Here is a 60,948-nt window from a genome sequence, read left to right as displayed (position 1 = left end):
GCCAAGGTAACTCTCTGCTTCGCCCTAGTGGTAAAAGTGTTTCGCAGTGTGGGCGTCGCCCAGTAATGACTCGATAAAATAAAAAATGACGTCCATTTCCGTTTTATTTAGTTAAACACAAAATATCTTTCCAGATTAGTTCACAAACGTGGTAGCTTACGACTTCACCGCTAAATAAATTTGCATGTGTGGCAAGTCAAGTGGTACCAAAATGCTAAAGTGAATCACATGCTACGAGTGTACAGTACGCCTATTGTACACCCAAGATGGCGGAGTAGTTGGGCCACGTATTTTCGATGACGTCACACATTGCGTCAGCCCTACGTCAAGTTGTGTTGACAGCGGCGACCGCATTTGTCGCCCAAGAGCCGCAGTCGGACTCGGTACTAGCAGTGCCAAATGGAGTAGCCTCAAGGGATCACTTCAGTCAACGCATTTCAGACAAATCGGACGCACGACTTATAAACGTCCTCACAACGACACTATGGCAGACGACCAGTCAACACAATCCTGGTCAATCGACAAGGATGACTACGTTCTCAACGAAGTGATAGGTGGGTAGCCTCGCTTGCTAATGTTTGCCTGCTCGTCTTCGCTGTTTAATTAGGGCGATGCTAACTGCGACTAGCCAAGTAGTGTTGCGTGGAACCCAAGGCCAAGTTCGCCATGCTGTTTAATCACACCAATGTTATGAAACAGGTAGAGCTTGCTTGCGATTTGTCCGGGAGGAGTTTGACTAGATGGTTTAAGACTCTTGCAGAAATCCACCATGAGGCTAAAGGGCTTGTTCACATAGTGTGGTCTCGTCAGACGCGAGAGGAGTGACTGGGTGGGTGGTGCTCTTTAGCGCACGCTACATTCTACCTACATTTTACACCGGTCTTTGTAACTTTGGCGTTCATAACGTTATACAGATAGTGTTAAAGTGACGCACCATCAAACTGAGAGAGAGCCGCGGCGAATCGAATTTAAAATCTGAGTATGATGCATTCAGCCATACACCACACCAATTTAAACCAGTCCTTTACATTTTTTATAAAAGCGCATTTTCTGATCCCTTTCTTCTTTTTATGTATTTGAATTGACCTACGCAGTTGATGTGACTTGTAAAAGCTTAAAACAAGTTCTTGCATGGATTTGCTTCAAACCTTTTTTTGTGTGTTCCCAGGCAGTGGAGCCACTGCAGTGGTCCAAGCAGCCACCTGCAAGCCCAGAAAGGAAAAGGTGGCCATAAAACGCATCAACCTTGAAAAGTGTCAAACAAGTATGGATGAGCTCCTGGTAAGAAATGCTCGTGAAATGTGAGATATTTCACATCTGCAGGACAGTGTGGATACTGTATTCTGCATGGTGGGAGTGTGGTGTGAAATAGCTTGTGTCCGATCTCACCGAGAAGGCTTAAAACCTTGACACCAAGAGTACATAAAACTGAGTGGGTATTATTAAAAACAACTTTCAAACTTGCTTTTACTTTATTAATTCCCAACACATATTTCACAGTTTTGTGGCATTAATTTGTCACAATGGAGTCACACACTTCACCTTCTCATGGAATTCACGTTATTTATATAGTATCGAAAAAATCCCCATGTAAACTATAAACAAGGCAACCTGTAACATGTTTGAGTATTCAGTGTTAACTGTTTGTGTACAGGATGCTAAATTTCTGAAACAAATTATTAAATGATCTATCTGATCTTTAATATGTAGTTTTCTATCCTGAATAAATTGTGTAATTGTCAAACCACAAGTATGATCACTGCACAACATCACATTTAACTTCAAAGAGTAATAAACATCCAATTAGTACTTCTCTGACTCACAATAGTACTGTTATACGATTATACAGGTACAGAGACATCAAAACAAAGCGAATTTGTTTGTATAGTGCATTTTATACACAAGGTAACTCAACGTGTTACATGATTAAAAGCATTCACAAACAAATAAAAACATTTTGAAAAAGTACAATTAAAACAGCTTTTAGTGCAAGAAATATTGAAAAGTGAATGTACTCTAAAACATGAGAAAAAAGGAAGTTTTCAATCTGGATTTGAAAACATTCACATTTGGGTCTTACCTCACCTCTGTTGGCAACTTATTCCATTTTTTTGCAGCATAATAGTTAAATGCTGCTTCACCATGTTTGCTTTTGATTCTGCACTCAATTATTAGACCCGAGTCATTCGATCGATGGGTTGGTATTCCATTATTGTTTTTCATGTATTCATTACCCAAACCATTTAGTGATTTAAAGACTAGTATCAGAACTTTAAAATCTATTCAAAACCTGACTGGAAGCCAGTGTAAAAACTTTGGATTTTGAGTTATATGCTCTTTGTTCTGGTCAAAACCCGAGCTGCAGTTGTTTAATGCTATTTTTGGGGATCCCAGTTAGAAGACCAGTGCAATAGTCAAGCCTATTTGAGTTAAAAGCATGGATGAGGTTCTCCTGGTCTGCTTGACACATGCAAGCCTTCACTCTAAATATGTTCTTCAGATTATAAAAGGCAATTTTTGTAATTGATTTATGACATGACTGTTGTAAGTCAGGTCAGAATCTATCAGAACATCAAGGTTTTTGACTTGGTCTTTGCTTTTTTTAAAGATAGTGATTCCGGGTATCTACAAACTGCAATCCTTCTTCCTTTATTGTCAAAAACAATAGTCTCTGTTTTGATGTGGTTTAGTTGAAGGAAATCTTGGCTCATCCAGTTCTTTATCTGCTTTTAGACAATGGCACAACACCTCAATTGAATTATAGTAATCTGGAGACACTGCTACATGTAATTGTGTGTCATCTGCATAGCTATGATTCTAAGAACTTAAGTTCTGGAAAATTTGACACAAGGGTAGCATAAACAGACTGAACAGGATGGGTCTAATAACTGATCCTTGAGAGACCCAATATGTCATTGCCATTTGTTGATATTGAGCACTTCCAATGGTTACAAAGTAGTTCTTTTCCTCCAGGTAGGACCTGAACCATACACTATAAGTCTGTAAGAGACTGCTAAGCTTAGCCAGCTCTTCAATCTCCTATTTTTGATTTCACTCCTGCTACCCATGATTACAATTGTTACAAGTTTGATCTGATTCACATGGCATATCTTGGTTTGCTTTCGTTGGGGAAATATGCTTTGGCTTTGTGGCTCACTTATGAGTGACACTTGAGTTGGTCAAAATAGAATGGATTTATCTGGATGAAGGGGATCAAATCTAATTTAAAGTGCAATATAGAGCTTTAGATTTTCAGTGTTGTTATTTTGTCACTTTGCAGAAGGAGATCCAAGCAATGAGCCAGTGCCACCATCCCAACATTGTCTCGTACTATACCTCCTTTGTGGTGAAGGATGAACTCTGGCTGGTCATGAAGCTGCTCAGTGGTGGTGAGTACTGAACAAACTGCAGCTCATCTTAATGCCATGTGCCTAGAACACAAACTTTTAACCACTGGTGTGTACTCTTTGAATTTCTAGGTCTCTAGTCAGTAATACGCAGTAAAATACAGTATGTCTGCTGAATATCCAAGTGTAAGATTCAGCAGAAACAGTGGTGTCATTCTCTCCATTTGGCTGATGAAAATTGTGATCTGGTACTTTTCATATTTTGTCTTTTTGACTGTTGAAACCGGACGGATACAGTTCTGCTCCAGTAGCATTGAGCACATTTACATGGTGTAGCTGGCTTTAGCTTTCATTCGACATGTCACACTCTTGACATTGCCACATTTCAAGTTTTTCTAACTCCAAAGTAGGAACACCACTATCTAATTACTACAAGAAAACGTTATCATTGAAGCCTCCAGGTCTCTTTTCACATACAGCTGTCAAAACCATCTAAACTCTGTCACAGCATTTTCTCGAGGCTTTCTGGCTTTTTTGGCTGAAGTATTTGACACTTAATCCTGCCTGTAACTCATGCAGGCACAGAACTGTAACGCATTGTAGTAACAGAGTAGTGCTGTGTAAAAGCTCTTGGCTGTCTTGATCTTCTCTGTTAATCCACCTTTGCTGCAGAAGACAAGCAGGATCACAAAACACACTGAACAAAAATATAAATGCAACACTTTTTTTTCCTTCCATTTTTTGTGAACTGGCTTCGAAGATCTAAAAGTTTATCTACACAAAAGGCCATTTCTCTCAAATATTTTTCCCATATGACTAAATCTGTTAGTGAGCATTTCCCCTTTGTCACAAGATGCTGATTAGACAGCATGATTATTGCACAGGTCTGCCATAGGCTGTCCACAATAAAAGGCCACTCTAATATGTGCAGTTGTGCTTTATTGTGGGGGTCTGGGTGGGAGGGGGCAGAAAACCAGTCACTAAATGGTGTGTCCACCACGCAGTCGAACACATCTCCTTTGCATAGAACTGATCAGGTTGTTGATTGTGGCCTGTGCAATGTTGGTCCACACCTCTTCAATGGCTGTGCGAAGTTTCTGGATGCTGGGAGTCACTGGAACACGCTGTCATATATGCCAATCCAGAGTATCCCTAACATGCTCAATGAGTCTGGGGAGTGTGCTGGGCATGCAAGAACTACCATGTTTTCAGGTACCAGAAATTGTGTACAGATCCAAGCAACATGGGGCTGTGCGTTCTCATGCTGCAACATGAGGTTATGGTCCCGAATAAATGGCACAACAGTCGGCCTCGGGATATCATCACGGTATCTTTGTGCATTCAAAATGCCATTAACAAAATGCACCTGTGTTCGTTGCTCATAACAAATGCCTGCCTGTACCATAACCCCACCGCCACCATGGGCCACTCGATCCACAACGTTGACATCAGCAAACAGCTTACCCACACGACTGCACACACGCTGGTCTGCCATCTGCCGTGAATAGTGAAAACCAGGATTCATCTTTGAAGAGAACCTTTCTCCAACATGCTAGACGGCATCAAATGTGAGGATGATGAGCATGCAGATGAGCTTCCCCGAGATGGTTTCTAAGAGTTTGTGCACCAGTTCTTTTGTTATGCAAAACAATTGTTGCAGCAGCTGTTTGGGTGTCTGGTCTCAGACCATCTTGGAGGTGAACATGCTGGATGTGAAAGTCCTGGGTTGTTGCTGTTACATGTGGTCTGTGGGGGTGAGGCTGGTTGGATGTACTGCTCAATTGTCTGAAATGCCTTTACAGACGGATTATGGTATACAAATGAGCATTCAATTCACAGGCAACATTCCTGCAGTCAACATGCCAATTGCAGGCTCCATCAGAACATCCAACATTTGTGGCATTGTGATGTGTCGGTTTCAGATTGTCCTTTAATGTGGTCAGCCTTTGGTACACCTGTAAAATAATAATGCTGTCCAATCAGTATCTTGATGTGACACACTGCCTGTGGAAGAAAAGCCAACAATTTTAAAGCTGAGAGAGGACGGAAAATCGATCAGCGCTATTCCAGAAATATTGAGCAGAGACAATTCAACAATTTGGAATGTCCTGGAAAAGAGGAACTATTGGTGGACTGAGGAAAAGGCACAGAGCAGGTTGGCTAAGCGTGTCAGCTCCGTTTGATGACAGAAACATTACGAGATTTGTGAAGGAACACCTAAAGACAACAGTCAATGACATCATCAATGTAATCTGCACAGGCCAGAAGTGGAACTATTGAGAGAACATGCAAAATCCACACAGGCCAGTCCTCAGCACTGTGAGGCAGACGCTGTAATCACTCGTGCACCGTGCCTAGATGTTATCCACTTTAAGTTAATTTAATGTCTCTTCTAATACTTTTGCTCACTTGAGAAGTGGATGTACCCTGCTTCCTGCCCAAAGACACCTTGGATAGGCTCTAGTACCTCCGAGGCCTTCGTGAGGATAAGCGCCTCAGAAAATGGATGGATGGATGGATGGATAATTGAATGCTTCATATATTTATTTAATCTTTGCACGCTTGCAGACTGTCATGTAAATTTGTATGATGTTAATCATTATTAATTGCAACATAGGTCACTTGGTGCTGGGTTGTGGCGAATAAGTTCCGGGTTTAGCACAGTACTTTCCCAGGTTGTAACCAGTGAATTTTCTTTTGGAGTGTTACCATGACGCTCGGTATTGTCTTTTTAAAGTAAGAAAAATCAGCTCAACTTTTCCCACAAGACATTTAAGCTGGTTCTTTTTTGCCACCCAGTCACACAGATTGTCACTATAAAGCCATTGTAACATTATCACAACAACATGTATGAACTGCTTTGTGTCCTTCCAGGTGATGTGCATATTTTGTGACAACCACCATGTCTGTCTCTCTCTCCCTACCTGTACCTTTTCCTCAGGGTCAGTCTTGGACATCATCAAACACATCATCTCACGTGGCGAGCACAAGTCTGGAGTTTTAGATGAGGCCTGCATCGCCACCATCTTGAAAGAAGTATTAGAAGGGCTCGAGTATCTTCACAAAAACGGACAAATTCATCGGTGAGACGTCAGACTAGTGTGGCTTGACTGGTCTTGTGCATTTCACCCAAAAATACATACAGCATGTCTTACCGATGTGGTTGAACAGGTTGAACTTCACTACAGTTTATAAATGATCTAAATAATAAAAAATGAACAAGAAGGCTTGTTTCACATGAATGTGCTGCCTTACGTTTAGCCTGTCATGCATAGCATGTTGCTGCCAGTTGAAAGGTTTTCAAATTTACACACTACCATTCAATACTTTTGCTGACATAATTATTAAACAACTTTTTAAACAATGTTTCTCTTCATTTGTAGTGATTTAAAGGCTGGAAATATTCTTCTAGGAGATGATGGCTCAGTTCAAATTGCTGGTACAGTGCCTTCCCATTTCTCCTTGTCAAGAAAGAAGTCATAATTTTGTATACAGTGCTCCCCCACTATATTGCAGTTCACCTACTGTGGCTGACTTCAGTCTTTTATTGAATGCCCAGAAAATTTCCTTCAGATGGGTGCTGTCCAAACAGATACTACATACAATACTTATACTGTCAACTCTACATTTTGTAATATGTTTTTAGAAAGTGTGTTTTAATCAAATTATGATAAATTTGTTAGCGTACATGGAGAGGGTCAGCGTAATGCTATGTAATAATTTAGCTAACGAAACAATGGCACCTTAAACCAAAAAATTATGGACAAGATTTGAACATGTCTTTTGTCATCCTTGCCTCTTTCAATCTTGAATATCCATGCAGATTTTGGTGTGAGTGCCTTTCTAGCAGCAGGCGGGGATATGACCAGAAACAAAGTTCGGAAGACATTTGTGGGCACGCCTTGCTGGATGGCCCCCGAGGTCATGGAGCAGGTGGGAGTCTCATTTTAAAGACGGCATCTTTTTAAACTTGTTTTGTTATTGGTCTCTGCTTACTCTGCTTCTAACTACAGGTCCGTGGCTATGACTTTAAAGCTGACATCTGGAGTTTTGGGATCACTGCCATCGAGTTAGCCACGGGAGCAGCACCATATCACAAATATCCACCAATGAAGGTAACTTTCTTCTGTTGCATGTTTATTTCAAATCAGACGACGGTGAAATGGTCAAGCTGGAAAACGCTATTATGAAATGCTGGTCAACCAGTCATTCCTTTTATAATTTTAGCCCCCACCCTTGCTCAGTACAGCACACAAATAGGTGGAGGCCAAGTGAATTAGGTCCAACTTGTAAGGATTAAAATCACTCAGATTGAGATTTTAATGTTGAGCAAACTCGTAAGATGCCAAACAAGAACGCTTTGTCCAGTCTGCAGGGCAAATTGTGCGTGCCTGCAGTCGCTGTTGGCCACGCACACAAGTGGGATGGTAGGAGGGAGCAGCACTGCGCTGTTTATTTATTTATTTATTTTTCCCCTTTCTCTCTCTCTCTCTCTCTCTCTCTCTCTCTCTCTCCCCCTCTCTTGTCCCCCCTTCACATGCCCTCTCTTCCTCCATACTTGTCTGTTGAGTCTCCACTAATTAGTCAATTATATTGTGCACCTGTAAAGAAAATACTTAATGATGTATCAAGAAATGCCCTAATTATTATTTATAAGGATGTGTATATAGACACATTTAAGTGTGTAAGTTGTTTTCAAATCAGAGTTGAAGCGCATCAAAAAGTTTCTATCACACAGCATTCCAGTCTCTCTGCTGCTCTCAATGTAATTTTCATCTCCAGTTACTGCTGAAGTTGTGCTTTTCTCCCCATGTAGCCGTCCAGCCTTTTAATCCATTGATGATAGTAGATTCTTTCACGCTGCTCCACGTGTTTAAAATCCACTGGGAGACCTTCGCATGCACCCAATTTTTGTGAAAGATTTTAAATGAATTAAATTAAAAATATATATTTTGCGTTTGTGCGTGTCATACTGCGTCTAGCTTTGAGGCCGGCAAAAACTAGCCTCGCCGTCTTCTACACACTCTATAGGTTACCTTGTCTTCTATGCGCAATTGAGGTAGATTCTTCTTCTATGCACAATTGAGATAGGTTATTCTTCATGCACTTAAAGTAAATTCCTCTACACGTTGGAGGCAGCGGCGCATGGCTAAACACGAGTGCGTAACCATTTTATTCAAACAAGTTTTTGATGTACTTTTTAGAAAAAATATATATTTTTTTACATTTTAGCTGCATCGTTAAATATGGAGAACACAGCGCCTGAAAAAAGTAACTGCTTGTCGTCTGAAAAATATGGTAGTCAGCCAAAGTTCTCCCACTTAAAAAGATGATAGAGGCCTGTAATATTCATCATAGGTATACCTCAACTGTGTGAGGAAAAAATGAGTATTTAGTCAATAACAAACGTTTATCATTCCCTTTGTTGGTAATGACAGAGGTCAAAAGTTTTCTTTAAGTCTTCACAAGGTTTTTGTTGTCTCCCCCCCCCCCCCCCCCCACACACACACACAATGTTGCTGGTGTTTTGGCTCATGTCTCCTTTCCGATTTCTTGAGCAGTGATGTTATGTGGCTGTTGCTGGGCAACACAGACTTTCAACTCCAAAGGGTTTTTTTTTTTTTTTATAGGGTTGAGATCCGTAGACTTGTTGGGCCACTCTACAACCTTGAAATGCTTTTTACGAAGCCACTCCTTTGTTGCCCATGCTGAAAGACTCAGCCAATTTTCATTATCAATGCCTTCGCTGATGGAAGGTTTTCCCTTAAAATCTCACATCGCCCCATTCATTTTTTTTTCCTTTACACAGATCATCCCCAAGGCATGATGTTTCCACCCCCATGGTATGGAGTTCTTTGACTGCAACTCACCATTCTTTCGCCTCCAAATATGACAAGTTGAATTTTTACCCAAAAGTTCTGTTTTGGTTTCATCTGCCCATACGACATTCTCCGAGTAGTCTTCTGGACCATCCAAATGCTCTCTAGCAAACTTCAGACAGGCCTGGACATATTCTGGCTTAACCAGGGGGACACGTCTGGCACAGCAGGATTTGACTCCCTGTTGAGGTAGTGCGCTACTGATGGTAGCCTTTGTTACTTTGTTCCCAGCTCTCTGCAGGTCAATCACGAAGTCCCCCCGTGTGGTTTTGGGATTTTTGCTCACTGTTCCTATGATCCCACTTGACCCCACTTGATGAGATCTTTGTCGGCCCCCAAATCGAGGAAGATCATCAATGGTCTTTGTCTTTCATTTTCTAATAATTACTCTCAGTTGACTTTGTCACACCAAGACTTATTTCAAGTTCAGTCTCTCCAGCTTGATGCAGGTCGACAATTTTGTTTTTGATTCCCTTTGACAGCTGTTTGGTCTTGGCTTTGATGGAGTTTGGAATGGGACACTTTGACACTGTGGATTGGTGTCTTTTGTATTGATAAGAAGTTCGAACAATTTCCATGAATACAGGTAACGAGTGGAGGACAGAGGAACCTCTTAAATTGGCAGTTACAAGTCAATGAGAGCCAGACATCTTGCGTGTTTATAGGTGATGTAATGTTGTTTCTTATAGGTGAAGTATACCTATGAGGAAATGTACAGGCCTCTCACATGTTTTTAAATGGTAGAAGTTTCGCAATTGGTGGCTGACTAAATGCAGCACTCATGAATCCAGCTGCCTCATAAGGTTCATGGCCTCTTACATTATTGTGCAACATAGACCATACACTGCTCATTGTTTATTTGCATCCAGCCGGTCTGCGTTGTTTGAATGTAGCTGATAGTTGCGTGTGTATGTTTAGGTGCTGATGCTGACTCTGCAGAACGACCCACCCTGTCTGGAGACGGGCATCACTGACAAGGAGATGGTGAAGAAATATGGGAAATCATTTAGGAAGATGATCACACTGTGTTTACAGAAGGACCCAGAAAAAAGGTCTGTTTGTGAATCACATTTTTATAGTGGCCTTTTCTTTTTGGCGTCACCTTTCCTTTTTAATTCCCTTTTCTGTATGTTTGTGGTCCCGTTAAGGCCAACTGCAGCTGAGTTGCTTAAGCACAAATTCTTCACAAAAGCTAAGGCAAGCCTCGACTGTTTTAGAAATGCAGTGTATTTTTACATACAGCATATCTATGTATGTGTTACATTTGTTACTTCTCTATAGAATAATGACTACCTACAGGAGAAACTGCTACACAAAGGTCCATCAATAACAGATCGGTCAAAAAAGGTATGCTGACTTTGTTTGAATTTACACCTCATGTTTTCCAGTGGCTTTCAAATGATTAACCAGAAGTTTTTTTTTTTTTTTTTTACATTAAAATAATGTATATATATCTTAATTGTCCTTTTAAAGGTGAGGCGTGTTCCAGGATCCAGTGGACGTCTCCACAAGACAGAGGATGGTGGTTGGGAGTGGAGTGATGATGAGCTAGACGAGGAGAGTGAGGAAGGGAAGGCTGCTGTGGCAGCTCTGCGGGTGAGACGTGTTTGATGGTTTCTGACAAGCACTGATCATAATTATGACATGTAGCCACAATCATTTAATATGTTCCACTGTGATACATTTAATTTTTAGTCCTTAGACACTTGATATATCGGCCAAATGCTCTACAGTTTAGAGTTTTTTTTTTTTTTAGGGGGTGCATTGGACAGGCACAGTTTAATTTCGACCCAATTTAAATGTTGTATATTACTAACTAGGCTTAACACAATTAGGCTTTTTGATGCCGATCACCGAGATTAAAATAAACGATCACCGATACGATCAGAAGATGGAGCACTATTTAAATGACCTGTTCATTTACTGGAGCTACATCTATACTTAATTGCTCAAAACATATAGATTTACAATAAATAATGTATCTTTGTTCATCTATTTATGTCAGTGAGCCATAGTGACAGACAGAACAAAGTAATGGTCTTCTATTAGATGGCAGTAAGTACATATAGCAATTAATTTATCTACTTTTTGTGATTATTTTTGTTGGTTGGTTTGCCGTGAGATTTTTCAACTGTTAAGTATGTGGCTTGGCTCCAAAAATCTTGGAATTCGCTGCTCTGGTCAATATCGTGTTCAAGAAAACAGCACCATGTTTACAAACAACCACTAGCTTGCTAGGTTACGTACCGTTTTGACGGCTTGTGATCCGTATTGCAGTAAAAGTATGTGAACATATATCAAGCAAGCCTTACATGAAGTTCTCTTTAGTCCTAGGCACCCTTGACCACCAATACCCCCCCCTTTCTTCTTACGATACAGTCAGCACGATCTGCTTGTGTTCTTGTCGCCATGGTAATGAGTTACATTTGAGTTGACAAGATAAAGCCCAATTGATCGTAAAAAATAATTGCTGCAGTCGCGTCCACCTGAGGGAAGAAGCTTTCAGAGCTGGTGAGCAGGATGTGTAGGGTCCAAGAGTATCCTGCCTGCTCTCATTCTAGTTTGGATGGTGTGTAAGTCCTCATAGGTCAGTAGGGTGGTGCAACTAAAATAGACACACCTCACCTGTGAAAACCCTAATGCCCTGATAAATAACTTTGTGGGCCCCGCCATGGTCCCATTTGGGTCACATCATGTTAATGTTCCATCAGTAACTGCTTTCAAAATGTTCATCCTACGACAACTTGCCCTTGTTTTGGTTCTGCATGTGTAGATGTGATTCTTCTGCTGCCGCTTAGTCCTGTGCCGGCCCAATTCTAGTCATTAGAATATAGTCAATACCAGGCATGCCCCGAAATCTGACAAAAAAAAAGCTAAACTAATATATTTGTCTGTCATCGCTAGCAGACTGCTGTAATGTGTTTTTTTCTTATTTTTTTTCAAAAATGTATATTACTGTGCTGTATAATTGCATGATGGACTGTTCTTTACCGTGTTTAATATATTAAAATGGAAGAATATTAAATTGTCCCTTGGACATAGATTTTTCTATATATGGCTCTTGGACCAAAAAAAGTTTAATTTAACACGTACTGGTTCTTTTTCTTCTAATTTAATTATGAATTCATGTCATGGTGTGGTATTATACATACTCTCATGTCTACTTGGCTGTGATGTCATGAAGCCCTGTTTTGAGCATGGGATCCTTTTAAATTCTATCGAAGCATATAAAGATTGGGTTGATGAAGAGAATTGCATGTTTTCCATCCTGACAATCTGTCTTGTCCTTTCTGCAGTCGCCCAGAGTGAGGGACGGGTCTCAGACTACAGAGGTGAGTATGTTTATGGCGGGCATGACCAGATTTTATTTTTTTTTTGTATGAGTGTCTCACTTTTGTCATTTTCCTTTATCTTTATGATCATGTTACACTCTTGATCTCAATTTACTTGCGCTCATTCCTTTTAGATTTTCCCACCACCAGATGGCTCCAGTGCTCACCTGAAGCCGCCTCCTACAGTTAATGCGAATGTTACTCCTGTGGGTCAAAATAGCGAAGACATTCTGCTACAGGCTCCCGCTCCAGCTCAAACAGCGAGCCCCTCACATGGAACCTCCACTCAGGTAGTAGCTCTGTAGATGATAATAACACATGAGCAGTTGAAGGTGCCACTACAAAGCCTCAGTTCACATGGCCCTTATGTACTTTCCCTGCTTCAGGATCCCATTGTATCTGATGCCAGCATTCCCATCAGCCTCGTCCTGAGGCTAAGGAATCCAAAGAAGGAACTCAATGACATCAGATTTGAGTTTATGTCTGGCAGAGGTATGATGCATCATCTAACCTTGTGTGCTAAAACATTTGTTTTGCATTCTGCTCATGCTTCTTCACGCATCAGACTCTGCTGATGGAGTGTCGCAGGAGTTGGTTTCAGCTGGTCTGGTTGATGGGAGAGACTTGGTCATTGGTGAGTAATCCAGTCTCTGCTTTACCTATAGTAGATTTGACCAACGCCTTTGTTGCATTTCAAGATCAAAACACTGTCCGTTCTATTTCACACTCCTCCATGCGGATTTCTTTATAATAGATAATAATTCACCATCAGACCATTTGAACATGTTAAGCAGAGAGCAACCACAAATAAATTAAACCTTACCCAACCAAAAGTCCATGCTTTGACTGAGGCGTTGCACGTAATATGCACTTGTCTTTTTTCCCTCTGCGGTGCAGTGATAGAGGAATGGTCTAAAACTTAATTGTAAAAAAAGCCAAACGTGGTTCAATGTCTGAAAACTGTCATCGATAGTAACCAGAATTTGCTTTCATCTCAACTCATGCTGACTTCAACCTCTGAAAATATAATGATTGTCCCAATATGACCGATTTTATGGATGAGTGTTTTTCTCTCCCTATAGGCGCTTGTGATGAGCAAAACTCTTCATTCAATACCTAAAAATCCAAAATATTTGGTTGATAGTTTTAGTGTTTTCAGTAGGTTGTACATGATCAGGATTTTTGGGGCCGATCAGTGAGTTTAAATAAACCATAACCAATCTGTTCACAAGATGATGTAATGTATGCATTTAAATGACACACAAGGCCCTTGGGGTGGATGAGATTCACCTGGAGTCTATACAGGCTCTGGATGTGGTTGACACGCCTGCACATCATCGTGTGCACAGACCTTGCCGTCGCAGTACTTTTGGAGCGAGATTATACGTCACACGGTCATACAAACGCAAAGATGAAAGGTGTACTTGTGCGACCGAAGATAAGCTGTGATATGTATCAAGCTGTATCACACTAGAGTAAACATATAACAAAAATCTCAATTTCTCTCCACCTTACTTCGGCCACAATTGCAACAGGGAACCAATCAGTGACCATGAAATGATGCTAACGTCCCCACAGCTGTTGTATTTAATCCTTTGGAGGTATTATAATAATTTTAGATAAATTTATTTGCAATAAAATATCATGCGGTCATATTGACTAGCTAAGATGCAAACATGCAAACGAGAGTTACTAACATTACACACGGGTTCCTCATCTCCTTTTTCTTTTTGATGAAAACAGATGGATGTGCACTGACTGTGTAGAATTTTGTATTTAATATTTATTGCATTTGAGCCAAAATTCAATGCAAGCATCATCACTATGTGAACATGCAGTAAATTGATGATGCACCATTTCACATTGTGCATTGTGGCTTCATTTTCCCTTTATGAGACTGTAAAGATATGCATTCTGTAGCACAGGTTTAAGGAAGGGGTTCTTTATTAAAAGTTAAGGAAAATTTCCTCAAACATAACACAGTGTGTAACCTTCATAATTATTCAATCCCAAATATTTTGTTATCCCAGTTGTTAAAAAAAAAAAAAAAAAAAAAAAAAAAAAAAAAGAAAAAACATCTATAAACTGCCTTATGCAGTTTCATACTAACTCAGTGGGACTGGTAAAATGTGCCGTATTTTCATGGATATAAGACGCATTGTATTAAAAGGCGCATCCTCAGATATGGGTACAATTCCAGAATATAACACACATACAAGGCACACCATATTATTGGGTGCAAGAAGGGTGGTGCTCATGAGACAATGAGGCCCAATTGCACCTTTATTTTTGTAAGCAGAAGAACAAGCCTACACTCCCCCCACTACGAGCGGTGGAAGCGAGTCATGAGTCAACAAACCATCTTCACCCGCAGTTTCACACCGAACCAAAATCTTGACACCAAAGCAAATAGAACAGCGCAACCAGCAGACAACAAAATGATGAGCGAAGAAATAATTGACACAAAACATGCACTTCAAACGTTATTTACATACACGTTTAGCACCGCAAAGGATATAGCTATATAGCAACATTAGCTTACAGCATTAGGGACCATCCTTGCACGCGATTTAAAAAGGTACTGGATTGGAAACAGAGTTCAGTGGTACGTCCTTTACTGACATATTTAAGTGTAAATCGTGAGTTCAGTTGTACTTTAAGTATTAACTATGTAGCTATACGGTATAGCTATATAGAGATACTAGCCGAAACCATACAGTAGCGTGTTTGCACGCCTTTTAAATGCTTCAATAAAGTAAAACCAAGTTCACTGTTTACAATGTTAAATACTTCATTAAAGTGCAGCCAAACTCAAGTTTTCCTCTGGGTGCCTTTTTAAATTGCGTGTGTGCATGCTACCATACGCTTTAAGCTATTATCACTATATAGTATAGCTACATTATTTTAATACGTTAATAAAGTTAACCAAACTCACTGCTTATATGGTATATCCCACCCCGCTCGCAACTTCACTTTGCTTACCCTGTTCACGTCTATGTCCAGCAAATGAAGTTGCTTTGTTGTTTTTATTTCATGCCGATTGTTTATTCATTGTTAATTTATCCATTGCTCATCGCCAAACTGAAGCCCCCCTTAAGTTGGGCTGCTTACATCACATGAGAGGTTGAGGCCTCACTTTGGCTTATCTGGAAGTACTGGGAGCAAGTGCCGATTATTACAAGACAAAAGGACCATTGCATTTAAAACAGAAAGCTCTTCTTAAAGAATTAAAATGAAGAGCCAAAGACTCATCGTAATATAGTATAACTCCTTGTTTCTTTTTCATCTTCACTGTAGTTGCTGCCAATCTGCAAAAGATTGTGGATGATCCTCATAGTCACAAAAATGTCACCTTTAAGCTGGTAAGTACAGTCAACAAGAGCTGGGCGACAGGGCTGTAGCTGTCAGGGAGACGATAGAAAAATGTGTTATTGTGCCATTTGTCTACTGCTGTTTTTATTTCAAGTAAATATTTCCAAAATATATGCTGAAGTCTTGAATTAGTCCTTAATTCGCGCACCTTGATTTGAGAGAAAAAATGGCGAGGATATTTTGCAAAACACTTTTTTTTTTTTTTTTTTTTCTCTTAAGGTTGGGGGGGTTTCAAAGGGGTCATACACAGGTTACCTTGAATGTGTTTACGTCACCTCAGCAAAGGGAAAAAGGACACTGGTGCATGATGTATATCTGAAATTTTCTGTAAAAAAATAAACGTTTTCTGAGCAGTCAGCAGTTTGAAAAACACAGACTGAACTACGGGTATTTCTCGTAAGTCAACAAAACGTGTGGTTTTAAAACAAATGAAAGCTACGGGGACGCATAGAAAAACAAAGCCAATCGCTGATTAGTCAAAAGTCAGTCAGCGGTCCTGGCTGGCAACAAGCGGACGGCAAAATGCGACAACCTCTGACTGCAAAAAGCCATATGTAGCTTCGTTTTGCAGTCAGAGATTGCTTGCATTGTTGCCAGAATTCATTGCCAAGGTCCTATTGTTGAATTTATTAAAAAACATTTCAATTTATTTAGAATCTGATTTCAGCTAGCAGTGTTTCTGGCTGATGTTGATATGGGATTCACTTTGCATGATTTTTTTTTAACCTGAATTTGGAAATGCAAAGTGTGTGAACTAAGAATTATTTTCTGAAGTGTGCCTGAGCTATTATAGGAACATCCTTAATGAGCCGCATTGATATGTCTGTTTTTAATGCAGTGCCGCCTGAGGGATCAAAGGCCATGGCCATTCAATGTTATTGCTTATGTGTAAAGATTTCTCCAGTCACTGAGTCTTTTGAAGGTGTTAGATGATGAAAGCCGTCAAATTTATTGCAAATGTGCATTAAGAAATGTAGTTCTTTCACTGTTGGATTAAGATAAAGGATTGTAACACATTTCCTACCTTCTATTGATGTCTCTCATACTTTGGTTCCCCAGGCATCTGGTGTAGAAGAGTCTGAAATTCCCGATGACATTAAACTCGTCGGCTTCGCGCAGCTGAGCATTAGCTAAGTCACAGAGTTTGCAGCAAAAGACAGCACCTACTGGTAATGCACTGCTGCATGCTAGTAAATTCTATGACGCCACTGCTGCCAAAGAGAGGACTACGACGAGACGTGAAGCAGGCTAAAAAGTGTGACACTGTGGCAAGATGCTGAAGGACCACATGGAGAGGAGGTTCAGTTCATCACAGAAACACACTTGAAACGTTTACAGTGCGCTTGTTCATGGGAGAGAACATGCAATCAATTATTACCCCCCCCCCCCCCATTCATAAACACAACCAAAACCTTCTCCTGTCAGTACTGGAAATGATGCCTTTCTCCTCTTTTTATCTAACTTTTTTTTTTCTTTTTAGATTAAATAAATTGTGCCACATAACGCACACAAGTGTCGTGCCACCTTAAAATGTAACCTCATGCTACACTGAATAATTTGACCGGTGAAAATTAAGCCTTAGTTAGTCAACAACACATTTGACCAGTATGATTGAACTATTGCTGATTATCGGCTGAATAGTTCTATGCATTTCTAAAATCTCCATGAAAATCCTTCTGATGTGGAAATGACACAATTTCAACATTTCTTTATAAGGCAAACCTCGAACAAAAAACATCTCCCCTTACAGTTTAAACAACCAAAGAAATCAATCAGGCTTTGACTGCACCAATAAACTCAATTCAAATGCACATAACTCATCCCTTTAGCTGCTTTGGGCCACAATTTCAGTTACGTTACTCAAGTTTGAGTTTTCCTGAAGTTTTCAAAAATAACTGTAGTAAGGCCTGACATTTTTCTCCTATGCAATATTTGCTCTCACAGGGTGTGACTGGCTGTTTGCTACTAGCAATTCTCTTTGGCTGAATTTCTTTCTGTACCTCAATATTTCAAGTGTCAAGTAGCAAGGTAGCTCCTCAAATGATTGATTTCCAAAAGCATCCTAGCAAAGTGAATTCTTGACACATCTACGGGTCATGTTTGCTTTATTACGTTTGATATTTGTAACGTTAAAGTGGTAATACTGGGTTTTCATTTCATTGCTCAGCAGCTTTAGGGAGCGTCTAAAGAGTGTTGAGCTCACGCTGGTTTGCCTTGCAAAGTGCTGCCAGGTTTTCAATGTCACTAGAGGTGTGTGTCATCTGAATTATTGAAATATTATCACCAAAGTTAAGGAGCACTTCACCTAAATAGCATTCATCACTCTTGGTCTACGGCCATGCTAATTAATGGATCGAAGTTGTCATTGTATTGCCATTGTAGATTATTAAATTATACAACATATGGCCTTCCATTATTTTATCCATGGCAGACCTGCTCAATGTAGAACCGATTGTTTTGGAATTTAATTCTTTTTCAAGTTGTTTAAAACTGTTGTTAAGTTGCAACAAGTGGAGGTTGTTACCAATCTGTCAATCAAAGTCACCTTGGAAATGGCTCCAGCTCACCTGTGACTCAAAACACAAACCAGATTAATTGGACATTCTTTTCAGGATATATTATAATTACCTACCCTGTGCCAACATCCTAATTTTGTTTCATTGTTGAAAAATGTTTTGACCAAGAGTTTTCTTTTTCAACCTGCTAGCATACCTTCACTTATGCCAGCATGTCAGCTGAATACTTATTGAATGTTTTATTGCAGATAGCCCTATAAAGCTACAATTTGATTATAGAATTATGAAGTGTGTTTGAAATGCCAGCGAGAAATATGTATTTAGGTGACCCTTTCTGGCAAGTTTAGTGTGTTTGGCCATATTTTAGCATATTTGCTGTCCAAACACTCCTCCTTTGGCCACTCGTCACTCCGTGTCTGCTTCAATTGTACCACGCAAAAGGGCTGCATTAAAGCTGCTTTTTCAGGTACCGAAGTAAACGCAGTGTAAAGAATGATTTACATGTACGTATGTTTCAACTCCAAGCTCTGTCAGTTTTTTTTTTTTTTAAATGCATTTGACTGTTAAATGTGTACATGCCGCATAAAACGACTTGTAAATGTTGTTTCTGGAAAACCGATGGTGAGCCTGATTTTAGATTTATCTTGAGCCGAAAGAATTTTTTTTTCGTTTTCTGCATTTGCCTTTCTCATTTGTGTCACTAAACATGCACAAATTGGTTTAATTATTAACGTGTATCTGTTCTGATAAGCTGAATTTTTTTTTTCCCATGTAAACCTGTGAAAACCCATTTGAATTTGTCATATAACAATACGTGTGTGTGTGTGTGTGTGTGTGTGGTGTGTGTGTGTGTGTGTGTATTCCTGGTGTTAGCTAAATACCCTGAATTGATTGTTTTTTTTTTTAAACCTAAAACAGCTTTTTTTTTGGCTCATCACAGTTACGAAGCATCAGCATTATTTGAATCAAATGATGGCAACTGACATGACATATTGAAAAATATGTTTCTTCAATTGTATACATGTATACATCGTCAAATGCTAAATTCAACTGGAACGTGTGATTTCAAGACGGATTACGCATATCGTTTGATCTAAAATATCACGTGCAGAATGATTTTTGGTTGATGAATAAAGCCACAGTGGAGTTAAAAAATAAACTGTTGTACTTGAAAAAAAAAAAGGGAAGAATTAAATTCAAGATCAACAGGCAGATTGGTGCAGCAGCTTCAGTGGTGCAGATTTTATATCGGTCCATTGTGGTGATGAAGGAGCAAAGGCGAACCTCTCGATTTACGGGTCAGTCTATGCTCCGACACTCCCTCACCTATGGTCACGAGCTGTGGGTCATGACCGAAAGAACGAGATCCTGGATACAAGCGGCTGAAATTAGTTTCCTCCGCAGTGTCTCAGGGCTCTCTCTTAGAGATGGTGTGCAAAGATTGGTCATCCAGGAGGGGCTCAGAGTAGGGCTGCTGTTCCTCTGCATTGAGAAGAGTCAGATGAGGTGGCTCGGGCATCTGTTTGCCTCTTGAGGGGTTGTGGGCACGTCCTACTGGGAGAAAAACCGGCGATGACCGAAGAGACTGGAGACTGTCTCTTGGGATGGATCCCCTTGGAAGAACTGGAGGGAGTAGCTGGGGTTAGGTTAGGGGTCTGGTTTCCCTGCTGAGACTGTTTCACTCGTGACCCAATCTTTGGAAACACGTGAACAACAGATATACTTGTGGGTTTGAAAAAAAATGCAGATACTGTATATGTGTGTAAATAATTTTTAATCTAATCTCTACTCATAGACCTTAACATCACGAGAAAAATATCTTTGAACAGAGATTGTGAGGCAGGCCTTCCTTAAATCCAAATAATCTCTAAACTCAAAAATGGTCATCTGAATGAAGGGACAAAAAAAAAACAATTCTCACAGATTCTGACATATGGGAATCTCTAAATGACTAACTTCTTTTCCTTTTGGCTTGTCCCGTTAGCGGTTGCCACAGCATGTCATCTTTTTCCATATAAACTTATCTCCTGCATCTTCCTCTCTAACACCAACTGCCCTCATGTCTTTCCTCACAACATCCATCAAACCTTTTCTTTGGTCTTCCTTTTCTCCTTGCCTGTCAGCTCCATCTTCATCATCTTTCTACCAATATACTCACTCTCTCTTCTCTGGAAAACTATTGAAACTTCTTCAAACTATTGAAGTCTACTTTGTCTAACCTTGTCTGTCCCTCTAAAGATCTTACCTGTAATCGTATCCAGCCTGCTCACTCTTAAGAGATGGCCTCACAACTGTCTTATACACTTGGACCTTTATCCTTGGAGAGACGGTTCTGTTACATAATCGACCTGGCACCTTCCACTAGCTGTTCCAACGTACTTGGACCCGTTTCTTTACATCCTTTCTGCACTCACCATTGCTCTGGACTGTTGTCCCCAAGAACGTGTTTGAAGTCCTCAACCCTTGCTATCTCTTTTCCCTGTCGCCTCAATCTCTACCCTTCATTTCTCTCATTCATGCACAAATATTCTGTCTTACTTTGGCTAATCTTCATTCCTCTCCTTTCTGGTGCATGCCTCCAACTTTCTAACTATTCCTCCACCTGCTGCCTGGTTTCATGGGGACCACAATGTCATCTGCGAACATCATGGTCCAAGGGGATTCCTGTCTAACCTCTTCTGTCAGCCTATCCATTACCCCAGCAAACAGGAAGGGGCTCAGAACTGATCCCTGATGTGCAATCCCACCTACACCTCAAATTCTTACGTTATTCCTACGCCACACCTCATCACTGTTCTGCTGCCCTCATACATGTCCTGTACTATTCTACCATATTTCTCCGCCACACCAGACTTATGCATGCAGTACCACAGTTCCTCTCTTGGTACTCTGTCATAGGCTTTCTCTAGATTCACAAAGACACAATGTAGCTCCTTCTGACCTTTTATGTACTTTTCCACGAGCATCCTTAAGGCAAATAATGCATCTGTGGTACTCTTTCTAAGCATGAAACTATACCGTTGCTCACAGATACTTCTGTCCTGAGTCTAGCTTTCACTACTCTTTGCCATATCGTCATTGTGTGGCTCATCTTTATTCCTCTATAGTTCCCACAGCTCTGAACATCGTCTTTGTTCTTAAAAATGGCGATGAGCACACTTTTCCTCCATTCTTCTGGCATCTTCTCTCCCGCTAGTATTCTATTGAATCAGGTGGTCAAAAACTCCACAGCCACCTCTCCAAATTTCTTCCATACCTCCACAAGTAGGTCATCAAGACCAACAGCCTTTCCATTTTTCATTCTGTTCAGTGCCTTTCTAACTTCCCCCTTACTAATCATTGCCACTTCCTGGTCATTCACGCTTGCCTCTTCTACTCTACCTTCTCTCTCATTTTCTTTATTCATCAACTTCTCAAAATATTCTTTCCATCTATTTGGCACACTACTGGCATCAGTCAACACATTTCCATCTCCATCCTTAATCACCCTTTTCTGCTGCACATCCTTCGCATCGCTATCCCTCTGTCTGGCCAACCTGTAGAGATCCTTTTTCTCCTACATGTTTTCATATGCCTCTTGTTTAGCCTTGGCCACCTCTACCTTTGAAGGCTCTGACGTTTGCGTGCATTCCATGAACACACTGGTGTTTCCCTTGTAGCTTCACATTCAGCTCGTTCATGTGTTTCAGTATGTCCACAGCAAAAGCTGAATCACAAAGCCAATCTGTGTCATTCAGCTCAGGAAAATTGTCAGTATTTTCAAGTAGCTCCAAAAATGAAATAATATCCTGTTTGAGCTCCCACACACGTTGACATACCTTTCCCAAACTTAACCAGCAGACATTAGAATGGTAAAATAAGTCCGTGTGATCAGCATCAGTTTCTTCAAGAAAATGAATAGACTGACGATGGTGAAGTCCCCTTGGTTGAATAAAGTTAACAAATTTCACAACCAGCTTCACTACGTGGTCAAGCTGCAACACGGATTTACACAGTGCTTCTTGGTGAATTATGCAGTGGAGGAAAATTACCTCCTGCTCAGGGTTGTCCTCTTTCATCCTGTCCTGAATTCTCTTGAGCATCCCAACATTTTTTCCTGTCAGATTTGGTGATCCGTCTGTGGTAACGTTGGCGAGCGTACTCCACGGTAACTTGTGCTTCTGTATGACCACTGACACGCTGTTAAATAAATCCTCTCCACGTGTTTTTCCTTTCAGGGATTCCATATCCAGAAACTACTCCGTTATCTCAAAATTCTCATTAATCCTTCTGATAAAAATTAAAAGCTGAGCGCTCTCCTTTAAATCATGGCTTTTGTCCAGTGCCGAAGAATATAATGTAAATGACTCCGCTTTTTTGTTTGGCTTGCTAGTTAAGTGTTCGTCAATTACTTCAATACGGCGAGTCACTGACCTACGTGATAAGCTAATTTTTTCTAATTTGTTCTTGCTCTCAGGACATAGAATACTTGCTGTCTCTACCATGCACTCTTTAAGAAACGCCCCTTCGGAGAAAGGCTTGCTGGCTTTTGTTAGTTTGAATGCCAGTAAATAACTTGTGTTCGTGCTTGCTTCTTGGATGGAAGTTGCTCGAATAAAGGTGTTTTGCTGAGCCTGCAAGCTAGCGACAAACCTGTCAGCGGTAGCCGTACGTTCTCGTGTTGAAAGGTTGCTGGCGTAATTAGCATGCTGGGTGGTAAAGTGACGACTGATTTTGTACTCTTTTAAAACTGCAACGGTTTCTTGGCAAATAAGACATACAGCCTTGGACCGGACTTCAGTGAAAAAGTACTTGGGCATCCATTCTTTGTTAAACACCCGGCCCTAACTGTCGACTTTTCTTTTTTTGACATTGCTGTAGATAGATTCTGATCTGACCAGTAGAAGAAGAGCGATAACAGGAAATGGCTCGGGCTCCGTAAAATCAAGACATTGCGCCTACTGCGCCACCTGGTGTTGAAATGCCCGTCATTACAAGTGAAATGAAATAAATACAATCATTCAGATCAAACCTTCATTCTGTACAAATCTTTAGCGGGCCGGATTAAAAAGACCAACAGGCCGGATGTGGCCCGCGGGCCGTAGTTTGCCCACCACTGATCTAGAGTGTCTCACCTCTTTCCGAAAAGGCCATACAACATTGTTTCTTTCTCAACTTCCACAACCTGATTCTCTGTTCTACCTTTGTCTTCTTAATCTTCCTACCCGCTACCAGAGTCATCCTGCACATCACCTATACTCTCCCCCACCACTACTTTACACTCATGAACCTCCTTCAAATTACATCGTCTGGACAAAATATAATCCACCTGTGTGCTTCTACCTCCGCTCTTATAGGTCATTCTATGTTCCTACCTCTTATGGAAAAATTGTTTACTACTGCCATTTTCATCCTTTTTGCAAAGTCCACCGCCATGTGTCCTCAAAGTTCCTTTCCTAGATGCCGTACTTACCCATCACTTCTTCATCGCCCCTGTTTCCTTCACCAACATGTCCATTGGAATCTTCACCAATTCCAACTCTCTCTGTTTCTGCGATCCTCAGAACAACTTCATGTACTTCCTTCCAGAATTTCTCTTTCAACTCTACCTGTGGGGTATAGTCGCTAATCACAGTATACACAACACCCTCAATTTCAATTTTCAACCTCATCACTCGATCTGATGCTCTTTTCACCTCCAAGAGATTGTTGGCTAAATCTTCCTTAAAATAACCCCTACTCCAATGCTCATCCCTCATGGCAAAACAATTTAAACCCAACCCCTAAACTTCTCGCCTCACTGCCTTTCCACCTGGTTTCCTGGTCAGTGAGGAAAAGAAGTATTGTATTTGTACACCTAAGGGCAATTTAGAGTCTCCAATGAACGCATGTTTTTGGGATGTGGGAGGAAACTGGAGTTTCCGGAGAAAAGCAATGCAGGCACGGGGAGAGCATGCAAACTCCACACAGGGGCCAGGATTCGAACCCCGGTCCTTAGAAATGTGAGGCCAACGCTCTAACCAGTTGCTACACTGTTCCGCCAAACATTAACTCTTTCACTGTTAAATATTCATTTGCCTGAGGACAACAATTCCACTTTGTCTCACACATTTGAAAAATGGCTTTTGGGGAGATTTTAAGGATCATTGGAGAATTTGGAATTTTCCAGAAGCTTCTTCTTTTTGCACTACCCTTTCCAAATTTTTTCCTGCCTTTGTGTTTTTCTAGTTTTCTTTTCATCCAGTCAGATCCAGATCGACATTGTAACACGGACTGGATTCTCAAGGCTGCTCCCAACTTGACGTTGGATGACCAGCTGAACTTGACCATTCCTCTGGAACAAAATGGTTCTTTCAGCAGGTGTGACATGTTTGTTCCAGTGGACTGGGACATTGAAACCATCAGGGAGCGTGGACTCAATAAGACCACAGTGTGTCAGAATGGTTGGGTGTACTACGACACAACGTATGAAGCCACGATAGTCACTGATGTAAGTGTCTGGATGCGGCTGTTTGTTGGTATCACGTTAAAAGTCATGCTAATTCAAATTTTTGCTTTGCAGTTTGATCTCGTCTGTGATGAGTCCAACATGCCTGCTGTTGTGCAGACAATTTTCATGGCTGGTATACTCTTTGGTTCTATTATCTTTGGGCCAATTCTTGAACCGTAAGTTACTTGGAGATACCTCATATCCTTTACAAATTCGGATCAACGTCTTACTTCTTCCTGAATCACTCAACACACATTTCTGTTTTTCCAACATTGTGGCATTGGGACTGAATTTCAACTGAGGTCCAGATATACTGTATGAGTGCATTTATTTGTCATGTCTTTGTTCCTGACTTTTTCAGATGTGGAATGCTGTCCAACATTTGACAATATCTCTAAATGTTAGAAGGCTGTAGCAAACGTTTATTTGATTTCACTTTTAGACTTGGTCGTCTGAGAACCACACAGTTACCAATGGTGGTCCTGTTAATATGCAATCTTGTTACTGGTGCTTCTCCAAATTTCTACATCTACATCGTGACACAGTTCCTGGTTGGAGTTGGGCTTGCAGGATATAGAATTAACTCTTCTGTATTAGGTATGGCTAGTGAAACAGGTGTGGGCTTTCTTTTTACACTTCTAACATCAAGTATGTGCTCTAAATAAAGAAGATGCTGATGCAGAGGATCTTTCTCATCTGATCTGTGTGTTAAATTGTATTTTTAGCCACAGAGTGGTTAGGAACCACCAAAAGATCCTACGCCTCCTGTTTGAGCCAAATGTGTGCCGCTCTGGGACAATGTTTCCTGGCCGGACTGGTCTATGAAATTCGTAACTGGAGAATAATCCATTATGGGTTGGCAGCAGTCTTTTCCCTTGTTGTCAGCTATATTTGGTATAAACTCAAATAAAAAAAAAGAAAAAAACTGTAATTTCCATTTTTGGCAGCTAATTTACGTCAATATTAATAAAGGTGGATTCCAGAATCTGGGAGGTGGTTGTTGAGTCAAGGAAGAATCGAAGAAGCAAAGTGGTTGATCCGGAAAGTTGCAGCAATAAATAAACGGGAAATCCCTGACAATATGCTGGACTGCGTGGTAAGTTATGATTACAAACCATTTCAGCAAAGTTATGGCTTTTACCCGAGACTGATTTGTCCCTCTCCTCCGTTTCACGATTACAGGGGCACGAGAAAAGCGAAACCCAAACTAGAGCAATCAATACAATTTTTACCACACCAATCTTACTGAAATATTTGTTCATTGTGTCTTTTATATGGTAGGTAAAGCACAAGTTCTTTTTTGTCCTTTGTCGACATGTATAATGTAGATATGGTTCTTTCCATGAATGTGCATGCCATTTGATCTTTGTAACAGGTAAGTGTCCTTTCTACTATGTGGCCTACAGCTGCACCCTTGTCATTTTGTCAGTGGGATGACATCATCCTTCAATTAGGAACGACCAAACAACACACCCAACAGTGCGGCTAGACCAGAAGACATACCTTAATTTCTCGAGTATAATGCGTCCTGAAGTATAATGCGCATCCCCAAAGTTGACCTTAAAAAAAATCAGGAAAACCCTTATACCAATGTACAATTCGCACCACTAATTTGCTGCTACCCATATGCTCAAAATATTAGGAATTATCTGTATTTATATTTTGTTAGGTTTTGTACTTGTATTGTTTTTTAAAAAAACTGTTTGTACAACAATCATTAATAATAAACATTGTGCATGTGCTGATCTAGCCGTAATATAATCTCGGGACAGGCCACAGGACACGCTTGTCCTGGTCCGTGTAATTGTAAGAACAGAATCCCTCAACAAACTAAAATAAATGCTCAATGATGGCACAACATTTTATTAATACTGTTGCGAACACATATTACAGTCTTAAAAATAATAACTATTAACACTGTTTAACTTCAATATTTCTTTGCATTAAATATTCGTGCGTAAAACATTTGTGGATAGTGCAGTTCGTCCTCTACATTATACATCCTTGGCCAAGTCTCCAAAAAAAGCATCTGACTCATCTCCAATCTGAAAAATATCCATCGTAGCTACCTTTGGTGCATCACTGTCGAACTCATTGATGACTTGATACAGTTCCGGTCCTTCCTCCATTGAATTATGAACGGTGATCCTATTTTGCTCCCACCGCATGTCAACCTATGTGCCATCCATGGTGTTTGTGAGGAAACATTTTTTTGATTCCCAAGAGTTTTGGTCCAGCAGCACACCCTCTCGCCCTCTATTCGGCTCTAATCTGTTGTAGCTTTCCTATGGTGTCAGGTGGCTATCAAGACAACATGAGCTCAAACTTCGTAGAAACGAGCGTAATGGGCACAATTTTAAAAAAGCGACCATTTCAATTATGTGCACTCTCTCTTTTTTTTTTTTTATTAAATAAATGCTATTCTGTTTTCAAAATGTACACAGTATGATCGTCCATTATTTAGGTGTAAACCGTGACCCCAAAAAATAAAAATTCAACTAAGTACTAGAAGTGAAACCAAATTGAATTCAGATTTGCGTCATGGCATGCAAGTGTGCCTTCATAGCCTGTATATTGTATCCATTAAAATACGTTTTAATTTCTTGATTTAGTAAATGATTGACACGCATGAATTTAACAACAATTATTAATGTTGTGTTGTTATCAGTAAATAATACAGACATTTTTACAAGTAATTGCTTCTGAACTCTGAGCTCGTTTTTGTGGTGGTCAATCGATTTTACAAATGAAGTCGTTTAACAGAGTGTTAACTTCCTTCTTTCCAACTGTATCAAGGATTTCTCGTTCCATCCAATCCCATCGGAACTTATTTTTGACGTCAATTTCTTTCACTCGAGAGGCATCTTTCCTCTTGAGCACCCCCATCATGTTCACTTGAAAATGGCCCTATGATCTGCCTCGTATACAACAAGTGTTTTCATTGGTCAGGAGGAACACATGCGACCAATCAACAGACGTGTATCTAATCTTCCACCTCGCTTGCAAAAGTTGGACCGGAAAATGAACGAGTGTGGACTCTGGCACGGATTACGGTCAGAATATTGCAGAAAAACAGAGAATATATATATATATATATATATATAAATATATATATATATATATATTTTTTTTTTTTATTTTTTTTTTTTTTTATCAATGCAATTTAAAAAGACGGAATTCTGCCTGTAAACGGGAAAATCACGTCTGTATATATATATATAAATGTGTTACATAAGACATTGAATATTTTATATTGTTATATTATATTTTTATCCATACCTAAATATACACTTTATCAACTTTTTGAAAATATTTTTGGAAAAATTTGAGCATTATTTTCGGGAAATTACGGTACCTTGGATTATAAGAACGGCACCAAAGTTCCATCCAGCCACTCAATAGAGTTGAAAAAGAAGAGTCACAGGAGTGAAGAACAAGTCACAAAGTGACTCAGTGCTCAGCCAGCTTATGCAAGGTCACTTCATAAATCTTGAGGCACTTTGGCTTCCCTCGAAACCCTATAATAATACACAAACGCATGTAGTACAACGAATTCCTTTCCCCTGAATTAATTTTTAAGTGGATACATATACCATCAGTGACTCTGTGGTTGTGTTACGTGAAATGGTGTTATTTTTATCATTTCAGACTGTCGGTGAGCTAATGAAGGCACCTAAATGTAAATGGTTGCGTGACTGCAAGTGTCTGTGTGATTGGATAAAAGAGTAGTGGGTGGGGCCTGTGTAATTGAGGACAGAAGAGTGAGTGAGCGAGCAAGTCTTTCGTTTATCATTTGACCGTGTGAAAAAATACGTCATTTTAACTACAACTACGAAAGAAATCGTTTAACCCCTAACTGACAGCGATATGCAGTATAGAATGAAGGATTATAATGTGGCAAGCACAAACACCCCCCCCCCCGCCTTCTGACCTGCACCGTCTAAAAAATGAGACTGTTACCAAGTTGAGGAACACTGTTGACATGTGGCTAGTCTATTTCTTAAAAAGTCACTATAAATAGCAAAACTCTCGCTAAATTGGAGTTGCAGACCAATTGTAGGTCATTTTTATCATCCAGACTTGTGCATAACCGAAATTAAGAGCACTGGTTTCAAATTAAAAGCACTGCATATTTTACATTTGATTTTAACTCCATGATACTGCGAGACTGTCGGATGGGCCAGATGTGGGCCCTCACGCTGGACTATACTTTGATCTTGTGTGACCTAAAACTTATTTCCCCTGCGATAAACCGGAGTTTGCTCACTGTTATGTTCTTTTTTCAAATTGCACCAGTGAGAAGTCTGAAAATAGGTTGTGGTTTTAACATGTAATTTGTTTTAAATCTCTTTTCCTGGTATTTTTCCCTTTTAGGTTTTCAGTAAATCTGGGCTACTTCTGTCTTATTCTCAATGTGGGTAAGTTTGGATTGGACATCTTTCTGGTTCAGTTCATCTTCGGCATCTCGGAAGTACCCGTGCACCTCCTCTGCATTTGGCTTCTGGAATTGTTGGGCAGAAAAATATCCCTCATTTTAACACTTGTGACTGCCAGTTTATTTTGCTTCCTGACGCTGGCTTTCTCACAAGGTGACTTCCTAACCTGTCGACGAACAATCTTTGGCAGCTTTGGTGCTGTTTTTACACACAGATGTTGAAATTCAACGGTACGTCCGTGAACTCTCACTCCAGACGATGCTGTGGTTATTACAGCTCTTCTAACTACAGGGAAGTTCTTTTTGAATGGGGCCACATCGGTATGTATGGTATACTCTCAAGAGCTGTTTCCCACTTCAGTCAGGTAAGCAAAGGTACCCTGTGGTGTATCGGGTCGTAGGGATGAGGGTCAGTGTACACTTTTGGACAAATAATAACAAGCTGTGAATACACAGAATTGCATAGTCAAAGTATGTATACCATAAATGCTGGGTCTTGTTGGTTTTCTGAGAATCTACTGGTAACTTGTTTGACATGTAGCAATAAAAAAACTACTGAAAACGTGGATTCATCTGGTTAGTCACGTTGGACTGTTGTTATTTTGAACACTACTGTATATCCCAACTTTAATGTTCCAGTACAGTGTGTGGCTTGGATTCTGTCGATATCAAGAATGTGCCGAATGACTTTCTGAACACGCCGTTGTCTCGCTGGAAAAGTCAGCCAGAGACGCGCTTTCTTGTTACAATGAATTGTTTGAATAGGCAAACAACAAAAACCCAAGTTTGTAAATAACGGGTCTCCATACATTTTCATTCTCTTCAGGCAAACAGCGGTTAGCTTTGGTGCCATAGCAATGAGAGGAGCCGGGCTGCTGGCTCCACTGGTCAACATGTTGGCCGTCTACCACGTTTCCACCCCCGTGGTGATTTTCAGCAGCCTCACTGTGCTCACTGCAGGTCTCGGTTGCCTCCTCCCTGAAACCAAAAAAAAAGAACTGCCCGATTCTGCCAGTGAAGTCCAGGATGATGGGTAAAGAGATGTTTTGTAGATCATTGTTAGTCCGTGAGTGTGTTTGCGTTTGGTTAAACTGTAGTTGGTATGGAGATAAATGTACCAGTCTGAGCCAACCCCTTGTAAATCAATTACTATATTTTTATGAATTTTAAGTTTAAGAGTGAAATAAACGACTCGCAAAGGATATTGAAGCAAAATTACAATGTTGTGTAGCTAATTCATATAATGCTGCAATATCCTCGATGGTACAATAACTTAACACAACAGATGAGGTGAGGTTCAGGATGACTTTTATTCATGGTATAAAAGTCAAATATTGATTTGCTGCGTTGGTCTTCAACTGCTCGTTATCAAGATTTTCAGGTGAAAAGCGAACAAGGTCGTCATATAACGTTTAAAAGGAAAAAAAAGTGATTGATTGATTGTTACAACCCAATTATTGTTTGAGGCAAACATTCTTTACTTTCTTTTTTCTTACAGAAATGTTTCCAAGAAAGCAGCAACTGAGTCAAGGCAGATGCAGCACAAAAGAAGAAAATCTACAAAATTTTAGTCTACATATTGAATACTTTGTTGTGTATCCACATGCTTAGAATATTGAGAATAACTGAATAAATGATTTGATTTGGTTAATCTTGTCCTCTCCGTGCCTAAATAAATATGTTCATACACAATTTGAAAAATTGTCAATGTTAAGAAACCTTCGTCATGTAATTCACTTGATGCATACAAGCTTTGTACAAGTATTTTTTTGCCACTTGAAAATATTTTACCTTCAGTCAATAATGTCAATGTTCAACTTTGGAGGGTCCAGTGTGTATTTTGCACGCTTTGCTGTTATATCTTGCACACCTGATTGTTCAGAGGTAGCAAAAGCAATCAAACTCTGCACAAGTTCAGATAGTAAAAAAACAAAAAAAAAAAACAACAGACTCTTGCAAAGTACATACTGATCCAACTCCTTAACTTAAAGCCCCACTGTCATGCCTATAAAATTTCTAAAATAGAAATTGTAATGAAAAATACATACAACATTATTCGCTTCAATGTCGATATGAAAAAATAAATATGAGCGTAGAGCGTTTCATCCATGCGTAAAGTTGCGGAGGTCTCATTTGACATCCACCCTATATTGGCTGCATCGTCATCAGCAGATGTTACACCGGGACATTCGCCATTGAAAACACGTAATGGCACCTGCTATGGGACACGGAAGCTCTTTTCGAAGAAGAGAACATCTCACAATTGAGGGAAGTGACCGGGGCAATATTACCCTATCGTTTCGAGCCATATTTAGATGATATGCGGATCACTTCTAAGTAACAACAGACTCCCTGACAGTATGTATGACCCACCCGGGCAGCTGAAGCCATCCGCGCCTCCACCAAAGCCGTGCTCGGCGGACGCGGGGCCGACGGGCACATTGACACATTTAGCCCCCCTGACTTACGTATGTTCCGAGAGGATTACGCCCCCCCCCCCACTATTATTTTTTTTTAATGACTATTATTTTTTTAATAGCTCTATACACATCTACCTGTCATTTGGAATCCACGGAGCTCGCAATCCATTTTTCACGACGAACCAGGTCTTTTTGAAAAATATGAAGAGTAAATCCTCCCAAGTGTTCAAACAATATCCAGCAATACAACAAGCCGGCATTTTGGCTAACATGAAGGAACAAAGAGCTACCTTCCTGCAGGTAAAACTAGTATAAACAGACAAGACCACTTGAGTGCGCTACTGCCCTGTACCTCACTTCCTGCTTCTTCTCAAAAACAAATCCCTCGAGAGGATTTTCATGGTGGGTGTTACAAAGCCATATACATCAAAATCATGTTTTGTGGTGAAAAAATTCGATGGGTCCATTCCAGTTGCTTTTTTTCATTAATAACATACTGAAAACCATGCATTTCATGACAGTGGACCTTTAAAGTACACACTCTTAACATAAACATACTGAGGTACAAAAGTGGAAACATTAATGGTCAAAAATTGTAGAACACCCCAATTTTTCCAATTTTTTTAATTGATAAAAATTCTTAGCAAAAACTGGCCCAACCACAAACAACCAAATTATTTTGAAAGGGTCGAAGAACATTGAAGCCCTCCTGAAATAGGCTAGCGTTAGCAAAGGTTAAAAAGTCTTTGAAAAAAATATGGAAATAGAGCGCAGATATATGAAAATCTATTTGTGAACAAGTATTTGTACTTTGCTACGTCCCAAGAGGGCTATTTTCTTGTAACTGTTATGTAACGATGCTTTGTGACACCACTGAGGTCACAGAGAATGGCAGCATGTAGTGAAACTTCATTGGAAAAAAAAAAAAAAAAGCACCTTTTGTGATGTAACCGAGCATCATTGTACACTGTCATTACACTGCAATAATCACATATTGCAGCCTGGTCCGGCTCATAAAATGCTGGCAGTGGAGGCTAGAAATGCAGCTTGCAAGCTGCCAGCCAAGGAGCTGAGCCGTGCTCAAGAACATCTGGATCATTTGAAAGGAGGAGTCTGGCCGGGTCTCAGCTTTGGGAAAATTGTATGCCAGCCCAAATACTTTTATTTATTTATTTATTTATTTTTTTGTGAAGCTTGTGAAAATAACCCAGTTTAAATTTAACTCCGAGCTTCACGTGTCTCGTGTTAAACGAGAGGATTTTGATCTCATTACTTTGGTTGAGAACTGTCCTACAACTGCCAAACATGGCTACTTTTGAAAATATCCTCAAAAACATTGGGGAATTTGGAGTATTCCAGAAGCTCCTCATTTGTGCACTCAGCTTCCCAACTATTATTTTAGGTTTTGAGTTTGCCTGCGTGTTTTTCGTCCAGTCTGACCCGGAGCGACATTGCAACACAGACTGGATCCTCAAGGCAGACACGAACCTGACATGGGACGAGCAGCTGAACTTGACAGTCCCTCGGGAGCACGACGGTTCTTTCAGCAGGTGTCGCATGTTTGTGCCGGTAGACTGGGACATGGGAACCATCAGGGAGTATGGGCTCAATGAGACCACGGTGTGCCAGAACGGTTGGGTCTACTCCAGTTCACTTTATAGTGCCACCATAGTCACGAATGTGAGTCATGATTGTTGTTGTGACACAGTCATCCCAAATTTTATGTATGTAAGTTTGAACTTTTTTGTTACTGTAGTTCGATCTTGTATGCGAGCGAGCTAATCTACTGGAAGTGGCACAGACAGTGATGATGACTGGCATTCTGCTCGGTTGTCTCTTATTTGGACCTTTTGCTGAATCGTAAGTAGGAAGATTCAATCTCTCAACTGACATCACATTCTGTCCTGAATGTTTTTTCTCTTCCAGGTTTGGTCGTAAACGAGCAGCTCAAATTCCGTTGGTACTAGTCTTCATTTTCACTATCACCACCGCATTGTGCCCCAACTACCCACTGTATCTGGTATCCCAGTTTTTGATGGGCCTCGGCTATGGAGGTTTCCGACTAAATGGCGTTACATTGGGTAAACTATTGCAAATTTTCTGTGTTATTATCCTTTTGGCAATTAAAGTGTAAAAGGAATTTCATGTCAAATATTCATATAGACATTAATATGCATTACATTCACTTCAGCTGCTACATTCAAATGTAGGCTTATTCTTTTTCTTTTGGCTTGACCCGTTAGGGGTCGCCACTGCGTGTCATCTTTTTCTATCTCAGCCTATCTCGTGCATCCTCCTCTCTAACACCCACTGTCCTCATGTCCTCCATTACAACATCCCATCAAACCAACAATTTTGACACTGTAAAAAAAAAAAAAAATGCCAAGACCTCCCTCTCCCCAGTCACTTCATCCTGCTCTTTTGGGGGGATCTTGAGGCACTCTCAGGCCAGCCAAGAGACATAACCTCTCTGGCACATCCAAGGTCGTCCCCTGGGTCTCCTTCCTGTGAGACATGCCCGGAACACCTCAGCATGGAGGTGTCCAGGAGGCATCCGAATCAGATGCCCCAGCCACCTCATCAGGCTCCTCTCAATGTGGAGGAGCAGCAGCCCTACTTTGAGCCCCTCCAGGATGACCGACCTTCTCACTCAGGGAGAGCCTGAACATCCTGAAGAGGAAACTTGTTTCGGCTGCTTGTATCCGGGATCTTGTTATTTTGATCATGACCCGCAGCTCGTGACCATAGATGAGGGTAGGAATGGAGATGGTCCAGTAAATAGAGAGCTTCACCTTTCAACTTAGCTCCGTCTTTATCACAGTTCACCGCATCATTGCAAAAGCAGATACAAAGTCCGCAGGACTTCAGACACTGCACCAATCCGCCTGTTGAACTCGTGTTCTATTCTCCTTCTGAACAAGACGCCTAGATACTTGAACTCCTCCACTTGGAGTAACAGCTCATCCCCAACCGAGAGAGGGCACAGGACTCTCTTCCGACTGAGGACCATGGTCTCGGATTTGGTGGTGCTGATTCTCATCCCAGCCACTTCACACACTGCTGCGAACCACTCCAATGAGAGTTGGAGATCACTGTCTGATGAAGCTAAGCCAACAGAACCACATCTTGTGCAAAAAGCAGGGATGCAATACTGAGGCCTCCAAACCTGACCCCATCTATACCTCGGCTGTGCCTAGAATTTCTGTCCATAAAACTGATTAACAGAATCTGTGACAAAGGATAGCCTTGACAAAGTCCAAACCTCACCAGAAGGTGAGCTTACTCCCAGTAATGTGGCGCAAACTGTGACACCTGTTGTACACGGACCGAACAGCCCGTATCACTTCCACAGGACTTCCTAAGGAACAGAGCCTTCCCCCCCCCCCAAAAAAAAACACGTATACTAGTTGGGCTGGTGTAGTTGAAACTCCTTCTGAGGGGATTCTGCCAGCTGTTCCCAGCAGACATTCACAAAATGTTTGGGCCTGCCATGTTGGACCGGCATCTTCCCCTGCAATCAAATGCAGCTGACCACCAGGTGGTGATCAGTTAAGAGCTCTGTACCTCTCTTCACCGTAGTGTACAAGACTAGCAACCTCAAGTCCAATGGTATGACCGCAAAGTCAATCATTGAACTGGGACCTAGGGTTTCCTGGTGCCATGTGCACGTGTGGACACCCTTATGCTTGAACATGTTTGATATGGACAATCTGTGATGAGCACAAAAGTCCAATAATAGAACATCAGTCGGGTTCTGATTGGGGGTCAGAGGGCTCTTCCTAATCACTCCCTTCTGGGTCTTACCGTTATTGCCCACATCAGCATTGAATTCCCCCAGCAGAACAATGAAGTCCCCAGCAGCAAAACTCCCCAGCACCCCCTCTTAAGGACTCTGGGTACTCTGAACTGTTGTTTGGTGCCTAGGCAAAAACAACAGTCAGAATCCATCCCCCCACCTCAAAGCAGAGGGAAGCAACCCTCTTGTCCACCAGGTTGAACCCCGACGTACAGATGTCGATCCCGTGGAAGAGAGTCCAACCCTATCAAGGTTCAAGGAATGGTACCAGAGCGCAAGTGGTGTGTGGAGGCGAGTCCAACTATATCAAGTCGGAAATTCTCAACCCCACACACCAGCTCAGGTTCCTTCCCTTCAAGAGACGCAACATTTCACTTCCCTAGAGCCAGCTTCTGTAGCCAGGTGTTTGATCGCCAATGTCCCTGCCTTCAGCCACCACCCAGCTCGGGCTCCAACCGACCCCATGGCCTCTTCCACAGGTGATGAGTATAGTCACTTGTGTTTAATATTTAAAATATTGGGGGTGGGGGGGGGTATTTTGAAAGCTTTGCAGGAATTAATTTAGGACACACTTGTCAGACATTACATTTTCAACTCTGTTTAAATAAATCACTTCTCACAAGATAATTAAAACAAATTAGTAGACACAAAAAGATCACGATTATTTTTTACGAGTGTATATTGGATCTCAGTATATTGTGCTCATGATCAGGGAATGGATGACACTTTTCTTCCTGCAGCATTTCTTATTTGGTGATCATGTGTGGTACTTTTTTCTGAATGAACATTTTTTTTTTCTGTTGTGCCAGCCACAGAGTGGATCGGTACATCGAGAAGGTCCTGGGGGGTGTGCGCTACCCAAATATGTGGTGCAGTTGGACAGGCCGTCCTTGCCGGTCTGATCTATCTTGTCAGAGACTGGAGAGTAGCTCAGCTCATAACCGCAGCCCTGCTTTTAGTCATCGTTATTTATATATGGTGAGCATCAACAATTTCTCAAACTTGAATAACCTTACGGTAATTAACGCGATATTTTGACATGGTGATCAGGTTCGTTCCAGAGTCAGCCAGGTGGTTGTTGGAGAGAGGGAGGACAGAAGAGGCTAAAGAGTTGCTTTTGAAGGTGGCGACTATCAATAAACGGCAATTTTCAGACGCTCATCTGGAAAAGGTACTCAACCGCAACAAGTCATTAGAACTAACTCCGATCCTCCCAAACCCACATGTACATAGAGTGAAGAAAATACGTATTTGAGATGACACGCTGTGGCGACCCCGAAAGTGACAAGCCGAAAGAAACTATATTGCAAGTTCTCCCACTTAGAAATCATGGAGGGGTCTGAAATTTTCATCGTAGGTGCATGTCCACTGTGAGAGAGAGAGTCTCAAAACAAAAATCCAGAAATCACAACGTATGATTTTTTTTCACGATTTATTTGTGATATAGCTGCAAATAAGTATTTGAACACCTGTCTATCAGCTAGAATTCTGAGTCTCAAAGACCTGTTAGTCCGCCTTTAAAAGTCCACCTCCACGCCATGTATTATCCTGAAACAGATGCACCTTAGCTGCATGAAGACACCTGTCCACCCCATACAATCAGTAAGACTCAAACTTGTAACATGGCCAAGACCAAAGAGCTGTCCAAAGACACCAGAGAGAAAATTGTACATCTCCACATGACTGGAAAGGGCTACGAAGAAATTGCCAAGCAGCTTGGTGAAAAAAGGGCCACTGTTGGAGCAATCATTAGAAAATGGAAGAAGCTAAACATGAAGGTTCATCTCAATCCGAGTGGAGCCCCATGCAAGATATCACCTCGTGGGGTCTCAGTGATCCTTAGAAAGGTGAGGAATCAACGCAGGACTACACGACAGTCTTGTTCAATCACCTGAAAAGAGCTGCGACCACCGTTTCCAAGGTGACTGTTGGTAATACACTAAGACCCCATGGTTTGAAATCATGCATGGCATGGAAGGTTCCTCTGCTTAAACCAGTACATGTCAAAGCCCGTCTTAAGTTTGCCAATGACCATTTGGATGATACAGAGGAGTCGTGGGAGAAGGTTTTGAGGTCAGATGAGACCAAAATGGAACTTTTTGGTCATAATTCCATCAACCATGTTTGGAGGAAGACGAATGATAAATTCCATCCCAAGAACACCATCACTACTGTGAAGCATGGGGATGGTAGCATCATGCTTTGGTTCTGCATATGGGACAGGACGACTGCACTGTATTAAGGAGAGGATGACCGCGGCTGTGTATTGTTAGATTTTGGAGAACAACCTCTTTCCCTCAATCGGAGCATTGAACATGGGTCGTGGCTGGGTCTTTCAACATGACAATGACCTGAAGCACACAGCCAGGAAAACCAAGGAGTGGCGCTGTAAGAAGCATATCAAGGTTCTGGCATGATCTAGCCAGTCTCCAGACCTAAACCCAATAGAAAATCTTTGGAGGGAGCTGAAACTCCGCGTTTCCCAGCGACAGTCCAAAAACCTGTCTGATCTAGAGAAGATCTGTGTGGAGGAGTGTGCCAAAATCCCGCCTGCAGTAGGTGCAAACCTGATGAACAACTACAGGAAACATTTGACCTCTGTAATTGTAAACAAAGGCGACTGTACCAAATATTAACATTGGTTTTCTCAGGTGTTCAAATACTTATTTACAGCAGTATCAGACAAATAAATCGTTAAAATAACGTACATTGTGATTTCTGGATTTTTCTTTTTAGATTATCTCTCTCACAGTGGACATGCACCTATGCTAAAAAATTTCAGACCCCTCCATGATTTCTAAGTGGGAGAATTTGCAATATAGCAGGGTGTTCACATAGTTATTTTCTTCACTGTATACAACAATGATTTCTGCAACAATGCTAAGTGTTCAGTGTTTCTACTCAATGGATTGTTCTGATGATTTTTTCTTCCACAATCAAATTTTCTTGCATACGTATCTTGTTATATTCACATTTTATTTTCACCAAAATGCTGAAACAGTGGAACATTGCAATGCATGCTGTGAACAATTTTCTACCAGATACCATGCAGTAAAATAGTAAAGTGATTATAGTTCGATTTAATATACTTTCCACTGCGTCATGGGATTTTGGTTGATGTCACATAGTACAAACAGAGAGTTAGTCAATATTTTTTTCAAATCAATATTTTTGTTTTTTGTGGCGCTGTTGACTCGCACAAGGAAAATGTGACTTCCTACATATAAGAGGAAATATAATTTGCATTCAGTTAACAAAGCACATAAACGCCAAACAAGCTTAAACCTGGCCACAGGCTCATTTTCAACTGTTGTGCATAAAAATAAGAAAGAAAGTTGGATTTTGATTGAAGATGATATTTAATTGATGTTATACTGTCAATTTGCCAGAACAGAACTGACTTCCCACCTATCTGGATTGCAACATTAATAGTAGTAATTTCTTTTACACTCTTTCTTGGACAACAAACAAATTAAATGCACCTCCAAGCAACATAATCAATTACGCACGGCACCAATAATATTTAATACTCTTTTACCACTGCCCACGACGAGTGAACTGTACTCGCTGTTTATACTTTTCCAATGGCTAAACCTGCTGCTTGATACTTATTGTTTGAGCATATACGACACTGTCATCACGATGAATATCAAAATACGGGAAAAACTAAAGTGCTATGTGGAATAAAACCGGCTGTGTGTGTGTATTACAATCCAAAAATATAACGTCAAAATTCCACAGGTAAAACTTAAGCAGCTGCAAACAAAAATAAAAGTGCTGGAGTCATGACTTGCTCACATCCTCAACTATAACAGATGTGATGTTTTTTTGTATGTATTGCAGATTGCTGTAAAAGAAACCGAGAAAAAGAACCGCTTTTTAATACTTATCCAATCATCTGTACTTAGGAAGTATTTCTTGGTCATATTACTTACATGGTAGGTTGAAATACACAATTGAACCATAAAAAGGCGTTTGTTGTATTTGACCATTTGCCAACTTAATTGTTGTTGTTGTTTTCTCCAGGTTCTCATTGAACGTCGCATACTACTGCATTTCATTTAATGTGGGGAAATTCGGCTTGGACATATTCCTGACACAGTTTATATTTGGACTGAGTGAAATACCTGCTCATCTGCTTTGCATCTGGCAGTTGGAAACACTTGGGAGAAGAGTCTCTTTCATTGCAACCCTCTTGATAGGGGGTTCCGTGTGTATGGTGATGCTCGCATTCAAAGAAGGTAGTGCAGAAGTGACTTCTTAGAAAATAATCATAATTGGATGAAAAGAGTTTAAGACCAAACCCCATACAATATCTGCATTATCATGAAATAAATGTTCCAATGATGTCACACGTCACTCTGTTCATTCATTCATTCATTCATCTTCTGTACCGCTTATCCTCATGAGGGTTGCAGGCTCCAACACTCCCGTGTCCCTTGTGAGGATAAGCAGCTTAGATAATGAATGGATGAATTTTGCTACATTTGAATTGTATTAATTTATGACTATTGTCACAGCCTGTGGCTTCACAATCATCCGATTATGATTTTTTTTTCTGTTCAAGGAAATCCCGTTGCCTATACAGCGCTGGCCACCTCAGCACGTTTTGTCATCATTTGGGCTGTAACCATATGTAATGTTTATGTTCAAGAGTTATTCCCAACATCTTGTCGGTGAGACAATCGCGGAACTACTTTTCACCTCAGAAATGTTTTACTGATACGAATGTATTGCTTCAGACAAACAGCCTCTGGTTTGGGCTCGATTGCAAGTCGGGCGGGGGGTCTTATCGCTCCGCTGGTCAACATGTTGGCGATGTACCATTGGTCCATACCCATCATCAGCTTCAGTGGGCTCACACTGCTGAGCGGTGGTTTCTGCTTCCTCCTTCCTGAGACACGGGGAATCGAGCTGCCGGATTCAGTTGCTGAGGTTGAAAGCAACAGGTAAACATTTTGGGGAGAAAAATGTTCAGAGGGATACAGTAGATGGGTCTTGATTGACGTCATGTTTGACGACGAACTTATGCTTCGTTCATTGTGACAGGGTTTGAAAGGAACCCATTACAGTGACGTATTACAGCTACTAATGGTTGTTAAACTCCAATTTCTTGCAGGAACAAGAAGAAAACCAAGAAAGAGAATAACTCAAATATTATGCACATGAAATCAAGTCAACTGTAATCTCTATCATTACTGTTGAAACAAATGTCCACTAGCAGTTTTCAGTTTATATGTATGCATGTATGTACTGTATGTATATATGTATTTATGTGCCAGCTTTGCAAGTGTCAAGCAAGTAATGTCTCAAGTCTTTGCCCTCAAGTCCCAAGTCAAGTTGCTAACCCTACACTTTGTGCTTCAAGTCCTTGCGAGGAATTAAAAATAATAACATCACATGTACACAGATCATAAATGCTTTTGAAATGTATATTTACCACATCATATTTGATAAACAATTGCATTGAACCTTTATAAGAAAACTAGAGAGGTGATCCAACACTGATGCACTTTCGAAGCTGATCGACAGCTCTGTGTGTGTGTGTGTGTGTGTGTGTGTGTGTGTGTGTGTGTGTGTGTGTGTGTGTGTGTGTGTGTGTGTGTGTGTGTGCGTGGTGGGAGGGGGTTGGCCCTTCAAACCGATCACGAGTACGTTTTTAGTTATTGTCCATTTTCTTAGCCGCTAATCCTCACAAGGTGAGTGCTGGAGCCTATCCCAGCTATCAACGGGTAGGAGGTGCGGTACACTCCGAACTGGTTGCCAGGCAATCGCAGGGCACGTGAAAACAGAATCATTTGCGGACACATTCACACCTAGGGGCAATTTAGAGTCTCCAATCTATCATCTTGTGATAAATGCACAATTTTATCCAACTTTGGTATCTTGGTCACAATACACAGGGGCACTACTTAAAAATAGTTCACTCATAATAGGTAGGGAAGAAAAGGACACGAAGAATATCCCGTAGCTTCATGTTTGTAGATGTCTAGTGATCGTTAAATACAGTGAATAGCTGAGTCATACTCATTGATAAAAACATAATGGTTATATCATTGGTGATATCTTGCATTGAACAAATATCTACTGTGCAGTGGTAGAAATGCAAAGCGCGAGTGAGTGTCTGTTTTTCTCTGCTAAAATTAGCAACTCGTAATGAGTCGGGAACGAAGTCCAAGTGAAGTCCCGAGTTATTGCTGATATCCGATGTCCGAGTCAAGTTGTACGTTTTATAACATTTTGTCAAGTCCAAAGTCAAGAAATTCATGACTCTAGTTTGATTTGAGTTCAAGTCATGTGATTTGAGTCCACACCAATGATGTACAGTATGAGTTGATCAAGTACAGTGCTACAAACTTATATTCAAATATATTGATTGACCAAAATCTGTATATACTGTAATGTATCCAAGTTACTTTTCTGTTAGTTAAGTACTACAACTTGAAACAATTACTGTTTTTCTGATCATTGACATGTTGACAAATAGTTATGCAGTATGTTTTATTTCTGTATGTCCAAATATTATATAAATAAAAGATTGTACAGATTAAGACAACTGTTCACAGAATGAATGTCACATTCATATTCACATTCATGGGTAAATTGGATATGAAAGTAAATATGTACCACCCAGTACATTTGTAAAAGAAATTACATTTGGTACATACATAAGCCGCACCGGTGTAAAAGCCGCAAGTGCCGCATTGAAACCCACATTGAAACACGAGATATTTACAAAGAAAGACGCTAGACAGAAAGAGTTTTTAAAGTTTATCTTAACATAGCAACAACACGGTAGCACGAACAAGGCTGGTTAAATTTTTTTTTTAAAAAAACAGCTGTGGTAGCACATACATAGATACCTAAATCACTGAGACGAGGCAGGAACACAGCAGAAACACGCTTGCTTGCGCAGCGCTAACGCCAGCATAGCACTAACAGGGCTAGTTAAAAAAAACATACCGGTAAAAAATCACTGAGACATGGCAGTCACACAGCAGCAATATGCTAGCACAGCGCTAACAGGGCCGGTTAAAAAAAAAAACAAAAAAAAACAGAAAACAGTAAAAATGATCTAGACATGGGAGTAACACAGCAGCTACACGCTAGCAGAGCACTAACGCTAGCGCAGCACTAATGCTAGTGCAGCGCTAACAGGGCCATTAAAAAAAAACATACCAGTAAAAGTCACTTCCTTGGCACATATATTCCACCGGTCTCGCTCTTACCTTTTCCGCTCGAGTGTCCCCTTGTGCCCGTTAGAAAAAATGCAGAAATTAGTCGCATCACCGTGTAAGCCGCAGGGTTGAAAGCGTTTGAAAAAAGTCGTGGCTCATCGGCCAGTTATTACGGTACCCATTCAGTAACTGACTATACAGACTTTTACCAGTAAATTGTGTTATTCAAGCATCTTCTACATGTGTTATAATGCTGACACTGAATATTTAATGAGCAATCATTCTTATAAAGCGTTACTCCATGACACTGATGTGAATTTTGATGCCCGGAATGCACTCAACTTGTAAACAAAATTTTTTTTGAACATAACTTGAATGACCCAAGTAATTTAAATATTCAGGGTCTATCAGGCATACTAAAAAAGATAAAATTAGGAATTAAGGTCATAAATTGATTGCCAACTCGGTGGAAGGCTAACTTCAGTGGTATCCATCCATCCATTTTCTTGGCCACTTATCCTCACAAGGGTCATGACAAGTGCTGGAGCCTATCCCAGCTGTCAATGGGCAGGTGGCGGGGTACACCCTGAACTGGATGCCAGCCAATCAAAGGGCACAAAAAGACAAACAGCCGCACTCCCAATCACACCTAGGGGCAATCTAGAGTCCAATTAATGTTGCATGTTTTTAGGATATTGGAGGAAATCAATGCAGGCACAGGGAGAACATGCATACTCCACACAGGTGGGGTAGGGATCGAACCCGGGACATCAGAACTGTGAGACCAACGCTTTCAAGGTACACCACCATGACGCCGCTTCAGTGGTATTTCAACTATAAATATTTTTTGTGGTATCACATTGGAGTTGGAGTTTGAGTTGCCTTTTGTTTTATTATGAGATAGAATGATTTTCATTCAAAAATGTCACCCAATAACAGTAAATACAGATGTGATGTCATGTTAATTATCATAGTTATGTGCGCCCTAACTCATGTCCTGCAGAGCAGTGTTAGCCTGAACAAAATATTACCAGTATCCATCTTTTATATACCGATTCCGTTTTTTTAATTTTTTTTTATTTTTAGGGGCCCCATAGCTCAGTTCATTGAGGTATTAGATATTAGAAGATTGGTTTAGTGAACCAGGGGTCGTGCGTTAGTTTCTCACTGGGGCGCCCACCCCCAAGAGGGGTTGAGTCAGGAAGGGCATCTGGTGTAAAAACTGTGCCAACCAGATATGAGTGTTCATCTGAGATGTCACACAGTGGTGACCCCTAACGGGACAAGGCAAAAGAAAGCTTTATTTATTTAGTTAGTTAGTTAGTTATTGGTGTGTGTGTGTGTGTGTGTGGTGTGTGACGGAAAACAGAGTGCCTGAAAAAAAACATCTGAAAATAAATATGGTCGGATGAAACTAAATACAAAAATTTCTCCGAGAGTTATTACAAAGCCTCCACCGCAAGACACTGTGTTCAAAATGTCATTTTTATTTTCACATTTCTGGGGGCAATGGAGAGGGTGAAAATAAATTGCAAAATCAAACTTGCATTTTGATGCACTCTAAATTATAGTCTTTTTTTTCCTCTTGTGGCCACTAGAAATGTAGAAACCCTCACATAGTGCATAATCTGCAGCAGTGTAGTAATTCACGCCTATGTTTAAATTACTGTTTATATTATGTTCATTATGTTTACGTCATTAAAATGCAGAGCCACTGATCTTGCAACCCAGTCTGCTGCACTCTGCTGTTTGAACTGACGAAATGTCCTGCATGGGCAAACCATAATAACAAATGCTAAATAAGCTAAAGATAACTCCAACAAAAATACACATTACCTCTATGTTTTTTTTTTTTTGTTAAACCATAAGTTCATGCTGTACACCACAAATAGTCCTCATAGCCTGTCATGCTCCTGGATTCCAGCCAGGGCTGGGCGTGGCCAGCTAATCTGAAGGTGCACACCTGCGCCTCATGACCACTGATTAGACCCAGTACATATCGGACCCGGGGGACGACAGATACTCCGCTAGATCGTTGCTCTTCATGCCTCGTTCCCGCACTCCTGCTTTCTCGACTTCTGACCTCCGTGCACCGACCCACGCCTGTTCATTGACCACCCTCGTAAGCCCATTCGTACTGGTACTACGGATTGTTTGGACTGTCTACCTGATCTCAGACCTCGGACCGAATAAAGGTTTCCTCTGTACTGTCTGCTGTCTCTGGAGTCGTGCATTTGGGTCCACCCTTGAGCCCCGCATCGTGACAGAACGATCTAGCCAGACCATGGACCCAGCCGACTCTGAAGCCATTCGCCGTGCGCTGCAAGCGCAGGGCAAACGCCTGGGTGAGCAAGAGGCTGCTCTCCAGGGTATGACTCACCAGATCCAGGAGCTCTGCACCCAGCTGGAACCGTGGCTAGCCTCCCAAGCTAGCGCGGCCGCTCCTGTGCCTCTCCGTGCCACCATCACTCCGCTCTCTCGACCAGAGCGCTTCTCAGGCGACTCCGGTAACGTCAGGCCCTTCCTGGCGCAGTGCGATCTCCACTTTGAGCTGCAAGCGTCCGCTTTTCCCACGGACCGCTCCCGGATCGCCTTCGTCATTTCCCACATGACAGGGAGGGCGGAGGCATGGGCCACCGCCGAGTGGAGCCGTAACTCGGAGACCTGCCGCTCATGGGCGAGTTTCGTCTGCGCGCTCACCCAGGTGTTCCAGTACGCGGCTCCGGAACGCCAGGCGGTGTCCTCGCTCATGACAATTCGCCAGGGACGTTGCCGCGTGTCCGACTACGCCATTGAGTTCCGGATTCGGGCTGCCGAGAGCCGCTGGAATGAGGAAGCCCTCCATGACGCGTTTTACGAGGGACTGTCCCCACAGATCCGTGGCCACCTCGTGGCCATGGCTCTTCCGCCTTCGCTTAACTCCCTCATCGCATTGGCCCTCAAGGTGGACCAGCGCCTCACCGTGCAGAGACAGATGGAGGGCCTGAGGGAGGAGGAGAGGGAGAGTCGCAGTCCGGTTGTTTCCCGTGTTGTCAGCTTCATCGGAATCCATGCAAGTGGAGGGGCTTGGCAGCTCAGCGGAGGAGCGCTTACATCGGCGACGAGAGGGACGCTGTTTTTACTGCGGGCGTTTGGGACACTTGATCGCCCGCTGCCCGACTCGACCAGGGCACTCTGACATCAGGATCTCTGCTCCGGTGAGTGTGCGGTACACCGCGGCGGGGTCAGGGAGGTCCCTTCTTCACCTCACCTTGGGAACGGACTCCCGTTCATGCACTGTGACGGCTTTCATAGATTCTGGGTCGGAAGCTAACCTGATAAATCCCCGCGTGGTCGAGGAGCTGGGGGCAGCAACCCTCCCCACGCAACAGTTTCGTCACGCCTATGCCGCCAACGGCAAGTTCCTTTGTCGGGTTACACATCACACTCAGACGCTACGTATGAGCTTTCCGGACGTTCACTCGGAGCGTATTAGCTTTCATGTCTTCGACGCACGTAGTAGCGACATCATCTTGGGCAGCCCGTGGCTCAAAGAACATAATCCGCACATAGATTGGACCACGGGTCAGATCAAGACTTGGGGAGAGGACTGTCTCAGTTGCTGTTTCGCTGTCCGGAGAGACAGGGGTATTCAAGTTGCGCCGGTTCGGCTAACAGAACCTAGTACCGCCCTGGACCTGACCGCAGTGCCCTCCTGCTACCATGACCTACGGGAGGTCTTCTCTGAATCTAAAGCAAAGTCTCTGCCGCCACATTGGTCGTACGACTGCGTGATTGAACTCCTGCCAGGCACCTCTCCTCCCAGAGGGAAACTGTTCTCTTTAACAGGACCAGAGCATCAAGCCATGAGGGACTACATCGAGGACTCGCTGGCAGCCGGACTCATTCGCCCCTCATCCTCACCAGCCAGTGCGGGTTTTTTTTTTTGTCAAGAAGAAGGACTCCACGCTGCGACCCTGCATCGACTACCGAGGACTGAACGACATCACAGTCAAGAACAGGTACCCTTTGCCGCTTATCTCTACAGCATTTGAACTCCTCCAGGGAGCCCGGATCTTCACCAAGCTCGACTTGCGCAGCGCTTACCATCTGGTGCGGATTCGGGAAGGGGATGAGTGGAAGACGGCGTTCAACACCCCCACAGGGCACTATGAGTATCTTGTGATGCCCTTTGGACTGACAAACGCTCCGGCCGTCTTTCAGAACTTCATTAATGACGTGCTTCGGGAGTTCCTGAACAGATCTGTCTTTGTTTACCTGGATGACATTCTCATCTTTTCAGCAGACCTAACCTCTCACATTCAACAAGTCAGAGAGGTGCTCCGGCGTCTGCAGCAGCAACAATTATACGTGAATATGGATAAGTGTGAGTTCCATCGGGCATCCGTGTCCTTCCTGGGCTTCATCCTGGCTGAGGGAGAGATACGGATGGATCCCGGGAAGGTCGACGCGGTGCTGCGGTGGCCTACCCCCACCAACAGGAGGGACGTGCAGAAGTTTTTGGGATTTGCCAATTTCTATAGGAAATTCATAAGGAACTTCAGTTCCGTGGCCGCTCCTCTGCATTCGCTCACCTCGCCACATACCCCCTTCGACTGGTCCGGGACCTGCCAGGAGGCCTTCAGCAGGCTCAAGGCAAGTTTCACTACTGCGCCCGTTCTCATTATTCCGGACCCAGATAACCAGTTTGTGGTGGAGGTGGATGCATCGAATTCAGGAATCGGAGCAGTCTTGTCGCAGAGGAGTCCCAGGGATGGAAGGATCCACCCGTGCGCGTTCCTGTCTAGAAAGTTGACCCCGGCAGAGAGGAACTACGACGTGGGAGATAGGGAACTGCTGGCAGTCAAGAGTGCGTTGGAGGAGTGGCGGCACTGGCTGGAGGGCTCGCAAGTACCGTTCGTTGTTTTCACGGACCATAAGAACCTTGAATACCTGAAGTCAGCGAAGAGGTTGAACGCCCGTCAGGCCAGGTGGGCCCTATTTTTCACCCGCTTCCACTTTAAGGTGTTTTTCCGCCCAGGCTCAAAAACGGCAAGCCGGATGCACTCTCGCGGATCCACGAGGGAGGGCGCACGGATTCAGACGCCGCTACTATCCTGCCAGCGGGGTGCTTCGTGGCCGGTTTCACCTGGGCGATCGAGTCGCGGGTGAAGGAGGCCCTGGGAGAGACACCGCCACCCGCGGATTGTCCGTCGGGCCGCCTTTTCGTCATCCCATCTCTGCGGGGAGACGTCATCAACTGGGCCCATACCAACAAGACGGTCTGCCACCCGGGTATGGCGAAGACACGTTCAGTGGTCGAACAAAGGTTCTGGTGGCCTCACCTCAGCAAGGACGTAAGGGAGTTCGTCAACGCCTGCCCGGTGTGTGCTGCCAATAAGACTTCCCGCCTACGGCCTGTTGGTGAGTTGCAACCCCTGTCCATCCCCTTTCGTCCGTGGTCACACATCGCGCTGGACTTCGTCACCGGCCTGCCGCCTTCACAAGGGAACACAGTGGTGCTGTCCGTAGTGGACCGTTTTTCCAAGATGGTCCACTTCGTGCGGCTTCCGAAGATCCCGTCGGCCAAGCAGACAGCCCAGTTGGTATTAGACGAGGTCGTCCGTTACCACGGCCTACCCCAGGACATCGTTTCGGACAGGGGTCCGCAATTCAGCGCCCGTTTCTGGAAGGAGTTCTGCAACCTCATCGGCGCTTCAGCAAGTCGGACATCGGGTCATCACCCAGAGTCTAATGGCCAGACTGAGAGGATTAACCAGGAATTAGAGACCGGTCTTCGATGTCTGGCATTCAGGGACCAGAGCACGTGGAGCCAGCACATCAAGTGGGTGGAGTATGCCCACAATTCTCTACCCTCCGCTTCAACAGGTATGGCTCCACTCCATGTCCTGCATGGCTACCCTCCGTCGCTGTTTCCTCCACTGGTCACAAACTACGTAGTTCCGTCAGCCCTGGCCGTGGTGCGACGCTGCAAACGGACCTGGGAAGCAGCTCGGAGGACACTGCTGCGCATGAGCAGCGTCTACAAGGCCGCAGCAGACCGCAAGAGAAGGGCCGCACCAGAGCTCAGAGTGGGACAGCGAGTGTAGCTCTCCACCAAAGATCTCCCGCTGCGGACGGAATCCCGCAAACTTGCTCCCAGGTTCGTTGGCCCGTTCCCGGTTTCCAAAGTTATTAACCCGGTCGCCGTCTCATTGAAACTGCCCAGGTCGATGAGGGTGCACCCTACGTTCCACGTCAGCAGACTTCGCCCGAATCGCACGTCGTCGCTGGCTCCTCCGCTCAAATCCCCCCCGCCCCCCCGCATGGTCGACGGTGGGTTGGTGTATACTGTGCGCCGGTTGCTGTCTTCCCGTCGCAGAGGAAGGGGGGTCCAGTACCTGGTGGACTGGGAGGGATATGGCCCGGAGGAGCGCTCTTGGATCCCCTCCCACTTCGTCGTGGACTGCTCCCTCATCAGGGACTTTCACGCGGCTCACCCTGATGCTCCTGGGCCGTCCAGAGCCGGCCGTTGGGGGGGGGGGTACTCTCATGCTCCTGGATTCCAGCCAGGGCTGGGCGTGGCCAGCTAATCTGAAAGTGCACACCTGCGCCTCATGACCACTGATTAGACCCAGTACATATCGGACCCGGGGGACGATAGATACTCCGCTAGATCGTTGCTCTTCATGCCTCGTTCCCGCACTCCTGCTTTCTCGACTTCTGACCTCCGTGCATCGACCCACACCTGTTCATTGACCACCCTCGTAAGCCCATTCGTACTGGTACTACGGATTGTTTGGACTGTCTACCTGATCTCAGACCTCGGACCGAATAAAGGTTTCCTCTGTACTGTCTGCTGTCTCTGGAGTCGTGCATTTGGGTCCACCCTTGAGCCCCGCATCGTGACATAGCCAACAATGGATTGGAAATATCTTGCTTCTCCAAACATGTTTCAAATTGGGTTGATTTATAACAGATGCTGCTAACTTCAAATCATAAGTGTTGTGGTCGGAGTACAAATAAAGGTTTAAGTCTTAGCAGGATTGTTACACTCTTTTAGATCTATTTTATATAATTGTGAAATCTACGAATTAACCCACAAATGAATCATCATTCAAGAATGTGTCATAGTTGTAAACATGCACTTTACAAGTTGTCTTTTAATCAGATAGGATGAACTCGTAATATTCGTCAAATTTTCACCAACAATCACAACCAGTTCTTTCAAGTTCCGTTTGTGTACTTTAATTAACATACTTCTGGTTGAAAACAGATATTTGAGTTATTTAGAATTACCACAATGACATTGTAAACCCTCCAGAAGGCTCAAACAAAATAGAAAATGCATCAACAATTTCTAACAGACAGAGGAGAATCATACATTCAAGACTTTTTTTTTTTTTACATAATTTCATATGGTTTTACTTGCAATTATAACCTCAAACAGCACTTATTGCATGGGCTGGAAGAAAATGTCATCGGCTAACATCACATTATGGTAATTACAAAAAAGAAACAATATACGATACATCTGAGCAAAATGTAAATCAATAATTTGCAAAGTGCAAATTAGAGAAGCAAATCATAACTCGTTTTCTTACAAAAATCCTATGCACATGTGTGCTAACACAGTTTGCTTGATCTTTGCTTTTATCCTAGCAAATCATCCATCCAGTTATTGTGTGTGACAGGATTCTGTGCACTTGGCTTTGGATTGTTTTTTTCTGCCGTGCAGTCCAAAGGAGTGGTTGCGTCACTTGCCTCTTGGGACTTTGGCCCCAACTGTGTCTCCAATGCGAAGATATCAAGAGAGAAAAGATCTCCCTGTGGTGATGGATCTACAGCGGTTGTTGTCGCTGAGGCAAGCAACCCGTTCAAAGGACTCGCGCTAAAAACATTTGTACTAGGTGGCGCTTCACCCACTGCAAAGATATCATCAAAGAGGGCAGATGATGGGCCGTGAGCAGATTGTTGTGAGAACAAACTGATATCTGATGTGAAGAAGTCAAGCTTCGACTCCTCAACGGGTGTCGGGTTGTTTGTAGTCAAAGTCACTAGCCCTTGATTGCCAACCAAATCAGGGGCAGTTATTTGCTCTTCCGAGCCCAGCTCTTTGAATTGGGTTGATCCCGGTTGAGTGTCGAGTGGGCCAAATCTTCCAGAAGATGCATCATTAGTGACTGAAAATAGCACATGAACAGGTTCATCCGCAAAACTCGCCTGGGAATTTAACTGAAGATCAGGACTATCTTGCGAAGCTTTTTGAATGACATCACAAAACATGTTGTGGTCACTGTTCATATCTTTTGTTTTATCAAGCTCATCTTCATCTTGATTGATCTTACTGAATGGTGGGTCGGCAGAGACAGAACTCGCACTAAAAACTTGTCTTTGCTCATCTTGCCCTCCCTCAGTTGACCCTTGAGAGCCATACGCGTCATCAGTAGAAAGTTCATTACCGTCATCTGTCTCAGCTACTATTAGGATCGTCTCCTCACCTCCGGCAGGATCAATTGTATCCCGTTTGGTTGGCTCTGTTTGGACCAGATTGCTTAGTTTATCAATTGTTTCACCAGTTAAGATCCTTGGCTCTGCATTTGTAGACTCCTCTTTGGTGCTAGCACGCATTTTTGAGTCAGAAGCAAGAAGCGTGTTTTCCATGTCATCCTCAACTTTGACTTTGACGGGATCACCATCCTCTTTGTTCTTATCATCAGTGTAGACTTTGGATTCGTTGTCACAGGCTAGCGATTTTGTGAAGTTATTCTTGTCTAAAGATGACTGAAAAAGTCTTCCTAGGGGTGCAACACCAGGCTTCTCCTCTGCTTTCTTGACACTTCTTGCTTCAGTCTTGGATGTTTTTTCAGTGCCACTCGCTGCAAAGAGCTTTAATAAAGGGCTTCTTCCATTGTACCGAGATCCCATTCTGACCTTTGACCTGTCAGTGTGTTTTACAGAAATCATGGGAGAATTTGTTTTTGCTGAAACATGTTGATTAGTATTGTGTTCTTTTGGTAAGTTATCCTTTGGTCCATGGCTTTCCGACAGCTTTCCAGATGGCATTGGTTTTTTAGAAGGTTTTGCTTTTTCTAATGCAATATCAACTTTATCAGATGACTCTTCTGTCAAGAAAATTGAATTGTCTTTGGTATCCATGACTGATTCATCAAGAAGGGTCTGTTCATTTTTGCTGTCTTCAGTTTCCAGTAACCCTTGACTTTTCTTCACGGTGTTTACTTCTCCTTTGAGCTTATGTCCGTGTTGTATATTTCTGAGCTCAGTAGACTGGGCAGAGTCACGTTTTTCACAATTACCATTTGCATTATCACATGTTTTAATGTGAAGCCCACTTTGAGCTTCCTCTGAAGCATCTGAGGTCATTTGATATGTCTGGTCAAAGAGAGAAATATCAACTTTTGGAGAAAAACATACAGATTTCCTTGTTTTTTTAGAAGTAGCATCCAGTTTTTCCGATGCTTTATTAAAATGTGTTTGTTTGATGAGTCCAGCTGTTGCCTGTTTCTTGTTTGGATCTGAGAAACTGCTATCTTTTCTCAGCAAAGGAGAAGACATGGGAAGTGCTGTTGAAGATGTGTCTTGAACCAGTTTTGCTTTTGTGCCAGCACTACTGGGTTTTGGTTCCTCAAAGATCAGGTTCTCCTTTGAGGTAATGTCGATCGTCAGAGATTTCCCCCTTGTTTGTGAGCCTTCATGTAAAAATGGCATTACCTTCTCTTTTTGTTTCACACTGGGAACATTTACATGGTGTAATGGATTCTTCTTCTCTGGTGGCCACTTCACTTTGAGTTTGCCTGTGACGTCAGTACGATTGCCGGGTCTCATGTCAGTTTCACGTGACTTTGTGACCCTAACTTCAGCACATGACTCCCTTGAGGTCGTGTTTGAGTTAATTTTTGCCATTTTTGGGACAGATGTAAGGTCAGTTTCTTCTGTCCCTTGATCTTTCTGAAGCCAGCGGTCTTTATGTTGAATGTGGCCGAATCCCTCATCATAATTTCCCTTTCTCTTAAAAAGCTGTTGGTAGTGGGACATGCAGTAGAACTCGCCATAAAGAGAGGAATAGTTGTGAATGCTGCAATTAAAAAAAGCCTTAATTACTTTAGTGTATGTTAAATGGTGACTAAATTGGGTTGAATCACTGCATTTGTTAAACATCTCACCTGAGCTTCTTCTGACAGTGTTTACAGCAGAAACAGTTGTTATGCAGGATATGTTTATTGGCAACCATTTTTTCCACTGGATACACTGGAGTCAAACAAGCTGAACACATTTCCTTGATAGGTGCCCTGAACTAAAATAATGGAGGCAAATAAATGTAGGGTAACAATTGAAGATTATGGAGTATAACAAAGGAACAGTATGAGATGTACACTAACCGTCCTGTTTTCATGTCAATAGAAATTTGTATACAAATAGTTTGTGTCTCTGGAGTGCCTGCCCACACATCAAATGTGCACTTAACCAAAGTTGTCCAGTGGTGGCTTTGTGTGAGGTAAGCAGACCTGCATTGACTTTTGTTGGATGCAGAGATTTGTTAACTGCATTAACTTCTGATTATTTGCACTTACTTGGTTGTTGATTAAATTGTTGAAGCAGGTGTTGTTGGAGAGGGCCATTTGTGTTTACCAAAGTGCTCCCTTTTTTCCAACATTCTGTGCTTTGTTTCCTCAAGTAGAAGTTAGCACGTGGTTGCAACACATACAGTGCCTTGTGAAATATTCGACTCCCTTGAACTTTTCAACGTTTCGCCACATTTCAGGCTTCAAACATAAAGATATAAAATGCTTTCTTTTGTCAAGAATCAACAACAAGTGGGAGACAATCGTGAAGTGGAATGGAATTGATTGGATATTTTTTACTTTTTTAACATATCAAAAATTGATAAGTGGGGCGTGCAATATTATTCGGCCGCTTTAACTTTCAGTGCAGCAAACTCACTCCAGAAATTCAGTGAGGATCTCTGAATGAGCCAATGTTGACTGATGATGATAAATAGAATCCACCTGTGTGCAATCAAGTCTCCGTATAGATGCACCTGCTCTGTGATAGTTTCAGGGTTCTGTTTAAAGTGCAGAGAGCATCAAGAAGACCAAGGAACACACCAGGCAGGTCCGAAATACTGTTGTGGAGAGGTTTAAAGCTGGATTTGGATGCAAAAAGATTTCCCAAACTTTAAACAACTCAAGGAGTACTGTGGAAGCAATCATATTGAAATGGAGGGAGTATCAGACCACTGCAAGTCTACCAAGACCCGGCCGTCCCTCTAAACTTTCACCTCCAGCAAGGAGCAGACTGATCAGAGATGCAGCCAAGAGGCCCATGATCACACTGAATGAACTGCAGAGTTCTATTGCTGAGGTGGGAGAGTCTGTCCATAGGACAACAATCAGTCGTACACTGCGCAAATCTGGCCTTTATGGAAGAGTGGCAAGAAGAAAGCCATTCCTCAAAGATATCCATAAAAAGTCTCGTTTAAAGTTTGCCACAAGCCACATGGGAGACACACCAAACATGTGGAAGAAGGTGCTCTGGTCAGATGAGAGCAAATTTTAACTTTTTGGGCACAGTGCAAAACGATATGTTTGGCGTAAACGCAACACAGCTCATCACCCTGAACACACCATCCCCACTGTCAAACACGGTGGTAGCAGCCTCATGGTTTGGGGGTTCTTTTCTTCAGCAGGGACAGGGAAGATGGTTAAAATTGATGGGAAGATGAATGGAGCCAAATACAGGAAGAAAACCTGTTGGAGTCTGGAAAAGACCTGAGACTGGGACGGAGATTTATCTTCCAACAGGACAATGATCCAAAACATAAAGCTAAATCTATAATGGAATGGTTCACAAATAAACATATCCTGGTCTTAGAATGGCCAAGTCAAAGTCCAGACCTGAATCCAATCGAGAATCTGTGGGCAGAGCTGAAGACTGTTGTTCACAAATCCTCACCATCCTACCTCACCGAGCTCGAGCTGTTTTGCAAGGAAGAATGCGGAACAATTTCAGTCTCTCGATGTGCAAAACTGAGAGAGACATACCCCAAGCGACTTGCAGCTGTAATTGCAGCAAAAGGTGGCACTACAAAATATTAATGCAAGGGGGCCGAATAATATTGCACGCCTCACTTTTCATGGTTTTATTTGTTAAAAAAGTATAAAATATCCAATAAATTTTGTTCCACTTCACAATTGTGTCCCACTTGTTCTTGATTCTTGAAATTTTACATTTTTATGTTTGAAGCCTGAAATGTGGTGAAAGGTTGAAAAGTTCAAGGGAGCCGAATACTTTCATAAGGCACTGTACAATCACTGAGCATCACGCAAGAGAAGACAAGTATTTTGACAAATGCATGTCAGACATGACATAAAGGCTCCTAGGAAGTGTGAAAAAAATACATACTGTGTCTCTTTCAAGTCTGAAAATGGATGACTGCATTGTGGTTGTACACCACACGAGGACAAAAGTAAATTCAGGCTGAACTAGTTAGCTGTCTTACTGCAGAAGAAATCAAAATGATGCGAAAACAGAAGTTGGTGAGCTTTTCCAAAAACATCTAACAGTAAAGACAGCAAGCAAAGTCGTGTCATTCCATCCATCCATCCATTTTCAGAGCCGCTTATCCTCACGAGGGTCACAAGAGTGCTGGAACCTATGCCAGCTGCCATCGGGCAGGAGGCAGGGTACACCCTGAATTGGCCCAGCCAATTGTAAAGCACGTAGAAACACACAACGAGTCACACTCACAATCATACCTCAGGAAACTTTAGAATCTAGAGTCTCCAATTAATGCATGTTTTTCATGTGGGAGGAAACTGCATTGCCCGGAGAAAACCTACACAGGCACTGGAAGAACATACAAACTCCACACAGGTGGGGCCGGGATCGAACCCTGGACCTCAGATCTGTGAGGTCAACACTTTACAGCTCATATATATATATATGTATATATATATATATATATATATATATATATATATAGAAGGCTAAACTGGTCGCCGGCCAATCGCAGGGCACATAGAGACAGTCGCACTCACAATCACACTTAGGTACCATTTAGAGTGTCCAATTAATGTTGCATGTTGTTGGGATGTGGGCGGAAACCAGAGTGCCTGGAGAAAACCCACACAGGCACAAGGAGAACATGGATGGCCAGGGTTGAACCCACAGTGCCCCCCTGTGTATATATATATATATATATATATATTATATATATATATATATATATATATATATAGAGAGAGAGAGAGAGAGAGAGAGAGAGAGAGAGAGAGAGAGAGAGAGAGAGAGAGGAGAGAGAGAGAGAGAAAGAGAGAGAGAGAGAAAGAAAGCGAGAGAGAGATTTTTAATTTATTATTTTAAACACCTCATGAATGGCCATTAGTTTTGTGGAAAATCACAAGACAGAATAATTTTTTCTAACTTGTAATTTATTGAACATAATACAAAAAAATTTTAAAGTATCAGTTCTTCTTGCTTAATTTAAAATAATTAAACATTTTACATTATGTGGTTACAGTAGAAAATCTAAGACAAAAGGTACTCAAATTAAAAACAACATCTTGATCACTACATGGGATTTTTTTTTCTATGATTGACAAAAACAGGTAACACAAATGGAATTCCTCGGTCTCTTGAAGAGATTTGGTTTCTTCACTGTTTTTCGTTCGATTGGCTAATTGTAACAAACACTTCCCCTTTCTCATTAGTGTCAGTAAGCTTCTTGTCCTCAGAAGGGCCACAAGATCTTTGCAGTAAAGGGGATGTCATGACTTTGTATATGTTAGGCCCCCCGAGTACCTCAAACACAGCAGCCGATTGACCATCAGACCGTTCAGTGACAAACGTTGACGTCATAGAGGATAGAAAAATATTGCCAAAACCATCTGTCTCTTTGTACGTTTCACTGACAGTCTTTGTCCCGATTATTCCTCCAGGTTCCTCTGGAACAGTTTGCACCTCGAGCACGCTGACCTTGCGCTTTCCTGAGTTGTGAACAGAGTCTTGGGTTGGAGCTCCTTGGCAATTCCTCTCCGGTGCTGGTTTGGATGTCGACATGGTGGGCCTTGATTGTTCAACAGGCTTTCTGGCAGCTGAATGAATGGATATAAATGATGGTGACGTCTGGGTAGATGACTGTCTCATGACCTTGTTTGCTTGCTTGGCTGCTTCTTGCTTGAGAGGACTTGAGTCACTGCAATGATTTCTTGTGTCTTTGTCTTCACCTGATTTGGCCTTGGTTGACACAATGCTGATTTTCCTGATATTGTTAGTAGGTTGAACATGTTGCTCTGATTTTAAGGATTCATCAAAAAGTCCAGACAACCCTGCAATGTCTGCCTCTGATTTCAGATTGGAGACAGAGTACAATGCCTTTTTAATGGCCTCCTCAATGTCAAGGAGCTTTGCCAAAGTTTGTTCCTTCAGCTTTATTATTTCCTTGCTTGCCTTTTCCAAATCTTCAAATGCATTTTCAACCGAAGAAACACTTTCTAGATCATCGTCTTGTTTTTCGACTTTGCTTTTCTTTGAATTTTCACTTGATGAGACCATCCAAGCAGGGACATTATTACAAAATGTTTCTAATAAGCTAACATCTACATTGCTGGTTTCTCCTATCTCTTGCACCTGAGACAAGATTCCCTTTAGCTCCTCTCGTTTCCTCATGTTTTCAAATATTTCCATGGCTGCCTTCACATTTCCCTTCATGATCTCCTCCATGTGCACAGAAAGCCTCTGTCGACGCTGACTCTCCGTCTCCCTGACTTTCTTCTGTCTTAAAACAACTTTTTCCCCATTGTCATTGGGTATTTTTTTTGTTTGGCCTGCAGTTGCCGCACTGTTTGTCTCTGACATGTCGCAACTGTAGAGTTGTCTGTTCAGAGTTGAGAGGTTTGAGCTACAGTTTTGAGTGGTGGTTGTGTTTTTCGTTGGTTTCTTCACCTCACCTTTATCATTCATGTCACCTGTGTGACTTTTGTTTTTTTTGTTTAGGGTCCGACCGCCTGCTCTCTCAAAGGCATTTAAGGCAGCCTGCAAGCTCGAGTTCATTTCATGCTTGGGATTGTCCTTATATTCTTTCATGCAGTTTTGGATCTCCTCTGCTGCATTGATTTTCTGTATGAAATTTCTTTCCATCACCAATTCACTGTTATTGGACATTGATTTTCCTGCACTCAGTGCAGTTTTCTGCCTTGCATCTTCACTGAATGTGTCAGTGGGAAGTTGTGCGTAAGTGTGAGCATTTTGAGGAGAGACTGGCTTCCTTAGACTTAAAGGTGATATATTCGGATAGTCAGTGACTGCTGGTTTAGTCCATTGTGGCTTTGGTGGTAAAGCTGGCTTCATGTTCTGTGGTCTCTTTAGCAGGCATGGTGGAGCAGTTACAACTTCAGAAGTAGATGATTTAGAGCCTCCATTTTCTACCGGGTAGCATGTTGAGTTCTGTGCTGTGATCGATGGTTGATCTTGACACGTTACTGAAATTGAAGGAGACAATGTTCTGTCAGATGGAGGGCTAGACACCACAACACTCTGTTTGCTCCTTTCTGAACAAGCGCTCGCTGAATTCCTGTATAGCATCGCTGATTTAAAGTCTCCCTTGGAGACATTTACACTAGACTTCTCAAGAGATTGCAATGCGAGGTGGACGTTACCTCTTACAATGTCTTCTTTATCTGGGAACCTCTGCTCCATTGTCGCACTCTGCAGCGATCTAATTGCTGACTTTATATCTCCTTTAACAACATCCCCTCGCTTATCTTCTGTTGTCAGACCATTACAATCATAACTTATTAAAGCTGGGTCTGGTGAGCTACAATTGATTAGAACTGCACTATGGGTTAAGTCTCCCTGTTGGCAAGTGTCTAAGGAAACATGTTTTTCCAAAACTTTGGCTGTATCACTGACCTTTGGACAAGTCTTGATTTGTTGGCTTCCGGAGGACGAAGATGATTGGGTGACCAGTGCCGAGCTTCCTTCTTGTGCAGAGACATTCAGGCTGTATATTTTTCCAGGAGCCTTGCTCTCCCGCTCTACATGCATGCTTTGCTGCTTGGCCAGTTGCAGGGACTTTTTAGCTGCCTTCACGTCTCCAGATATGATTGGCTCATTTTGTACTTGACTGCCTTCTGGTTCAGGGCACTTAGATGACAATTCCATATCATAAATAGTCCCTGGTATAATGTTCTTCCGCTCTATATTCATACTCAGTTGCTTTGCGCGTTCTAATGACTGCATTGATGCCTTAATGTCTCCAGCCACAATTTCCTCTTTTTCTACCATGACTGACTGCTTTGCTGCGAGTTGTTGCTTTGCTGTTGAAACATCCCCAGGAATGATTTCATCCCGTGGAATGCAGTTTTCAGGTATGAATGAGCACTCTGATGAAAATACTTTTTTGGTGTTCTTCACGTCCCCTGGTAGAACATCTGAAATAGACCGCTCCGCAGCTTCCTTTTGCTGACAGAGACTTCTTTTTGCCCCTCTCACATCCCCCTGTATGATTTCGATATGCTCCTTTCCAAGACTGTTGTGATCAACATCATCTTCTGATGACTCAGTATGAAGACTTTTCAGGTAGTGCAGATCTCCTTTCTCAATACAACTTTTGTATAAGTTCACATTCCCCTTCTCATTTTCATCGATTCTACATTTGGCAGCTGTCCTTGTACTGCTTCCGGTTTCTAACAGATTTCCAATGGCAGTCTTCACATCGCCTCTTTCAATCACAAGACTTTGAGTATCAGTTTCAGTATGGCTGATGAGTGAATAGACAGACATATCTGCCTGTCCACTGGCAGTTTCTTGCATTAGGACTCCTTTCTTAAAGTTCTTACCTTGGGCAAGTATTTCGTCAATCATCTCAACAATGTTTTGTATTATTTGATCCCGATCAATCGTAGATGACTGGTAGAATGGAAGTTGGACTACAGTGGTATTCACTTTTCCTTTTTCCAATTCTCGAAGAAACGTAACTTGTGGGTTGCTTGGTTTGAGTAAGAGTTGTAAAATGATGTTCCGGAGGTTGCCCTCAACAACTTCTTCTTTCTGAATTTGGACTTGATGAGTGCTTCCCAGAGTGAATTTTGCCATGGTAACATTTTGACCTTCTTTTGCTTCTATCACAATGCCACTTGATAGAACTAAGTTCAATTCACTTAATAATGCCATGGTGTCAGTGACACTGCTGGAGGTGATTTTGTCAAGTGGAGTTGTCTCAAAAAGCCAGGTTGTGCACTTCACATCAGCTTTTGGAATTATTTCCCCTGAACCCTGGAAACATATTTCTTCTGGGTCCTTGATTTTGTCCAGTGGCTGTGATTCAAAGAGCCAAGTGCAACGTTTCACATCCCCTTTCTGGCTCTCTTCTCTGTGGACTGTCTTGACTGGACCGGGCTCTTGAGGTTCTCCCCTGAGACTGTCAATTGTTTGGTTCTCAAAGAGCCAGGTAGAAGTCCTAACATCACCACGTTGAACGTCAGTGACACTAACCATTCTTACAAACTTACTGTTTGATTCCTCAGATTCAAACATCTTTTTATTTAACTGCACATTACAGCTCCCAAAGTCTTCAGTGACCTTAACAGAAGGTTCCTCTCTGTCGGTAAAGGAGTCCAATGGTTGTGTCTCAAACTTCCATCTGGCTGATTTGACATCTCCTTTCTCGACATCCTCTTGAGTAACAGCTCGGATGACATAAACTTCATTTTCTGCCTTGATGGCTTCGAGTGGCTTTGTCTCAAACATCCATCTGGCTCCTCTCACATCACCACGCAAGACCTCATCCTTTTTCACAGTTGTCACCTCATGAAACTGGCCCTCTTTATCCCTAATGGCATACAGTGGCAGGGACTCAAACATCATGGTACTGGACTTCACATCAACGTCATTCTCGAGCTTTTCCGCACTGACTGACTTGTTTCCAAGAGATTGCGCATGGATTTTGTCCAGTGATGAGGTTTCAAAAATAAACTTTTTGTTCTTCACATCCCCGCTCACAGCCTCACTAACTCTCTGAATATTTGCATCTTCATTGTCTTTGTTGATAGAGTTCATGGGACAGTTCTCAAACAACCAAGTGAATTTGTGCACAGATCCTTTCTGGATGGGATCGCTACCGTCGTGTTCATCATATATCGTGGCCATTTCTGATCCGATTTCGTCAAGGGACTGGGATTCAAAAAGTTCTTTGACTCTTGAGAC

At 42.2% G+C, this 60,948-nt stretch overlaps 5 protein-coding genes across 7 annotated transcripts in view; 3 read left to right on the top strand and 2 right to left on the bottom strand.

The window, feature by feature from the left end:
- The first annotated feature begins 348 nt into the window (after positions 1 to 348).
- On the top strand, positions 349 to 19,613 carry LOC133511129 (serine/threonine-protein kinase OSR1-like). Its single transcript, XM_061839778.1, has 17 exons — positions 349 to 554; positions 1,169 to 1,281; positions 3,281 to 3,389; positions 6,289 to 6,430; positions 6,731 to 6,786; positions 7,171 to 7,280; positions 7,361 to 7,462; positions 10,145 to 10,278; positions 10,375 to 10,423; positions 10,508 to 10,573; positions 10,700 to 10,822; positions 12,523 to 12,558; positions 12,693 to 12,848; positions 12,945 to 13,050; positions 13,124 to 13,192; positions 15,856 to 15,920; positions 16,990 to 19,613. The coding sequence occupies exons 1-17, from the start codon at positions 485 to 487 to the stop codon at positions 17,062 to 17,064; spliced, it is 1,581 nt and encodes a 526-aa protein (XP_061695762.1). The 5' UTR covers positions 349 to 484; the 3' UTR covers positions 17,065 to 19,613.
- Positions 19,614 to 24,543: 4,930 nt separating this feature from the next.
- Positions 24,544 to 30,954, top strand: LOC133510949 (solute carrier family 22 member 13-like). Its single transcript, XM_061839475.1, has 10 exons — positions 24,544 to 24,915; positions 24,988 to 25,091; positions 25,358 to 25,512; positions 25,641 to 25,809; positions 25,888 to 26,011; positions 26,098 to 26,192; positions 29,290 to 29,504; positions 29,607 to 29,715; positions 30,177 to 30,383; positions 30,849 to 30,954. Exons 1-10 carry the CDS (start codon positions 24,544 to 24,546, stop codon positions 30,919 to 30,921), a joined length of 1,623 nt encoding a protein of 540 aa, XP_061695459.1. The 3' UTR covers positions 30,922 to 30,954.
- A 1,829-nt stretch (positions 30,955 to 32,783) lies between these two features.
- Positions 32,784 to 41,906, top strand: LOC133510932 (solute carrier family 22 member 13-like). 2 transcript variants are annotated; one of them, XM_061839440.1, is made up of 11 exons: positions 32,784 to 32,911; positions 33,205 to 33,450; positions 33,527 to 33,630; positions 33,697 to 33,851; positions 36,376 to 36,544; positions 36,617 to 36,737; positions 39,410 to 39,504; positions 39,593 to 39,807; positions 40,134 to 40,242; positions 40,309 to 40,515; positions 40,686 to 41,906. In XM_061839440.1, exons 1-11 carry the CDS (start codon positions 32,789 to 32,791, stop codon positions 40,750 to 40,752), a joined length of 1,611 nt encoding a protein of 536 aa, XP_061695424.1. In that variant the 5' UTR covers positions 32,784 to 32,788; the 3' UTR covers positions 40,753 to 41,906. The 2 variants fall into 2 exon arrangements, with proteins under 2 accessions (XP_061695424.1, XP_061695423.1); XM_061839439.1 differs by having other exon boundaries at positions 32,790 to 33,450.
- Positions 41,907 to 49,969: 8,063 nt separating this feature from the next.
- Positions 49,970 to 54,859, bottom strand: LOC133511214 (uncharacterized). Its single transcript, XM_061839929.1, has 3 exons — positions 53,316 to 54,859; positions 52,908 to 53,038; positions 49,970 to 52,819 (listed from the first exon to the last, which is right to left on the bottom strand). The coding sequence occupies exons 1-3, from the start codon at positions 53,361 to 53,363 to the stop codon at positions 50,377 to 50,379; spliced, it is 2,622 nt and encodes an 873-aa protein (XP_061695913.1). The 5' UTR covers positions 53,364 to 54,859; the 3' UTR covers positions 49,970 to 50,376.
- Positions 54,860 to 56,239: 1,380 nt separating this feature from the next.
- Positions 56,240 to 60,948, bottom strand: part of xirp1 (xin actin binding repeat containing 1) — a 16,993-nt gene continuing 12,284 nt past the window's right edge. For both annotated transcript variants that reach the window (XM_061839928.1, XM_061839927.1), the window contains one exon: positions 56,240 to 60,948. This exon is cut by the window's right edge and continues 2,121 nt beyond it. In XM_061839928.1, coding sequence (XP_061695912.1) covers positions 56,398 to 60,948 — 4,551 coding nt within the window. In that variant the 3' untranslated portion in view covers positions 56,240 to 56,397.

Source organism: Syngnathoides biaculeatus, chromosome 13 (assembly GCF_019802595.1).
Source record: "Syngnathoides biaculeatus isolate LvHL_M chromosome 13, ASM1980259v1, whole genome shotgun sequence".
NCBI lineage: Eukaryota > Metazoa > Chordata > Actinopteri > Syngnathiformes > Syngnathidae > Syngnathoides > Syngnathoides biaculeatus.
The sequence above is the reverse complement of the archived record's forward strand: the minus strand, read 5'-3'. Positions and strand labels throughout refer to the sequence as shown.

Coding starts and splice junctions, on each gene's coding strand:
- LOC133511214 (XM_061839929.1), bottom strand. CDS start 53,363: ATGGCCCTCTCCAACAACACCTGCTTCAACAATTTAATCAACAACCAA. Junction 53,039..53,315: donor ACAATTTAATCAACAACCAA/GTAAGTGCAAAT, acceptor CCATTATTTTAG/TTCAGGGCACCTATCAAGGA. Junction 52,820..52,907: donor CACTGTCAGAAGAAGCTCAG/GTGAGATGTTTA, acceptor TTTTAATTGCAG/CATTCACAACTATTCCTCTC.
- LOC133510932 (XM_061839439.1), top strand. CDS start 33,076: ATGGCTACTTTTGAAAATATCCTCAAAAACATTGGGGAATTTGGAGTA. Junction 33,451..33,526: donor GTGCCACCATAGTCACGAAT/GTGAGTCATGAT, acceptor TTGTTACTGTAG/TTCGATCTTGTATGCGAGCG. Junction 39,808..40,133: donor GATGCTCGCATTCAAAGAAG/GTAGTGCAGAAG, acceptor TTTCTGTTCAAG/GAAATCCCGTTGCCTATACA.
- LOC133511129 (XM_061839778.1), top strand. CDS start 485: ATGGCAGACGACCAGTCAACACAATCCTGGTCAATCGACAAGGATGAC. Junction 1,282..3,280: donor CAAGTATGGATGAGCTCCTG/GTAAGAAATGCT, acceptor GTCACTTTGCAG/AAGGAGATCCAAGCAATGAG. Junction 6,431..6,730: donor AAAAACGGACAAATTCATCG/GTGAGACGTCAG, acceptor CTTCATTTGTAG/TGATTTAAAGGCTGGAAATA.
- LOC133510949 (XM_061839475.1), top strand. CDS start 24,544: ATGGCTTTTGGGGAGATTTTAAGGATCATTGGAGAATTTGGAATTTTC. Junction 24,916..24,987: donor AAGCCACGATAGTCACTGAT/GTAAGTGTCTGG, acceptor TTTGCTTTGCAG/TTTGATCTCGTCTGTGATGA. Junction 25,810..25,887: donor CTTGTTGTCAGCTATATTTG/GTATAAACTCAA, acceptor ATATTAATAAAG/GTGGATTCCAGAATCTGGGA.